The sequence below is a fragment of the Kryptolebias marmoratus genome, linkage group LG16 (assembly GCF_001649575.2).
Source record: "Kryptolebias marmoratus isolate JLee-2015 linkage group LG16, ASM164957v2, whole genome shotgun sequence".
NCBI lineage: Eukaryota > Metazoa > Chordata > Actinopteri > Cyprinodontiformes > Rivulidae > Kryptolebias > Kryptolebias marmoratus.
The window spans coordinates 20,223,310-20,295,398 of NC_051445.1; the positions used below are offsets into that span (position 1 = coordinate 20,223,310).

General features: G+C 37.9%; 2 protein-coding genes across 3 annotated transcripts; both read right to left on the bottom strand.

The window, feature by feature from the left end:
* Positions 1-8,465: 8,465 nt before the first annotated feature.
* LOC108232322 (nuclear receptor coactivator 7-like) lies at positions 8,466-12,302 on the bottom strand. Of its 2 annotated transcripts, XM_017410050.3 has the most exons (7): positions 12,178-12,302; positions 11,231-11,429; positions 10,514-10,663; positions 10,240-10,392; positions 10,057-10,152; positions 9,738-9,811; positions 8,466-9,572 (listed from the first exon to the last, which is right to left on the bottom strand). In XM_017410050.3, the coding sequence occupies exons 1-7, from the start codon at positions 12,201-12,203 to the stop codon at positions 9,434-9,436; spliced, it is 837 nt and encodes a 278-aa protein (XP_017265539.1). In that variant the 5' UTR covers positions 12,204-12,302; the 3' UTR covers positions 8,466-9,433. The 2 variants fall into 2 exon arrangements, with proteins under 2 accessions (XP_017265539.1, XP_017265540.1); XM_017410051.3 differs by lacking the exons at positions 11,231-11,429; positions 12,178-12,302 and adding an exon at positions 10,781-11,212.
* A 12,516-nt stretch (positions 12,303-24,818) lies between these two features.
* cmtm8b (CKLF-like MARVEL transmembrane domain containing 8b) lies at positions 24,819-30,054 on the bottom strand. The gene is made up of 4 exons (XM_017409913.3): positions 29,526-30,054; positions 28,416-28,589; positions 28,146-28,265; positions 24,819-26,880 (listed from the first exon to the last, which is right to left on the bottom strand). The coding sequence occupies exons 1-4, from the start codon at positions 29,655-29,657 to the stop codon at positions 26,794-26,796; spliced, it is 513 nt and encodes a 170-aa protein (XP_017265402.1). The 5' UTR covers positions 29,658-30,054; the 3' UTR covers positions 24,819-26,793.
* Positions 30,055-72,089: the final 42,035 nt, after the last annotated feature.

Genomic DNA, 72,089 nt, shown 5'->3' on the forward strand with positions numbered 1-72,089 from the left:
CATCTTGTCTTTACCAGCTGTTTTTTAAATTATTGAAACCTAACATGCTGCATTAGTTTGTGTAAAAGCAAATTATTGGTGTTACACAATTTGCTTTTGAGCAAAACAACCTCATCAGTTTGTTTGTTCCAAAGAAAATCCATCCAGAAACTTCTTAATCTGAGACAGCAATTTATTTATTTATTTAGAAACTGACATTGAGTGAAAGGTTCTTAGCTTCACACACTTTATAGTGAAACATTTTCCTTATGAAAGTATAAAGTATAAATTTATGTATAAATTTATGTATAAATTTATGAGTTATGCCATATTTATTTCTGATAATAAAACAACATTCATTCATAAAATCATCTCAGTTCATTATTAAAATATAAACTAATTCTTCAAAGAATAATCAGATTCTTTAGAATGGCTCATCATAACACCAGAAAGCTGGACCGAAAAGCAAACACAGAAAACAATGAAGTTTGAGTTCATTTTTTGTCAGAAGTTTCATGTTGGCCGGTTACTGAACCGAGTTCAGCTGAGTTTTCATGCAAAAACTCACAAAAGATACTTTCAACAAGATGTTTTATTTTTTTACTCACACTGTTAGATCTGACTCTGCTCAGAGTGTTACCTGACTGAATCCAGCAACAACTCTGTGATGAGTGCTGAGCAGTCCAGAGAAGATACACTGCAGGTAGTGTGTTGATTAAAACAGCTGCTCGGCAGTCTGGGGCCACATCCATCAGTGTGGAAGGCCTCAGAAACACAAAAGCACAGATGTGCAACACACAAAGAGAAGAAAAGGAGGGGTCAAGAAAAGGGTACTGCAGTACACTGAACAATTTGTAGTGAGAACAGGAACTGTGAGGTCTCATTAAAACCAGCAACTCACTACACCCATTAAATAAATAAAAATTTAATAAGGGAGAGGTTGGTTTAGCAGTGCTCCTCCTCATCGAAAAGAGTCAACTGAGGTGGTTTGGACATCTGATAAGGATGTCTCCTGAGCATCTCCCTCTGCAGGTTTTCTGGGCATGTCCCACTGGAATGAGATCACGAGGCAGACCCAGAACTTGCTAGATGGCTCATGTCACTGGGGAGAGGGATGTCTGGGTTTCCCTCCTGGACCGGTTGCCTCAGTGACCTGACCGTGGATAGTTGGCAGAAGATAGATGAACGCACATTTAAATGTTGTCAGCATAAATGTGTAAAAAAGGCATTGCAAAATTTATAAATAATCTGGTTCTGCAGGATTATATTTATAAAAAAAAAACAAGACTGACGCAAAATAAATCTCTGAGGTAGACCACACAACAAACTAATATCTGCTGTGTATCTATTATGATATATTATATGTCTATGTATCTGTTATGTATTGCTAATGGTAGTCACTGGTGGTCACTGAGCATAACACTTAGTAATTCTTACAGGTTTTCTGAGTTAGTGACACTCAGATAATCACAAAACATGGCTTAAAAGACTAGTTTGGCATCACTGGTTAATTTAAAAACAACAAGTGAAACAAGAAAGCCCAGAAGGTGAGACAGATCCTTTCTCCACAGCCTGACAGCAGAACATGTTTGCTAGAAAGATAATGAGTGCAGAAAGACACAATCCCTTATCAACACAGCAGTCAAACAAAGCCTACGTCAGGGCCAGACTTGTATCAGTGAAAAAACGCAGTTTGATCAGGCTTCAGAATGTGATCAGACACGTAGTTTACATGATAATTCTGCAGCATATACAAGACGTGACATCAGAATCTTGTTTTGCATACAGACCTGGACTCTGTTGTGTCATTCAGAGATAATCAGTGACGTCTTGAGAGGACAAAGTTTCCACTGACCCACATATAGACCAGCACACAGGTTTAAAAGCTCTACAAGTGAGCTCTTTATTAAACAAAAAACTGTGGACATCAGCGCAAAGCAAAATGAACTGATTTCTACCCGTGTCAGCTCTCGTTTCTTCATTTAAATTACTGTGAGTGTAATACCATTAGAGCTTTAGCTTTGGTCTCTCAGATGTACTAATTTGCTTCACAGCTCTCTGTAATGTAAATAATCTACTATATTGTTTCATGGCAAGATGTGATTTAATTTTAGGAGACTAACATAAGTACATACTATCTGAGAAAATAGATCAGCAATTTTTAAATCAAATTCATGATACATATGCCGAGTGTGTCTAAAAGGTCGTTTGTGTACTCACAACAGTTTCCATGTTGTGTTTTATGGATTTTAAAGAAAATCATTACTGTTTTAAGACCAGTCATGTTCGCTACTCGTATCAGTATTTGTTTCAAGGTTGGTTGTTATTTAAATGGTACAATAACAGAGTTTGGGGAGCCCAAATCAACCCGACTTACAGCTGCCAGAAAAAATAATGGACTTTAATTTGAAAAATCCAGAGCAACCTGCTCTCTGTTTGTCAGCAAAATATGGTTTTCTTTTTTATATTCTGTTTTTTTTTTAAATTGGCTGCTATAAAACCAGATGTGTTTTCTTAAATCAATAAACCTGTGGATCATTGTTGTGCAGCAGAAGCCCAGGGACTTACAGCCATCAATAGTTACTCACAGACAGAAAGTAGATTTTTTTTTTATTTTTGATGAGTGTGTATTGGGTTCAATTCTTTAGTCATCTGTGTGTCAAAAAGAAGAGGAAGTAATTAATATTACTAAAACATTTCCCCTCAACAGTGCGATTTGACAAAACAACTGTCATCAAATAAACACCCACTTATAGTGTGAGGATCTGGGGTTGGCTCCGCCTTCTGGGCAGTGCCACTAATCATTCCTCCACAAGTGTTCCAGTTTTCCACTGACGAGACCAGCTGGTACTTAAGCAGCAGGCTGGGATCAGATCTTCGCTGGAGCATCAAACCTACTGGGTTAGATTCTCCGCCACAGCGTCTAACCTAACTTGTGCTCTCGAGCTAATCGCGTTCTCTGTTCTGTGCCTACGACTCAGGTTTTGCCACGTTACGACTACGGGTCGGAGGAACTACTTACCTGGATACTCACGGAGACGTACCTCGCTGCTACCTGGCTCTTCTTGGAAACCACTGGAACCCCTTCACTCCTCCTCGACGCCGCAACCTCCCGCTAGGACCAGTAAGCAAACAAAGAGACATTGTAACCTTCGCAACCATCTTGGAAATCAACCTGTACCCGAGACTCACCCAGTTCTCCTTCTCTTGCAGACTCCTTCAGGAAAAGATCTTTGTACATAGCCACACCTGTAAAATAAACGCACTTACCTTATTCTCGTCTCCGTGTTTGGTCTTGGTCTCGCTCTATGGACAGAAGCCTTCGGGTTTACGACATATAGATTTTAGATGTTATTACTTGTTATGAGAAAAACTGCATTAATATCATTGTGCAATCTCTACCATGACCCACTTAAATGAGTTATAGAAAACTTGGCATAAACCGCTAACACTTTTCTATGCTTCTTTTTGTGTGGGAACCACATCCTGTTCAGTTTCAGTGCTCACCTGTCAGGCTGAAATTGTTAGGTTTAGAGGAAAGAGCGACAAATTTAATGTGCAGACTCATCTTGGTTCCAGAAAATAGAATAATTTATTTTAAACTAAAAGAACAAAAACAAAAGGCTGACGAGGCAGCAAAACCAAACAATAACAAAGTCCAAGATGTAGCAAAAACGATAAGCTGAGGCAAGACGTGAGGAACCAGACAGCACATGAAAACAAACAACAGACCAGCGAGTAAGTGGAAGAGATGACCGGGTTTTAAAGACAGACAGTAATTAGGTGAAGTGAGCACAGGTGAGTGAAAACAACTTAGATCAGGTGAACAAGAGATAAACAGAAGAGAAGTGAATGATGACAGGAATGCAAAGACAACGAACAAAAACTGAATGAAGACAAGACTGAGCGTAAAGACAACTAAATGATTGAAATACAAGAAACAATAAACCCAAACTTAAACATGAAAAATAATGATAACCCCTAAATCCTGACAGAAATCTTCTACTGCATGTTCAAAAACACAGCCTTTTAAAAAAAAGGGGAAACGACAAACAAACAAACATAAAAAAAATAAAAAAACTGTGGTTAGAGTTCATATTTTGTCTGTGTAAACGGTCAAACAACTGAACAAATATTAAAGTGCCAGCACTGCCACAAATAATCTGAGTTACACAAAAAAATCAAACAGAAATAATTTGATTTTATTGTTTTTTCAGTCTTTAGAAAAATAAAAAAAATCCAATATTTACAAAAATAAAATATGCATACAATGCAAAATAATACTTATAATTCTCAATGGATTTCAAACAGTCACACAGGTCATTTTACATACAAAGGAAGCAGATGGTTAACGGCTGTGGTCACTTCCTCTTTGAACACCATTCATCACTCATATTATAGTAAACTGTCTGTTTTACAACTCTGCTCGTTTGGACTTCACCTCCAGCTGCACTTCTTAAATGAAGTTAGCATCCAAACCAAAGCTCTTATAGAAGCTTTTTATCATAATACAGTGTCGTTACCATAAAAGTATTCATTTAAGTTGAGAACAAAAGCAGACTTCTCAGTCATTCACCAATATATGCAAAACAAATTGCAATTATAACCAAAAATGACTGTCTGTTCAACATTAAATACAGTTAAACCACATGTTTACATCTGGACTGTGCTTACAGTTTCTTTACACTTCATTCAACACCTTTGACAAAAAAACTTTGTGTCACATGTTTCTTTAAGTTTAGTGTCTCCAGAAAGGACAGCTTCCATGTCCTCATTCAGTTCTGGACAGTCCAGACTTCAACGTCTTGGACAATAAAGTCTTCACGTGTGGAAAGAGGTGCATTGTGAAAAGTAGGGCAAGAAAAACCACAGGGCAAAGCCACCTCTGTAAACATGAAAAAAAAAAGTAGAAATGTAAAAGGTCATTCATATTTTGATTAGTTAAATAAATCTGTACAACATATATATCTACTAGGTATCAAATATAGTGACTATTTCCTGATCATGCTTTTAGTTAGGTTTTTTTATTATTGTTTTTTTTTTAATTAGATTTTTTTAATTGATTGATTTCAATTTCTTACCCTCCTCCACCATTCTGCGGAGATTCCAAGTTGCCGCTGACAAAGTAGGAGTTCTCACCACTTCACGTGTATGACTACAGAAAGTTTAAATACAAGAAGTTAGTAACTAGTATTAAAGCCTTGTGCACATTATTAAATTATTTTGAAATGCTATGTTTTTAAACCACGTCATCATACGTCCTTACAGTTGTTTAGTTGTAATTAGGGTGTTTTTGTCCTTTCAGTTGTGAAACATTGACTTGGAATAAATTTGTACTTTTTTGTCAATGTTACTGTATTTATGGGCATTTAGAGCCACAGTGTATTGACTATTATTTCACTCTTACCTGGGAGTCAGTCTTGACTGGAAGGTCACTGAAATGTGTCACGTTCATGTTCTGACATTTCTCAGTTGTCCCTCCTTTAGATTCTCATAAACTCAGCAGATAAAATATTCTCACCTCAATAAAAGGTTCCTCACAGCCTCTGGCAAGTTATTTCCCTTCATTGGGTGGAAACTTGAGCACATGTCTGCTCATTGGTTAGCTCTAAAGCTTCTTTTTTTTCTATGTGAAAAGTTCAGCTCAGTTCCCGGACACAGAGAAGGAGCAGAAAGGAAGCCCATAAAAGGACGGTGGGATTTCCTAGAATTGCAGCTATCACTGGCTCTCTGCCTGCAGTGTAAGTGATGAGAAATGAAGTTTTAACGTTTACCGAAGAGAACTAATTTTCTGAAAATAGTCAACCATGCAGTCTTTGTTTAATTTCTAGCCATAACTGCTAATGGTACAAGATTAAAGTGGCTTCTTGCCCTCCTAAAACCCCTCATATTTTAAAAATCTATAGTGCCTAGCAGAACACTGTTTTACGAACATTTACACCACCATATATTTTATAATACCTGATTATTTGCATAGAAGTCTGTTTTTATTTGCAAACACAAATCATAGCAGCAGCAGATAGCTGTAGCATTTTTGGTTATCTTTGTTATTTCCTGTAGGAATATCATAATATTCCTTGTAATGCAAAATATACAGTGATAAAAAGATTTAAAACTTTAAAAAAAGTTATTCTTTAAAGTTTCATATTTCCTGCTATTTTGATTAGGACGAAAACTAGTCACACAACTGAAAGAAAATCTCTGTAACAGACAGGATAATGCCTGCATATGAAAAGACTGATGTTATTCAGTGACATGACTGAACATCAGGACTTCCACATTGGGTTTATTTCCAGAGTTTTCTATAAGAAGGCACTTTTTCTTATTTAAGAACTTTTTTCAAGCTTCTCTTGCTCTTGTTATCTCCATATTTTTACAATATTTGCTCATATGTCATACTACCAAACCCGAATATAAAGACTTCTTTGTTAATTTGCAGCACGCTGACCTTAAGGAAACTGCTGTCAGAATCTCAGTAATGAGTATATGATCCCAAAATTGCACATAAGAGTTAAATGCAAATTTAAAAGTTTGAATCCAAAAACTATGATTCAATAGCAAAAAAATAAATAAATATATATATATATATATATATATATATATATATATATATANGTCATAGGCTTCATTAAAATAAGAGTATAAAATCAATAAAAGTATGGCTCATACTTCTTCATTTTTTGTACCGTCAACTACTGCAGGTGAAACAAGATGTAACAAGTTTATTTGTGAGCTTCAGAAATTCTGTTTTCCACTGTATCCAAACTTTAGTTTTGACTGAACTCGTCGGTTTTGGCTGAAGTTTCGTTTTTGATGCTGTCTGACATCTATTTGTTTCTAAATATGTCTTCCCCCGCTACATTCTATCTCTGATTTTCACGTGTGTCGGTTCAAGCCTATCCTAAATTGTGCAATAATGGTTATAGAAAGGAAGGCTGATTATATGATGTATGCACAAAGGAATGTGTTTGGTGTGGAATACAAACTTTGTTAGGGAGAGGCTGTCAGCGGTGTTTGGATAATCCAAGGTTATGTAACTTTTGTCTTTTTAGATGTTTATCCATTGAATAGGCCTATGTAGTTTGTTTATCCAATTGTGGGTACACATTTACACATCTGTAATCTGCAGTCTCTGTCAAATCTTATCGAATTTATTTAACTACAGATCAAAGCCCAGATATCAAGATTTAATCACCAGCTGTTGATTACACTGTTGGTCAGCTATAAACGATCAATGGATCATTCAGTCCAGAAGTAAGTTTTCTAGTATTAGATAATATAAAGTTTACACAAAATGGAAAGATAACCTCTTCATTGATCTAAATTATCTAGAGCCACTGTAATCCTATTGTTGTGGTCTGTTTTGAGGGTGGTATTTACTTTAGAGCCTTCTCTGTTTGTGCAAAAAACAATTTTGAGTATTTTTTAAAATAAATCTAATTCCTCAAGATAATCTAATTTAATCTAATCTAATCAACCAAAAACTCTAAAGATTTAGAGCCACAGTGTCAGCATTGTTGGGACCAACAACACTGAGTTTCTTCAAAGCTGGCTTGTGTGGAGTATATATGACCAGTCAGTATCTTACCTGCAGTAGACAGATAACCATAAGTGTTTGAATGAAAAGCAACTAGACATTTCTTTAAATATTTCCTTAAGTTAATCAGTAATAAATAATCTAAATCTAAATAATCTAAGGTATTACAGCCACAGTGTATGAAGACATATGATAATAGTCGCAGTGAAGTAAATGTTTGTTTATTTGCCCATATCAAACCTGAGGACTGCAATAAGGTTTTTTCAGGGATCAAGAATCTCTTTTTACACAAGACAATAGCTTAGCACCACCTTTACTGTCTAATCTATTGATATGGAGTAAGAAAGGTTTTAATCTGAGAGGCTCATGTTGTGGCTTTTGATAGTATGTCGTAATGTCTTGAGCTCTGATGCAGGTGTTGCCTAAAATTTAAATTTATACTTTACTCTTTGATGTTTGTTTCTATTCACAGCTTAGTTCAATTATGTATTTTCCTCGTGTCTAAGAAATGTTGATAAAAAAGGATAAACACTATGTATAAAAAGCAATTAATATTATTTTATATATGCATTTGTGTTGTAATCAAACTAGGTATACTAACAATATTATTATTATTGAGGTTCTCACCAGTGATTCTGAGCAGTGGGTGGTGTTCTGTAAGATTATGGTGCTGTGAAAACACTTGCTTTAATAATTATTTGCCTGATAAAATCTTTTCTGTTTTACGAGAGACTGCAAAACTTTTTATGCTTTACTTTCTTTCTTTTAAATCAAGGTTAACATAAAATATTTCAAGATGTATGTTTTGTGTATTTTAAATCTTTTACTTGTACTAGGATAACTCTAGGGAGTTTATCACTCACAAAAATTAATATTAAAATATTTCACTTGTTTTTTAGGGTGTGTTTTTAACGTGTGGTGAGGATTTATGAATAATAAAATGAAGATGTAGCAGGAATGACAAGGTTTTTATTGTGGTTCCACAAAATGAACAATGGCAGTGCCTGCACTGTCCCAAACACTCAGATTTGCACACAAACATAGAAGAAAATCAAGCACACTCGTGAAAATTAGCTTTGCTCTCTTGTCTTTCTTTTGTAAAAAATATATATATAAATATACATATATTTAAATATTTAGAAAACACAAAATATTTATAAAATTAAAAATATTAATTAATCTTTTTCCCTCAAAAAATTTCAAACAGTCACACACGTCATTTTACATACAAAGGAAGCAGATGGTTAACGGCTGTGGTCACTTCCTCTTTGAACACCATTCATCACTCATATTATAGTAAACTGTCTGTTTTACAACTCTGCTCGTTTGGACTTCACCTCCAGCTGCACTTCTTAAATGAAGTTAGCATCCAAACCAAAGCTCTTATAGAAGCTTTTTATCATAATACAGTGTCGTTACCATAAAAGTATTCATTTAAGTTGAGAACAAAAGCAGACTTCTCAGTCATTCACCAATATATGCAAAACAAATTGCAATTATAACCAAAAATGACTGTCTGTTCAACATTAAATACAGTTAAACCACATGTTTACATCTGGACTGTGCTTACAGTTTCTTTACACTTCATTCAACACCTTTGACAAAAAAACTTTGTGTCATAATTCTCTCCATAACAAAAGGACAACACAGGCAGCCTAAATATACCGAGTATCCAGTAGTTCAGAGCAGCAGGAAGCTGAAACACAGCGTTTCTTGTGGCCACGTGTCTTTAACAGCCACAGCTCAGACAAGCAGAACTCTCAGTCTGAGAACCGGTCCAATAGTCTTGGTACGGTACGTGGACTAATCTGCAGGAGCAGAGATGACAGCGAACTCTCCATCAGGATAAAGCAGTGGCTACACTGCATGTTTCTTTAAGTTTAGTGTCTCCAGAAAGGACAGCTTCCATGTCCTCATTCAGTTCTGGACAGTCCAGACTTCAACGTCTTGGACAATAAAGTCTTCATGTGTGGAAAGAGGTGCATTGTGAAAAGTAGGGCAGGAAAAACTTGCTCCGTGGTACAAATCAGCATCCAGCCACAGGGCAAAGCCACCCCTATAAAACAAGAAAAAAAAAAAATTTACCTTCATGCCTATGAACGATCTTTAAATTTTACTTCTGCATATTAACAGATTTAAAAACAGAAATTTGGAGTAGGCATCTGTTATAATAACTTTTTGAACAAGCTGCTTTTTTATAACATAACTTCATATAACTTACCCTCCTCCACCAATCTGCAGAGATTCCCAGTTGCCGCTCACAAAGTAGGAGTTCTCACCACTCCATCTGTACTGCTACAGAAAGTTAAAATACAAGACATTAATAACTAGTATTGAAGCTCTCTGTGCATTTATGAAATGTTTTACCATGCTTTTTTCCAGAATTACTTTATCCTAAATGTGCAATTTATATGTATATATATTTATATTATGTATTTTATTATATGCTGATCATTTGAAGTACTTATTTCTATTTTCTTTAACTGCTGTATTGATGGGCTCCTTTAGTCTCAGTGCACTGATCATAATTTCACTCTTACCTGGAAGTCAGGGTTGAAGCTGAACAGGAAGGTCTCTCCGGTGCCGTAGCAATATTTACTGACTCTGAACGGATCAGAAGAAAAAGCCCCGAACACCTGAAAGACACAAGGAAGTCAGTCTAGATATTGATTTGAGAGTTATTTAACAGTAATGAAATCTTGACTTAAGACTGAAATGCAAACCTGTTTGTGCATGTCCTTGATGACCAGCAGCACGGGGCTGTCCAGACCAGCCATATTTCTGTAAAGTGTTTTCAGGCTGCTCCCATGGATGGAGGTGCTGTAAACCAGATTCCACGGATAGCCCTGAGTCCGAGCAGGCATGTGAGCAGCAAGCTGTGGATGAAGACGATGTTGATGAAATGATGAATACAGAGATCTAACACCTGAGTTGTTGATTGTAATCAGTCAAAACTTGTCCATTGACTCATGTGAGATGTTGCTGAGTAAAACCTACCTTCTGGAGTTGATATTCATTGAGCAGCTGGCTCTGATCGCTCAGGACCGGGAAATCTTCATCCCTCTCCTCATACTCGTTTTCTTCTGCCTCTGATTCCACTGAGCTGCAGAAACTCAGGCGGCGCTTGGACTCCTTCACTGTGATTATCTGCATTAGAGCACAAAATGTAAAAAAACTGGTGAGAAAATGAGTCACGTTCATGTTCTGACATTCCTCGCAGTTTTCCCTCCTTTAGATTCTAATAAACTCAGCAGATCATCTCACCTCAACATAAGGTTCCTTACAGTCTTTGGCAAAATAAAACACTCTTATATGTTCCTTCATGTTCTTCAGAGCTCCTGATTTCTCTGTCAAGTTCTGCGCTCTGCTGTGCCACATGTCTGCTCTCGAGAGGCACCATCCTCTACTTATGTACCACAGAGTTATTTTCACTTTCACTGGGTGGAAATTTGACCACATGGCTGCTCATTGGTTAGCTCTGCAGCTTATTTCCTATGCGAAAGGTTCAGTTCATTTCCCGGATGCAGAGAAGGTGGAGAAAGGAAGCCTATATAAGGAGGGTGGAATTTCCTTGAATCTCAGCTATAACTGGCTCTGCCTTCGTGTGCAGGGTGAGAGGGGCAAAGTTTTCTCCAGAAATCATTAAAGAAGGAAGAGAGTGCATGCTGCACTATGTTGACTGTGTGAATAATCTTCCATGTGTTCAAAACATACCTCCCAGTTTTTTAAAGTCTTGCTGTCGCTGACAGGTTTGCTAAGGCACTTGTTTCCTGCAGTCATGTCCTTGTCTGTTACATGGTGACTGTTGGGATCTTTCTTCCTTTTCAGATAACAAGACTTGCAGCGCTTCTTGTTTCCTTTGTTGTAAATATCTGGTGACCATTCCACAAAGAAGGTGTAGAGGTGGTCCACCCTGCAGACACACAAAGAGCATTTAATTATTAACAAATTATCATCATCCTGCAGTGTTGAGGTTTACTCATGCAGCTTACCACAAATTTAATGTTGTAACATGTATGTAAGTATGTAACAACATTAAACGCAATAAAGCACACCTTTGCAAAGGTGGATTAGCAGGATGATTAGTTATGTTTAATCTAATAAAGTTTCATTATTTCTGTGTTTCCTCTGAAACATAAAACGAGTGAGACACCTGGGGAAAAACATTCTGCAACATGTAAAGAAATGCATGTGCATGAATCCCTGAAAGTTATAACATTTTAAATCTTTTAAACATTAGTCATGCAGGATTGATGTCATTCAGTGACATGAGTAAAAATCCAGAATTTTATTTCAGTGTTTTATTGTAGCAGTACTTTTTCTTTCTATGGTTTTTCATTAAAAAAACTAAATTAATTATTTCTTTTAAACAATCAGAACCTTTCAGAAACTCCAAAGATAAACTGCAGTAAGAACTTTTCCACAAGATAAAACAACTCTTTTTTTTTTAAATCTTTTGCATGTGGCATATTGACAGTGCCCAACATTGTCTTTCTTGTAACTTTGCAAGATGTTTCATAAGGTTTTAAATTTAATTTGAATACAAAATAATACTGGAACATGATCTTGCAATTGCACAATTAACATTAAAATTCAAATCACCACATCCAGGACCCAAAATCACATAGTTTAAACCCATTTTGGTTATCTGTTGTACTTACTCTCCGACACTGTATGCAACTCCCATGACTGGCTAAAGACGAAGGCGTTAAGTGTATTGAGTAGAATAAAAGTGCTAGTTTTCAGGCTCAGAGCTGAAGGAGCATTTCCACTCTGAGTTTGTCATCCCTGCATTTTATAAGAGCGGCTCAGTTGCTGAGATAACCCCCTTTGACCATTACCCCTCCCCTTTTCAGCTGAATGCTCCACATGGCCTGCACGTATTCTGTGAACCGTGTTGAGCTGCCAAAACGGTGTTTGAAAGCTAAAAGTTGTAAAATATTAACTTGACCTGCTCTGGGTCCTTGTCCTTAAGTCTGGCTGCAGTTATTGTGTCAAATTAAAGCTAAACGTCAGAAAAAGATGAGTTGACGGAAAGATATATGTCTGGATGTATGTCGCTTTGCTTGATTGTTTTTTTATTGGGCTATTCATTCTCAGTGGATGACTCCTTGGTATCTTATCATCTCATCAGAGGTAAAGACTATGGAAAATTACATTTAATTGAATTACGTGGTACTGAACTGGAGCTTTGTACTTGTAAATTTACTGCAATTTATTGTTAAAAAGTTTACTATTCACTCAACACCTTCCCTCTCACAACTACAACGACAGTACAGACACAGTCCAATCTAAGCTAAAGAATTGTGCACAAAGAATGAAAACCTTTACTATAGAGTCCATTAAAGTATGTATGCACGAGGCATATTAAACTGGTTCCACATCTGCTGGGCCTAGCAAAGATGTTTGAGAGCTTTTGAAGCGGACATCTGTGGAAAAGTTACGATCAACTGAATATGTGACATTATACCGTAGTGTAGCTATGAAAAGGCTACCTAACAAGCAACCAACAATTCCTTCTGTGTGTAGAGGTTCATTCCCAATTAATATCTTACTTGTTGTAGATAACTCTTTTGACAACATCAGTTTGTCAAAATTGTGTTTGATTTCGATGGCAAGGCTATTTTATAAAACTTTACATCACTGTCAGTTTCTCATTATGTGGTTGTTCTGGTAGAAATATAATAATCCTGCTAGATGTGCCTCAGACTGCACTAGGAATGCTGCAGCTGATAATGATCTGATTCTATGTAAATAACCACGTAATGTGATACTGTTGACAATGTAAAGGCTTACAAAATGGCAATCACATAAACTGCTCTAAAATCATTTGAGACTGCTGTTGTCTTCAGACAGCAGCAGTTCACTTTAGTCTTTGTTACGCTTGGATTAGCCTTTAGCTCATCAGTCCAGTCAGAATTAAACTATTTCTTCAAACAGAGGTTGTACAAAGAGCTCGGCACAACAGATAAGATATCAATTGTACCTTTTCTACAAAACCCCACTTCAAAAGATTTGAACTAGCACTATAAATATGTAACAATGAAAGACCCAGAATGCATAAATTGTATTTTTGATTATTATTTTCCAGATATTTTTAACCATATCCATACTTCCTTTTCTTATTTGTTGTCTTTTTCTTTTTTATTTGTCTTTTTCTCTTTTTTAAAAAGTGTAAAACAGAACGTAATGTTTGTACAGTTAAAATAAATAAGTATGTAACATTGCAATTACAACAATGCATTCTCAAAAGAAGAAAAAAAATAAGGTAAAGCAAGCACTCAAGGTGTTTGGATTTCTTTGGTCTAAGCTTCAAGCCTTACTATCAAAATTAAATCAAAGCACCCAACCTTGATTACAGTGTTGACCAGTTTTAAAGAACCAGTGTTCAGTTCTACTCTTTCAGACCTGATCAGTTTTCACTCTTGGCCTGTATTTCTCCACTAACGCTCAAACAGAAAAACAATGTTGTTTGTTGTTTTATCTGCAATCGTAAGATTACACAGCAAGGACAAAAAGCAAACTTCTCAATACATTCAAATGATTTTTACACAGCGAGCTGTTCAGTCTGTAATCCTATTTGTGAGAGCTGCTTTGAGGCTGCTATTTCCAGATTTCTTAACTTTTATAACCAGATCTTTCTAGAGTCTTCTCTTTTTATGCAGGAAATAATTTTGAGCCCCTTTGAACGAATCAATAGTGGCACTGATAAGAGTTATTGTTACAAGATTGTATTCAGACGTAAGATAATGGTAGCGGTGCTTAAACACATTTATTTATCTTCCTGTATCAGACCTGGGGAAGACAAAGGACATTCAGGGGTCAACAATCAGTCTTGATACTCTTACAACATGAAATTGATGAGAAATCAATTTGAGACGGTGTTTATCCCATCATACAGACACGATCAATAACATACATGCACACGAACAAATGCAGAATTAATAAGGGCAAAATGTTTCTAAATCATTTTAGGATGTACATGTAACTTCCTTTGCTCCTATTTGTCATCATAGGTTCAGAGTCTGCAAAGAAACAGCATATTTCTATCAAAATATGTGAATTTTTTTCCAAGTACAACCTAATGAATTAATATCTACTGGTCCTTTTCTAAATATTTAGTTTGAATAATCATTAAAAATTAAACATAGAATACAAAGAATTTTGCCTCATTAAAGAGTGCCTTTATTTCTTTTCTGTCTTGGACTTACTTTAAAGCAGTGATGTCCAATCCTGGTCCTGGAGGGTCACCATTCTGCATGTTTTAGATGCTTCTCTGTTTTGACACATCTGATTTGAATGACTGAGTGATTAACAGGCATCTGCAAAACTTAAAGACCTACTAAAGAGCAGGGAATCATCTAAAACATGAAGGATAATGGCCCTCCAGGACAACACTGCTTTGAACCATATACAAACTGTGCATATGTGTGTGTGTGTGTGTGTGTGTGTGTGTCTGTGCACGTGCTTAAATTGTATCAGAAAATTAAAGTATAAGATTTGTCATTGTGTCTTATTCTGTAAAGGTGAATTTTTCATGTAATTGGGCCATGGCCATTTTTGTTTAGTTCATTTTATTAAAGGTAAAACAACCCTTTATGCCCACAGCAAGCCTTCATTATTTTCTTTGTAGCAGGGCGTAGAGCTACTTTTGTTTGACCTCTCCTCCAATTCCAGGAAATCTGCTCGGCTTTACACTTGGAGCCAAACATGGGAATGGTCACTGAGGCAGCCAGTCTTCCTCTCATATACATGGGCTGAGACATTACAATCCTGAGCACCATGCTCCACCACCAGGTCTCATGCATATAGAAGAAAATTGAAAACTACAGGGGGACAAACTACCGTTTTACATGCAGTGTTGCCACCAGTAATAATAAACCAGTATTAGGACTAGCCTGGCAAGTGAGAGAAAAAAGTGACAATAAATCTAATTTCTAGATGTAGATAAATTTGTTCGTACCCTTTCTGTGTAAGAAAGAAAAAAACCCAAACATCACTGAAATATCTTGAAACAGACAAAAGTTACAAAAAAAAAGAATAAACTAAATAAATAATTGCTTTAGAATTTTCATTCAACAGAATTACTACAAAAACGAACTAAGAAAACTGGCCTTGACAAAAAGGGTGTTGCCCTTACAAAAGATTGAAACTAATCTGACGATAACGACATGTTAAACCAAGGTGTGTCCTGTAATCAGCATCACAGATTCTTCAGTCTTTTAATCAGTCAGTCGGCCTGTTTAAAGGGTGAAAAGTAGTCACAGCGCTGTTTGGTATCATTGTGTGTGCTACACTGAACATGAACACAAAATCCTAAGGACAGAGTTGTTTTAGGAACTTGGAAAGAAAACTACTGACAGCATGTTAAAGGTAAAGACGTTAAGACCATCTCCAAGCAGCTGGATGTTCCTCTGACTACAGCTGGTCAGATTATTCAGAAGTTCAAGGTCCACAGGACTGGAGACAACCTCCCTGGACGTGGCTGCAAGAGGAAAACTGATGATAAACTGAAGAAACGGATCATAGGAAGGGTAACCAAAGAGCCCAGAACAACTTTCAAAGAGATGAGAGGTGAACTCCAAGATGAAGGTTCATGAGTGTCAGATTTGACAGGAGTCAAAGTGGACTTCATGGAAGAGGACAGAAGAGGACATCAAACCATAAAAAAGCAAGACTGGAATTTGCCAAGACACATATTGAGAAGCCACAAAGCTTCTGGGAGAATGTCCCTTAGACAGATGAGACAAAACTGGAGCTTTGTGGCAACAAGTCCCATCAGCTCTGTGTTTACTGACCCAAAGATGAAACATCCAAAGAAAAGAACCCTGTACCCACAGAGAAACATGGAGGAGGCTCGGTTCTGTTCTGGGGCTGCTTTGCTGCATCTGATTCAGGGAGTCCTGAATCTGTTCAGGGTCCAATGAAATCTGAAGACTATCAAGACATTCTGGAGCCAAACGTGCTGCCCAGCGTCAGACAGCTTGGTCTCATGGGTCCTCCAACAAGATAATGACCCAAAACACACAGCTAAAGGCACCAAGAATGGCTCAGAACAAAACTCTGGACTGTTCTGAAGTGACCTCTGAGCCCTGATCCAAATCCTGTTGAACGTCTGAGGAAGGAGCTGAAACCTGCAGCCTGGAGAAGGAACCCTTCAAACCTGAGACAGATGGAGCAGTTTGTTCCTGAGGAGTGGCCAAACATACCTGTGGACAGGTGGAGAAGTCTCAGAGAGAGTTACAGAAATCACTGGGTTGCATTGATTGACTCAAACGTTTGTGCAACAAAATATCAAGTTAAGAGTACCATCCTTTATGACAAGGCCAGTTTCATTAGTTTCCTTTTTAATAAAACTCTGTTGAACCATATTTCAAAAGCAATGACTGATTTAATTAGTGTTTTATACTTTTGTCAGTTTCAAGTTATTTCAGTGACCTTTGTGGGTTTTTCTTTGTTTAATGAAAGGCTACAAACAAATTTAAGTGGTAGTTGATTAGTAAAGTGTTTGATATTAAAGGTCATCAGGAATCTCTTCCAGTTCTTTGGTTTCAAAGAGTGTGTTTTTACACAAACAGACAGTGATTGCACAAATTTGACCTGCATGTAATTGAGCCAGGGTAAAAAAACACTATTGCTCTTCAAAAAGAGTACTGAAGCAAAACTACCATTAGCAAATAGCCACATTTACAACATCCAGAAAGTTCAAAGCAAATAAAAACAGGTAAATTAATCCAAGTGAAGCAGTTTTTGGACAAAACATATTACGCTAACATATTGTTCATTTAGAGTAAAAGTCCACAGAAAATCTCTTAAGCTGCCAAAGAAGTTTGTGTTTTAAAGACAAAATCAATGAAATCTACTTGATTTCACACTGTTTCACAATCAGAGCATCTAACACACTCATTTCTTCAATTTTAACCATTTTACTAAATAAATCAGATTCTGGAGAGTCTCACCAAATATTTGCACTTTATCAGTTTGGATAGTTGGGTCATGTGTCACTATAAATTTTTTTCTGTTTCAGAAAGGGTCATCATTAGAAAAACGCTATAAAAAGGAATGGCCTCTTGCGAAGCTGAAGTGTGCTGGGACATTGATTTTCAGCAGTCCAAAAGTCCATCAGGGCTTACTGCCAAGACTGACAAAATGTTTGCATGTGCAAACTTTAAGTGAGGGGTGTTGAATTTCCACACATGCATTCTCAAGACTTTGTGTGTGGGCAGCATGGAAGAGTTTGTTGAGATTTATTTTTGAATTTATTTTTTATTTAGCGTGAACACGTTAATTACAGCACTGACTTATGTAAGCACACACCTACGCAAATGAACGGTATACGTATCGCCACGATAACACAACAGGACTAAACATTTTTTCAATCGATTCAGCAGTTTCATCCACAGTTCACGCAAACGTTTAATCTAAACTCTGAATGCACAAATACACATTCATTTGTTGCACCTTTAATAGTTTGTCATCAGTGAAACTATGTTGTTGAAATGGTTGTTAGGAGTAATTATTTCTAATTAGCAAAAAACTTGTGATTATTCAGAGCTGTTGAGTGGCAAATAGGAGCCCTTTTTTAAAGCAAAAGGAATGTCAAACTTTCTTCCAGATCCAAAAAATATATACTTATTTAGATAAATATATGCACATATAAAGTTTTCCGTTGTTTGTCCCTCCTTGGTTGTTTTATAATCCAGTGACTTGCAGGAAACTTGTGTGCAGTTTAATGCAGCAGCTCAAAAACTGGTTTGTACTGGATTGGGGACTGTTAGTCTGGGTGTTTTTTTGTCACAGGCTGAAGCTAAAGCCAAGGAAAATACAATACCAAATTAAAGGGTTAGCATCCACTACATCCTTTACTTGGTGGGGATGTAGGGCTAAATGAGTTTTTGTGTCATTAATGTTCTCTGTCACTCTTTTCATCACCATCTGCCTTTTTTCTGTCTGTCCAGTTGCTCCTCGTTCAAAATCCTTCTTTGAGAAGACTGCTTACTCAGCATTTCAACTAACTGAATCATTAAACTTTAAACATCTCAGTGACACTCTCACATGAGTTGAGCAACTCATGGTAAAAGACTAATTTAAGCATAATGACAATGTAACAGCTCTGACTTTCTCGTGCCAGTTTTGGTTAATCAGTGACTTTTTTGAGACAGTATGGTTTTTACTGACCTACATACATTCACTAAGGGGAAAAAAAGGTCTACCCTCCTTTAATCCTTGATTTTTACATATCATAAACAACAATCTGATCTTTACCAGATTTTAAAATGATTTAAATCTAATCTCAAGTGTACAAAATCATACAACAGACCCCTCAGTGTCATTATTTATTAAACAAAACAAAACCAGAAGTGAATAGTTGTGTGTAAAAAAAATCCAGTTCACCTCATAATGCAGTAGTTTAAAGAACTACCTAGAAGTAGTCGTTTTTTATCCGATGTTATCAGTCTCTCACGTGGTTGTGGGGAAATTTTTGCCCACTCTTCTTCACAGCTTTGCTTCAGTTCATCGAGCTTTGTAGACATTTGTTGCAGCATGGCTTTGTTGCAGCATTTGGATCGGGTTGAGGTCTGGATTCTGACTGGACCATTGCAACATCTTGATTATTTTCTTTTTCAGCTGTTCTGTTGTAGATTTGCTTCTCTGTTTGGGATCATCATTCTGTTGCATCACGACTGAAGATCGGTCCAAGTTTCAGCTGTCAGAGAGACTGTCTTATATTTGACTCTAGAATCCTCTGCTCGGCAGACGAGTTCAGGGTCGACTCAATGACTGCAAGGAGCCCGGGTCCAATGGCTGCAAAACATGCCCAAATCATCAACCTTTCACCACTGTGCTCAATAGTCAGCATGAGGTGTTTGTGCTGAAATACTGTGTTTGCTTTTTACTAAACATGGCCCAGTGCATTATGGGTAAGAAGAATAACCTCCACTTTGGTCTGATGAGTCAAAAGGATGTTTCTCCACTTGACTTGTTGTTTATTTAGAGGCAACCTTATTAACCTAAATCATGCTGTCATGTTTATGTTTTTATTTTTTCGGGAGAAGAGACTTTCTCCTGAAACTTTTCCCAATAAGTCATACTTGTTCAGTTCTTTGTCTAATTATACTGTCATGGCCTCTAGAGTCTGAGATGGCACTCTTGGGTTTTCTTGGGTTATTTCTATGAGCATTGCAAAAACTGACCTTGGGATGAATTTGCTGGGATGTTCACTTTTGGGGCACTTGTGAGTAATTTTTTTTTTTCTGTGAAATGATGGACTCCCAATAGTTTGAAATGACCTTTAACCCTTCCCAGATTGATGGTCAGCAACAACTGCTTTTCCGAGGTCATTGCTGGTATCTTTCCTTCGTGTGTTAAAACACACATGTGTGCTTCAGAGCAGCAAACGGCTAAAACTTCTGCTTTTACTGAGGCACTCACAATGATGATGATCAGTTAAAAATGCATTTGATCAGCAGCACCTGGATCTACTTCAGCTTATAAATCCTACTGAAGCATCAAGGGTTTTTCCACATACAGCATTTTCATTTTGGCTTTGATTTTGTTCAATCAACAATAACAGGATGAAATTTGTTGTGTTTTGTAGAACTGAGGTAAGCTTTAAATAATTGTAGAATCTGGTAAAGATCAGATAGTTTTTTATTACTCCCTGATATGTAAAACCCTACAGTTTTAAAAGAGTATACTTTCTTTTTCTCATGACTGCATTAGACAGACTAAAACAATCTACAAGTGAGCTCTTTGGTACCCTCCCACCGTAAACCAAAAGGTGGTTTCCTTTGCAAGTGCAGCCTCGCTAAACTGGAAATTTCTTCGGGTGCAAGATGAAAAAAGGTTAACGGCTAAAATGTGCGTCATTTCTTAGTCACAGAATTTCTTTTCTGAGGTGAACTAAAACCTGTGGTGAGGTTTTCACTTTTGTGAAACAATCAAAATAAAAACAGGAGGACAAAATGAACCACATTATATGAGTTCTCAGTTATTATAGCCATAACAGTAGCAGTCTTTTGTGATGCCAATTGTTAGTCTGTAATCTAACTTTGATCCTCATTGACATATTTTAACAATTTATATGAAAATCTTTAAAAACCACAAGCGCAGCACAAATTAAAAAAAATAATTAGAAGACAAATAAGCGTGGACCCAGTTGCAAAAATAAATGTTTCTGTCAGTTACAAGCTGAAGTGGACCAGTACATGTGTCCATACAGGAAGGTCACAAGTAAAAGTAAAGTAAAAAGAAATATAGTATTTATTTGTTTTTCTTGTTGTACCAACTCCATACCAAAGTCTGATTACTGTTGCACCTCTAATCTAAGCTGTCCCTTGTAATAAGCTCTAATCACCAAATGTTTGCATTCTAATGAAACTAAAATAGTCATCATCAGTGACACTACTTTTTAGATTTCATTTTTCAGTCTGAATTACCGTAATGTGATACCATTAGTATCAGACTTTACCTCAAAGCAACGCAGCAGCTTCACAGGAGTGATAATGTGACTCTAGAGGTTACTCAGCACTTTTCATGTTCAGTGTTTTATGTATTTTATAAAGAAACATCTTTTTTTTTAACCCTCCCGTGGCCTTCAAGGTCAAATCGACCTGAAATTACAAGGGCGTCTTTACCTCTCTTTGTCCCTCTCTCTCTCTCTTTTTTGAGAGCTTCAGGAGGGTTAAGGCTGATCATAGTCACTGGTGCTCTCTGCAGCTTGCATCACAGTCTACTTTGATTTGTTAAAAATATTTAACCTCCGTGAAAGTGTCAAATTAAACGTGTGGTGGCCTGCCAAAATCAACTCTCAGCGGCCTGAACAATATCTGCACTTTAGACCAGACTGAAAAAAAACCCCAAGGCCAGCATTTTGCTCTAGATCTATTTGCAGTCATTGTGCAGTTTTTTCTTTTACAGGCTGCCATTAAACTGGACGTGTCTCTCTGTGGGTGAATGACCCAGTGTGACACTGTTGCATCACTTTAGACTGTGAGTAAAGTGTAAAACTTGTCTTCGTGCCCAAGTCATTTTAGGCACAAAAGCTCAGAAACGTGCCACAGTTAAAGGCCTAGCATTCCTTGTAGGAATGCATATTACCCACCACCTTTCGTGCCAGAGTTTAAAACTGAAATCATCATATGTTGAGAAAGTGTGGAGTTATAGCTGTGGTGGTTACATTTTAAAAGTAATATGAAAGAACTATCACAGAGGTGCAAGGTCTTGTGCAATCTGTACATCAAAGTTTAGCTCAATTAAAAACTGGTTGAGTTATAACCATTTTTGTGTTTGCTAAGGTCAGTTGGCTGTGGTGGCCATCTTGAATGAGGTTGACTTCAATCAGTTGCATATGTGCATCCAATGGCAACTTTCTGAAAGTCTCATTAAAATGTCTTCAGGTTTCATGAGATATTTTACTAACGGACCAACAGGTTTGGCTTTAACAGGTAATGCCAAAGGTGTCACGCGATGTGAGGCACTCAGAGTGTGTGTTGGGGACGACACTTAGCTACTACCACACTAAATTTAAGTTCAATATCTGTGAAACTGGAATGCTTCTAAGGTTAGTGGTCTGGGCCAGCCATCATGAACAGTTAATAACTTCTAAATGATCTTAGTGATTACTTTCTGAAAGTTTCATTAAAATCCATTCAGTTGTTCTCAAAATGTTTTGCTATTAGACGGACAAAAGATCACACACACACAGACAGACACAAGCAAAAACATTATTGCTTGCCTATCGTCTTTTGGTGGTTGGTGATAATAAACGTCGTTACAGAGAGAGTGGGGTGTTTTGCTTTGTGTTTTGTGGGAGTGTTGTGGGTTTATTTTCTATTCAGCCATTTGGAAAAAGAGTGGGAGATTATGAAACCTGCCTAAAATAAACTCATTCTAAAGGGCAATAAGTCATAACTGTCTAAATCAGATCAGAGAAACATTCTTGATGCATTTTACAACTATTTAGATCCTGTTCTATATGACGCACTGTTGTATATGACACATTTTAAAGGTGTATGTCTGATAAAACGTTTGAACGAAGCCGATGATTCTCCCTGCGCTGCGTGTTACTTTGTGGGCAGAAACATCTTGTTGAGGTGCAGGGCTCACTTATCTTGCCGCACATGCAAACCCTGGCAGGTTTCCTCTGACATACTTTTGTTTTCTTCTGTTGAGGTCAAAAGCTGGTGTTTACAAAGTACTGCGTGCTCTGCTTTTATCTCGTGGGCTTCACGAACACACTGACACTTTTTCAGGCCAAACCAGACGCCACGGGCAGTCAAGTCTAATTTAGTGGACATTTTTTAAATATAAAAATTTTGTGGAATAAAACTGGCCCATAAATTGTCCAACAATTCTTCAACACAGTTGCAGTTTTGTTGATTTGACACTTGGGGATTGTAGTTTTGTTTGTTTTTTCTTTTACTTATGGTTTGTATTTGTAATTGTATGGTTATTTATGGGCTAGCAACACAATGTTGAGCATTTGCTATAATGAGGCTCCCTACTTTTATTTCTTATCAGTAAATTCATCAGCCTATTCAAAACATTCAAAAACAGTATAGGAAGCATCTGAAACAGTAAAGGAACATTAGAGGCTTTGTCAATCCAAAATGACCTGTTCAGGTCAGTTTATTTTATTTATTTACTCATTAGTGGTGTGTCTAAACATAAATCATAGTTCAGCATGTACCTCAGGTTTTAGGTCATTGTTTGATGTTAGTTTGTTGCAACAGGAGAAAAGGAAAAATGCCAAATGTTGGTTGTTGTTTTTTTCCACTCATTTTAAACAGATAATAACCCTCCCAGTAGCAGAGTCAGGAAAACCAACTTAGTTGCTGCAGCAGTAGGAAAACTTTACACTTGAAGGTCATACAAGGTAGGATTTGTCAACTGGTCCCTTCACTAAAACAATTAATAATCAAAACCCCATATTGTACTATACTTTTAATCCAGTTTCAGCAATAAACAGTGATCTACAGAAAATGAGTCAAACATAAAGGCTGGTAAAACTAAAAGGCTCATGTCTTTTGCCTAATAGTTGTTTAAAGGCTTATTCATATTTAATATTTTTCATTTATTTTTGAATACAAGTTCAAAAATAAGTGTTAGTTCCAAATATTTGGCCTAAGCTTGATGCATCATTTACTCTAATAAAGGACTGGATCGACTCTCCAAATGTGAAAATCTAAAAAATAGATAAAATATTAAACATGCTTGTGTGCTGATCACAGGGAAATAGGAAATATTAAACATGTGGTAGTGTATGTAACAGACATAAGAGAGCATTTTAAAGTGCAGAAATTGGAAACTTTTGACTTTCTGTGCACCTACCTCTCTCTCTCTCTCTCTCTCTGAAGCTTGTGGTCCACCCAGAAACCACAACCTTTCCACACAGATAATTTGAAAACAGTTTCTGCGTGGCATCTGAACCAAACAGTCCTGCTTTGCTTTGGTGCAAAGCAGGACTTCTTTTACTTCTTTTCTCAGTTAGCAAAAAAAAAACACATGATCCCTCTTCGAAATGAGAGTGGTGATCACCTGTGATGAACTCATTTTTCATCTGAACTCTGATGTCAGTGCACTGACAGAAACTAATTCATGTTCCGTTATACCCATGATATACATCGAGTGACACTTTCCAACAACAATTATGTATGAATGCAAACAGAACATCTGTGCTACAAATACATGGATACAGGCTCACAAAGGCGTAGATATTAAATTGACATTTCTTGTAATATTTGTAAGTCTTCTTGTTTATATTATAAGATTATGTGTTATAGTCAATAGGTGTCAAGGTGTAATTCATATTTCCTTGTGTGAACAGTTCTAAAATTGTGACAGAAAAAAACATTTCCTCTTGTTTTTGGTTACGCAACTGATTCTTACTCTGTAAAACAGGTCACACTTATCCCACATCCTACTGAGTTTACAGCCAGGAGGAGAGAGGCTGTTTTATAACTGAGCATTTTGGGGGTGTCAACAAGTTTGACACTTTGCTTACTTTAACAATCGTCAGAAACTGAACAGTAAAAAGCATTATCTCAGAGTTATCAGAAATGTTTCCCTAAATTTTGCAAAGGGTTTAGCAACAACCAAAATCCTTATTCAAAGTGTTTTTACAAAGTCTTCAAGGGTAATTACTCTTATATAAATGAGAGTTGATTTCCATGTAGCTGGTTAAGTTTCAGGGTTTTAATAATAATAAAATCAGTTCACTGTCAAGAGTCACTGAGACAGCTGAAATGAGGAAAGCAAACAATTATTTTGTTCAATAACACCCATGTTTCTTTATTGTTAATACTGGATTAATAACAGAAATTACTTTAACATTTAATAATGTTCCATGGTTTCAAAGCAAAGTGTTATACCAGCCTGTGAGTCTGTAATTAGTACATGGTTTACATACAACGAGACGATAAGTCTCATTAGAAGCACTGAAGAATTTTAACCAGTCTCCAGTGCTCCTGAAACTTGCTGAGGTCATGTAAAAACTAAAGGAAAGGTTGCTTAAAATGGAAAAGGAAAAACCTGAGTTCACCACAACAAGTGAGATTAGAATCAAAGAACACACAAAAAGGCCCAACATTTTTTTTATCTTCTAAAGCTCAAATCTTATCTTCCACTTCATCTAAAAGAGACCAGCATTTTTATTTCCACCATTTTAGAAAAACAAAAAAGATCAATAACACAACTACAAATATGACTAGCGTCAGTTTCAGGCTACACTAATTTGTTACAATGAGCCGATGTGGAGGCTAAAGGTTAAAACAAGTTCAGTACAGGAGTGTTTGATAATGGACAGAAGCGGGGGGGTTTATGGACTTGGGAGTCTGATGAAGCAAGATGTGTTTTGGGTTTTAACTCATATTCTTGTGGTATAGTTGGTGAATTTTAAATGAGAACCAGACACTCAAAACTGGACTTAGAAGTCAAAGTCAGAGAAGTTAATGTACAGTAGTGAAAAAACCCCAGCAGAAATACTAGATCACTTTCTGTGGCAAACGACCTAGATTCTGACCACAAACTTTGTTCTGAATCAGCAGAGAATTTCCAAACTGGTGTCACAGAACCAAATCCACAGCAGTGAAAACATCTGAAGCAACTGAATAACATCAGAAAAGAAAGTCAACTAATAGCTAAATAATATAGAAATGGGACTTCCAGTAACATTTAGAAGCTCAGTGCTGACATCTACTGGCGAGATGGGGCAGTAAAATCAAATGCCTGTCAACAAGAAGGCATATGAGCTGAATTTTCAGCTATTCTGTTTTATAAATGAATTGAAACTGCACTAACTGTGTCAACATGCTGAGGTTTCAAAAATACAGTTATAGTTAAACATAAATGATTTACCATGTGTCAGAAGAAAATAATTTTAACTGGTGATTTTATCATACAACCACACCTCACAAATGTCAGCTTTTAATTTATTCAGCTTTAAAAAAACTCTATTTACAAAAATATAGACTCACTCCATCAATAAGACGAATACAAAACCTGCCTAAATGTGTAAATTATCCTGTGGGTGAAGGAGAGTGCTGTCGGACTGACAGAAACATGGACCAACAAAGACAAAGACTCTGAGCTCACTGCATGCTGTTCATGGTCCACTGAAACTTTTATTTATGCAACACTGACACACAGCCATTTAAAAAGTGTGATTAAACCATTCATATGTGATATTGTGCAAGATAAATAGACCAATTTACAACCTCTTTTATCCTTAGCAAAGTTTTTAAAAAATGAATGTGTACTGTATGAAATGAAAGCAGCTCAGAACACAAAATTCACTAAACTGTGTGATCAGACTTTTTCATGATATTAAGCTGGAGAAATAAATCATTTTGCATATTTGTATCACTGAAAAAAAAACTAAATTAAATGCATGGTGAGGAATGCTAACTGTAAGGATTCTCATATTATGTGTAGCTTTAGGTCTTATTTTGGGTTAATTCCTGTTGGAACATCACAACAAAAGTGTCAAACTAAACAAAATAAAAACCATGCTGATCACATGTGTTAAAAGAAAAACCTTCACAATTCTGCAATGTTAATGAAATGAATCGTAAAGTGGAAAGTGTACACAAGTGGTGACTCTTCTTCTGATTGTGAAAGAGCAAATTCACCAACAAACAGGCTGAAAAAAGCCTTTTGTTTTGTTTTGTTTTTTGAACATAACTTTCATTACAGCACCATCAGTGGCTGCTGATAAAGAAAACATCCCCACTCAACCTCTTTTTCTGTCTTTGACACACGAAGGAGAGGCGGTGACTCTAGTGCTCTTCTTCTGTGGTTCTCCAGGCTCGGTAGCTCAGGTAGCTGCTTCCTGAGTAGCACAGTGTGGTCAGAGATGCAAAAAACTGATGAGGCCAAGAAAAGAAAAAAAAAAAAAAAAAGATTTAGTAATGTTATTTTGTAGATTCTTAGAAGTATCATCTATTGTTTAAAGAAAAACACAAAGCCTCACAAATTTTTTTTAAACATTGTGCATTTAGAGTATAATAAACTGAATAAACTGTTTTCTTACTGATTACTGTGTTTAACATTTAGTGAGACTTGTAGTAATTCAGTTAGCTTCTCATTCTGTCTGTGGACACGTTTTCTGAGGTGACTGGGATTCTTATAGGTGATGTATAGTGTAATAGGGATAGTTTTAAAATGGGGTTATGTGTAAAGGTTATGAGCAATTAATATATTACCTGTAGTACACATGTTTTTAACTTTCCCAGTGTGGAGAAATAAAGTTAAATTCGGACCAAACCAACAAGTTCTTGTGGGACTTTACAAACCTTTTACATCACCGTCTGTTTTGCATTGCAGGATTATTATCCTGGCATAGGGGCAAAGGGGCAATAATGCTTTTGTTTGTGTGCATTTGTGTGTCTCTGTTACCAAAATATCGGATAAAGAACTTGGCAGATTTTAATGAAATTTGCAGAAAATACCTATTCAATATACATCTACAACTGATTCATTTTAGAGCAAACCTCATTCAAGATGGCCCCCACCACAGCCAATTAATCTTAGAAAACACAAAAATAGCTACAATTCAGTTGATTTTGCAGATACCTAGCTAAAATCTAATGTGGTAGTAGCTGAGAGCCATTTACAGCACATCCTCTGAGCATGACATCTCACAGTGTTGCATGAGACTGAGCATAATGTTGTTTTAAAGCCACAGCTTAAAGGTAACTACAACTTTATCCACTCCCAACATAAGATGAGCTGAGTCTATAAATCTGGCATCAAAGACAGCCACCAAGGAATGTTAGGCCTTTAATTTACATATAATCAAATGCACGAGCTGCAATGACAGCAGTGTTTCAATACATTTTATGTTGGTCTTAACTCTGCTCAAATTAACTATTAGGTCATCGATCCGCTGAGAATCCAACTCTATTCCTCCAAATCAAGGCTGATCCTAAAGCCAGGTACAACAGGTAAGACTTGAACTGTTCGCATCCTTTCCAGAGGATTCCTTTGCAGAAATCTGAACTCCCCTTTTAGCACATTTCTAGAGGTCTACACTGGCATGCACAGCAGGGAAACACAAAAGCAGCCATTTCTGATTTTTTTTAATGATTGTTTTAAACACACACACACAAAAAGTGGTTTAGATGCTTACTGCTGATGCCGCCCAGCAGTTGTAGTTGTGTCGCCCCTTGACGGCCCAGTTCACAGTGAGCGCGTTGACCACTGCTGTCACCAGATACAAACCAGCAGCGCTGCAGTTAAAACACAGAGACTGGAAGAGGCAGAAACACATACAGTCACTTACATCTGAAAAGTCAAAGTAGCTAAATGCTTTCAACATTCAAAGTTACCAAAAAAAAAAAAAAAAGGTTGTAGCTAAAGCAATTGATTATAAAGAATGCGTGTTGTGTGTGTGTGTTACCACTGTATTCCAGGGGATGTGTGTTATCCTGTTGTGGGCTCCGGTGAGATAAATTATAAACAGGCACACGGTCAAAATCCAGAGCAGGATGGAAACAAACATCACCCAGCAGAGAGCAGACAGATGAAAATAATCCGTACCCCCAACCAGAATCCACGCCATCATACCACACACCTGGAGAGGGGAGACATTCAGGAAGTTGTTGTCTTCATTCAGTCACGTTTAAACGCTTTGCACCCGGCTCAGTCCAGTCTCCTTCCCAATGCTCCAAACCCCACCCTTCCTCCTCACAACAAAACATTCCTGCTGGATTCTTTTTTTCTGTGATTGTAACCCTGGCTGGTTTCTTTGAAACTGAACAAAAAGGTGTCAGATTTATTATATTCCTTTTTTAGACTGAGTAGAATTTGTTTTTTTTTAGCGTACAAGTCAAATTCATTTGATAGATACTAGACTTTACAGTTTAGTGTTTTTTGTCGTTTGTTCTTTTTTAGTTATCATGATTTATTTTGCTGTAAGCATCTATGATCGTGCTGTGAACATGGCATGTAGAAACTCAAGCTTTTGTAAAATTCTGGATCAGATGAAATCAACCTTGGCCTGCCCGGCCGGTGCAGGGCAGCCAGCCAGACTGGATTTCAAGAAAGGTCGTGCACAAGTGTTTCCTTCAGCTGATTTGAAAAGGAAAGGAGACAATGAGGGAAACAAAAGAGGAAGAGTTGATTTACTTGATTTTTTTGGTTAACTTCCTTTTTTTCATAGAAATACAACTTTTCTTTTCTCTAACTCTGACAAGGTTGGGATTTAAATTTATCATTTTCAGTGATTTTCTTTTAAATTTCAAGTTCATCCTTAAGAACCAACTTCTTTCTTTTCAACTAATTTATTTTATGTTTTTCCTATTTACCTCATCATGCAGTCTGTAGCTGTATGCATGCAAACATTTTTTTTTTACTAGAAGGTGATTTACTTTTACAAGTCTTATAAATATAAGAATGTCTGGCTGTTCGTAATGTGTACTGATTGTTTAGTCTTTGTGTTCAGTTTAATTTCCTGATAGTCAAACATTAAAATACAGCTCTTGGCCTTAAATCCAAAAGTCCCACTTACGATCTCAGCCAGGAGAAGTTTTCCTCTGGTGGTTGTGGTGAAATGCTGGTCGAAGGCCAAGGTGGAGGTGGAGGTGTTGCACTGTGGCAGCTGGGGTTCCCTGCGGGTCGACACCACAGTCGTCCTGTCCATGATTCACTGACACACAGAGCCTGTGTGATTTCACCGAGGCTGTCGCTGCAGCGCAGGAAGTTGGGTTCCTGTCCCGGAATCCGTCAGGGACACCCATCTCCGAGACAACAACACAGAAATCCACATCTGAGCTCCTGCAACCTTGTCTGGCTTCACTGGCTTAAATGAGTTCATCTGGGGCTTTTTAAAGTTTAATACTTGGTAAGATGGACAGATTTCTTTCTCTCTTAGCTTGTAATGGGTGTAGATGTTAAATTAAACACAAATGTGACAATAAAAACCAAGAAACTGGGACGGGGGGGTATATTTCTTTCTTAGATATTTATAGTTTGAGGTCAGAAAAAGAAAACTGTAAATAATTTGCTACAGGACACACTAACAGCTCTGCTGATGGTGGTAAACGGTTTTTAAAAGTCAATTTCCAACAAAGCTCAGTTTGGTTCGAGCTCATCTAGCAAAAGACTTTAAGAAAAACTTATTTAATACTGGCTGATAGTTTGTACTTTGATATATTGATTGAACAGATTATGTGAATAAAAGCTTTAAACAAGATGTTACAGTTTGTTACATTTAGGATTTCTTTTTAAAGGGACACCACCCTAAGAACATTGATGAAAATCAAAGGAAATGAATCAAAAAAGTTGGTTAGACCTTTCAAAGTGGTGTTCAGTGGAAAGGTTATGAGCAATTATTATCTTACCTGCTGTAGATAGCTCTTTGGATGACCTCAGTTTTCAGAAACAGAGTTTAATCTTGATCAGACAGATAAGCTAAAGCCAGTATCTGTCAGGATTCCTGTTTTTCTGCTGTTTTTTCCCCTAATTATTGTATTTCAGGGTGAGCATGAGAGGACGGTTCCTGGGCAGTGCTGGTTCTGTCAGCACCCGGTGCAGCTGCTTTCCGTGACAGCTGATTACTGCACTACATATAAGACTGAGTCAAACCACCATTTTTGGTTGGATCATTAAATGTCATAGGGGTTTATTAATGTACAACATTCAGAGAAACTCCTCCTGCTTTTCTGTGGACATACTAATACTAAAAACTTAACTGTGTCTCCCTGCAGAATCCTCCATGTGTTCTTGGAGCCCCTTGAGCTCTGAAACAAAACCATCCGAGTAAGAACAAGTCTCATATCAACCTTTGAACTGTTAAAATTCTAAAGACTTACCTGAAAGAGTCTAACCCATTTCCTGTTTCTCCTGCAGATACTTACCAGACTTCCTCCCTCCTTAAAAATAAAAGTGTTAATTTTTACTCTGATTTATGAATCTTTTCAGTATACTAATATACTACTACTAATATAAACAAAACATGGCTGCCCGGCAGACTGGGTGCTTGATTGCAAAGATTTCAGTGAAACTGCAACTGAAAATTTGCCCATTTCCTCATAATTTTGAGTCTTCAGCAAGTCTCTACCACTCGCTAGGCTGCATCAAAAGTGATATTGCTAGCTGCTAGCAAATAACCACAGAGTTCTAAATGACCATATAATGCAAAATGGACAGGCATGTACAGCTGTGTAAACTAGCATTCACATGACCAGTTATGAATTTTTTGAGCCTGAAGTTGTTTTAGGGTAGAGGCAACCCACTTTGTTCTTGGCTCCGCTCAGACTAGCTGTAGGCTTTTCAGTCCAGTCATAATTAAACTCTATTTCACCAAACTGAGATATCTACAACAGGTAACATATTAAATGTTCATAACCTTCCACAGAACCACACTTCAACTATTTATCTGTATCTCAACACTCCCGATAACTTAATTTCATGTGTGCATGACACAATTTAATATTTGCATACAAGACTTGTATAAAATGTGTATTAGATTAGAACTGGCTCCAAACCAGATGTGATGCCTGCTCTACAGTTTGCTCAGATATACAGTATGCATGCATGCAGATCAAAAAACATTTTCTCACTTTCAGCTGACTAATGTGAAAACAACTATTTGGTGTCACATCGTCTATATATATTGTTGTGAACAGTGACCATCTCATATAAGTGGACCAGAAATAAATCCCTTTTCTTTTTTTTTTTTTTTTTTGAGAGGACTGAAGCCTTACTGCAGTGCAGCAATGACAACAATGTTTGCCTTTGGCCACAAGGGGGCAGTAGTTAGGCGTGGATACGTGTAAACCTATTTTTTAGAAAAAAAAAAAAAAGCAGAGCTGCAGGGACAAAAGACAGGAGGTTGAAGCCAAACAACACTCACTGAGCTGGTTAATTGCCTGCATGGTGAGTGTGTAAATTGCTGTTTTCACTCATTTATTCTTTTGTTGCTTTTGTGGTGTTATATGGGCAAAACAAAACTGATTTCTTTCCTGGGTGCTTACTTCCCCTCAGAGGTGTTTTTGCCTCAGGCCTGCCTGCATTTAGGAGGAAACTTTGATAAGTAAACGCTATATGCAGCTGTGACCATTTTAATTAATTGCATATAACTGAGTACATTGTTCCTGATCGAGGTTTCTTACTGACATGTTTTGTTTTTGTTTTTTCTGTATGTTTGGGCAGAACTGATTAGTCAGATGATTCTGAGTCCAATCAAACCAGAAAGATTTCTCACCTCTGCTTCCCTAAATGTAAAACAAATGGAGCCAAACCTCTCTCATTAAGATGCTTTGTGGTGTTCTACTGCAGTCAATAATCTTGAACCATGCATTATCTGACTGGATACGCTGTATCTTATGCTACTCGATGGACTAATTCTGCCCTGCTGGGTACATTCTGCTCCGTACAGCAATATATCCTCTGCAGCAATCTCTGCTCCACGTTACATTTTTTTCTTTTCTCCTTCATCTTACTGAATCATTAGGCCAGCTTTCTTTGTATTTTCTGAACCATGCTAGTGACTTCACATTGTCAATACAATAACTAAATGCAACCAAAACATTTCTCATTAAAATTTATGGCTTACATCATTTGTTCTTCTTTGAAACAGAAAGCTCCTTTATAATGATTAGAAATGATGGCCTAAAAGCACACTGATTTGCTCTGATTAGAAATATTTATTACCTTTTTGGGGGGATACATGTACAGACAAGACAAAAAGTAAACCACAGTATTAGTTCAGAACCTGTAGTTCGTTCAATCTAGAGCAGACTCCCACTTCAGACACACAGAACCAAAACCTGGTCTATGATTGGTCACTTCCAAGGTTTTTATTTTAGGGGTTTTTACTCACTGAACTGTTCTTCCTTACGCCAGCCTTCATCATTTTTTAAAAGTTGCATTTCACTGACTATGAGAGCAGCTAATCTGGATGATTCTTCTTTTGTCTGAGGTAAAATGTTTAAAGTTTAAGGTGGTTAGATTTAACAAAAATAACTAACAAAAAGTGTTATTATTTGATTAGATCCTCAGGCAACAGAGAAAAATACCCTAGTGGGCTTGGGAGTAAAACAAGAGGTTATAACACCACACATTTCAGCACATGGGGGTATTATAGATGGATTAAGTCCATAAATATTTTATAGGAAGCATGATTTTGTTTGCCTGTTATAATAATTAGCAGCAGGTCAGGATGTTGTGCTCACCTTGCAGCTCTTGCAGTCCAACTAAAGTCAAGCTGTTGGGGGTTTTTAATGCAAAGGCATTGAGGCCTACAGGCTAATTCCTGTTTTTTTTGTAGTGTTTGTTTTCATGATTGCATATTTCACTCCAGCCATTTTTGCCTCATGTGCATAATTTATGGTTGAGAAATTTGTATCATTGTCAAACACAGACTCTGTGTCTATTTTAGCTGATTAAAATGTATAAGGAAGTAAATCAACAGCCAATATAATTATAAACTTTGAGAAAAACTGGTGGGGTATTTACATTTTGATTTTTTTTATAAAATAAGGAGAACTTGGTCCGTTAGGGACTCAATCATTCAGGACAGCAAGTCAAAATCCTGACCTCTGAGTAACTTAGCTGGTAATATGAAAATGAGAAATAAATATTTTTTCAAGGAATTTATGTAACAAACCAAAATGATCAGAATTCTCTTGCTGAGATTAAACTTTATCTCATTTTTTGAACAGTTTGGAGACAAATCAAAAGAGCGATACATTCCATCTCTGCTGGAAACGACAGGGTTTTAGTTCGTTTCCTCTCCCCTGCCTTCCCTCCTTCACACTGCCTTTCTGTTCTCACCATTGTCTTCATTGTTTGTCCATATTTACCCATCATTCCTCCCTCTAATTGTCCCCAGCCCTGACGTCGTGCTCATGGGGTGTGTTCAGGCTCTGCTGCTCTGACAAGAAACCTTGTCGCTGTTAAACACATGCTGTACCGTTTACCGAAACTCCACATGCTAAGATGTGAATAACCTGAACTCCGCCTGAACCTCCTCACACACACATGCACGCGCGCACACACCCTAATAAATGTGTGCTAGCTGAGATGCTGCACTGTAATTGGCCACTGTGGCTTCCCGCTGTGGCAAAGATATTTTTAACACAAGCTTAAAGACACACACACACACACACACACACTAATCCTTGCCTCTGCAACATCTGCCACATCCCTCAATATATGTGCTGGGTATATTCAACCACACACACACACACACAGTAAGCATAAAGGCCACCCCTCCCTGTTTAACCACCAGTCCTAACATCAGATCTAAATAGAACCATGCGGGGATAAATGTAAGGTACAACTTCTTCCTGTAAAACTAAAGCTGCTGTTTTTTCTTCTTCAGCTGAGTTTCCATTGGATTGTTTTCATGGTGCTGTGGTGAAGCCTGTGGAGCAGTGTCTGGATCCTGTGGCCACTTGCATTTTTAATTAAACTAGCAGAGGAAACGTGTCCGTGTCATTTAAAGGAAGGGTTAATCATGATCTGAAAGGTATTTTCTGTAAACAGCCTGACTTACATCGGAGCTCTCGTTTTCTTTATGTTTCATTTTTCTGAAATTCTCTAACGATTTGAGTTTATTTATTAATTTTTTTATTTTTATTATTTAACGGTTTAGCAAGAGCTTTCCAGCAGCCCATGTTTGTTTGGTTAACACGCACTGACAGTAAACCTTCAATAAATAATTGTGACGGGGTGTTAAAAGTTGCCAGTAGCTATTTGAAGTAGGAGCACAGCAAAAATAATAAATGTACGGCTCTAATTAGGAAATCCCTGAGAGGAAGAAGCGATTCTTTTCACCTTTTTGACTCAACGATAATTGCTCCTGAAAATGTAACAGGGTGGTTTATGGTTTAAAACTGCAGAGATTTAAATGTTGCTTTTGGTTATTATTGATCAAAACACATGTTTGTGTGTTGTTGATTTTAAAACCTCATGCTGCTGCTATAAAATCTGAACCCAAATAAAATGTGGGTATTTTTAGCTAGCAATTATTAATTGAACATTCTTCACCCGAATATTTTTCTTATATAAAATAGTAAATTACAAAAACAAAAAAAATCAATTATGAAACTTAATCCTGGTAATTTAATAAATAATTTGCTAAATTGGGGCTTCATTGTCATCAATATGGTAAAAATGTATACATTCAACATGTACTCTGTGAAAATACTTTTGTGTAATCAGCTCAACAAAACATAATAGTGTCATTTGAAGCATGGTGGACATTTACGTCCATAAAAAGCAGCCCTGATCACATGATCAGATGTATAATAACTACACTGGTTCACATTAACCCTCTCAGGCTCAAATTAAGTTCTATTAACAGGAAAATCAGATATGTTGATGCAACGCCTGCCTTGAGAGGGTTAAAACCTAGACGTTTGACCCAAAGTCTATAAATAACGAAGCTTTGTAACTCATGAAGGCCTGCATTTAAACAAGATCTTATGCTGAGAAATGACCTGATTGATCAAACCTTAAAAAAATAATGTAATATGCAATCTTATCGGATAATGTGAGATACTGAGTGCTCTGTTAGCATTAAGAGTATATGATGGGGATGACTCTCAGCTACTACCACATTCAATTTTAGGTCAATATCTGCAAAACTGATTGTGTTATAACTATTTTTGTGTCTGCAAAGGTTGATTAGCTGAAGTGATCATCTTTAACCACATCAAGTGGTTACTTTCTGGACACTGACATTAAAATTGTCAATTGAGTGTTTCATGAGATATTTTGCTAACAGACAGACAGAGATGATGAAACAATATATTAAATATTAAATATCCCAGGGTGTGAGGTTGTTTAAAGAGTTATCTACAACAGGTAAGATATTAACTGTTCATAACTTTTTACAGAACTGCACTTCAAAAAATGTGAACCATTGTTTTAGGCTTACTTCTCTTGACAACACTTTTTGATTTTTTTTTTTTAACCGGCTCCAATTCAACCTGATTTTAAAAGTACAACACAATCATCAGTGTCAAAAACCCCAACACTTGGTAGACTGATGTTAGGCACATGTGAGCTATAGGTTGTTACTATGGCAACAACTTTCATTAAGAGAGTTTGGTCATTATTACCGCCTGCAGTCTAAAGGTGGTGGATATTGTTTTTGAGTGTGTGTGTCTTACTATTGTTAGCAAAATCTCTCAGAAGCCACTAGATGGATTGTAATAAAACCTTCAAGAAATAATCACTGGATGTAACTCTACAACTATTTTTTAGAGCCAAACCAAAATCAAGATGGCCGCCACAGCCAAGACCTTAGAAACACAAAGATCTTTATAAATCAGTCGATTTTGAAGATAGTGCGCTAAAATTTAATGTGTTTATAGATGAGAATTATTTGCAAACATATACATCCAGTGTTGTTCACTGCGCACGATCTTTGCCTAAAATGTTGGTAAGAACTGTTGGAGTCAACCTTGTTTGTCTGTTAGCAAAACATCCCATAAACCACTGAATGGATTTAAATGAAACTTCCAGAAAGTTATTATTGGACAAAGAATCACAGCTGATTAGCTTTTGGAATCAATCCAGTTAAAAATCACAGATATTTACAGATATTTAGCTCAAATTTGATGCAGTAGTAACTGAGAGTGATTCACAACACTGAACGTGAGTTTGCCAGGTTTGACCAAAACAGCTACAGCACAGTCATTTCTCAGCATGAGTTGATCCTAGTCTAAAACTCTGGCGTGAAAGGCAGTGGGTAGTATGCATTCCTTCAAGAAGAGCTTTAAATTTAGTTGTACGAAAGTATAGAGCAACGTTATGAAATGGGAGTTTAATTGATATGATTATCATCAGTGATTTGTGTGGGGATCATGTGAAACTTGTAAAAACCTTTCTCCTAATGACAGAAGTTGCTCTGTGGCTGCAGACGGGTTTCTGTTTGAAGGGCGGGGATGTGCTGTCCAGGTTGGCACAGAGAGAGACCTTCCGTCTCTTGGAAGAGCGTTTACCATCTACCAGCCTCACTAGTTAAGAGAGAGACTGAGGGAGGGGGGAGGGTGTGGGGGGAGGAGAGAGAGAGAAAGAGAGAGAGAGAGAGAGAGAGAGAGAGCGATGGATGTATCAAACAGCAGCCCCTTGCTGAGCAGGGAATGGAAAAGCTGCTGGCACCAACATGAATATTTCAGCAGATAGCTACAGCTCTCTGTACTACCCCCCCCACACACACACACACACACGCCCGTCTCTCTGTCTGTCAGTCTCACGCTCTCTGTCTCTCATCTTCTCCTTCTTTCCACTTCCCTCCCTCTTAACCCTCCCCAAACCCCACCCCCCCACCCCCTTTCCTTTACTGTCTCATGGAGTGGACCGTGATAATGAAGTGTGTGTGTGTGTGTGTGTGTGTGTGTGTGTGGAGGGGAGGGGTCAGAGACAGAGAGAGAGACCTCTTCGGACAGATTCTGGGGGGGGGAGCTGGGGAAAGAAATGGCTCCTGAATGTAAATCTGCGACGGTGGCAGCAGAGTGTTGCTTCAACTTCACCACCAACACAGGAAGACAGATGTGTTGGTTTGGCCTGGGGTAGTTAGACAATAAAGAAAGAACAAATGGAGAAAAACAAATATCAGTAAGCAGGGAGTTTCTCTGGAGACCCCAATAGATTTGAAACAGTTTGCTACTTTTCTCAATAATTGAATACCATTCTCCCCTTATGTGTTGTTTATTTTTAGACCCCTTCTTATCACTTATCAGTCTGTGTGGATTTTTCTGTGGCTCTTTAAAGCTGGTCTGTGCATTGGGCTGATAAAAAACACTAATGACGCATTGCTATATATATAAAATTAAATATATAGCAATGCGTCATTAGTTGTCTGAGAACAGCTACAGTATGAAATTTGGATGCACAACTCAGAATAAAGGTGGGCTGTTGCCTGGAGGTGCAGGCTGTGTGATCTAAACTTGTTTTCTATGCAAAAAAATAAAAATAAAGTACTGTTTCAAATTTGTCTCGAAAGCTTTAAGCGCGAGTAAAACAAGTCACCAGAGACTGGGAAATTTATTTGAATAATATTCAGACTTGATATTGTGTTGCAGCTTCTTGTTCGTATTTTTGTCATCATACCTTAAATCAACAAAGCCCCTGGGTTATGTACGGAGTTGCCAGCACAAACTTTCAGGGAGATTTAGTGTGTCATATTTTTACAAGCTTTGTTTTATCGATTCTTTTAGTTTTTTAGATTTTTTTTTTTCTGAGAAAATAAATCCACCTTAAAAAAAACACAAAGCAATTGAATTGGATTTTAGGGAAAATTCTCAAACTGCTGCTTTTGGACATATGATTAAAGACAAAATTAGAATTTATTTCACTTTCAGGTACTGTAAAAAATATTGTTTTAAATTATTTAAATATGTATTTACCCCCTTTACTTTGAAGCTCAAACAATTCTCTTCAGAAGCCACATAAATAAACAGGATCCACCTGTGGATAATCTAAGTGTTAAATGTTCTACATTTATGAAATGATCTACGCAGGCTGTAATAGCCTCTAGAATAAACACTAGTAGAAAGCAGCAGGAAAGCAGCAGCATGAAGACCAAGGACCTCTCCCCACAGATCAGAGGCAAAGTTGTGGAGTAGTAAAGATTAGCATTTGGGTATAGAAAGAAACACCTCCTAAACCCTGAACACCCCACAGAGTACCATTAAATGCATTATTAGACAATGGAAAAATTATGTCAGTACAAGTACCCTGCCTGGAGAGGGTTGTCCACTAAACAGCTAATCAAAGAAACACCATCACCACAGTGAAGCATGGTGGTGGAAGCATCATGCTGTGGGAATGTCTTCTATCAGCAGGGGCTGGTAAATTCGTCAGAGTTGAATAACAAATGGATGTAGTAAAATGTAACTGTTTGAAGGGAACCTATTAGAATCTTTCAGGGATTTAAGACAAATTACAATTAAATTAAGAACAAAACACAAAAGAACTGAACAAATAAAAAATACAACTTTTTGTGACAGTGGCCACTAGAGGAAACTACATGTTTTACTGGGTCTCCTTTGAAGAAGATAGTAAAGAATGTATAATAACAATGAGTTGATTCAAAGATTACTATGCCAACTAAGAAACTAAGTTTGAAAGATAACATGATCTTAAGAGGAAATGTTGCCCTTGCAATTAAACCCAATGACAAACTCACTCTAAATGGTGGACACGAAGGTTAATTACTGGATGTGGTCAAAAGCTCCAATCACAAAACAAACCTTCCTGTAAAGCAGAGTCCTCAGCAATTTCACCTGATCTGCTTTGTTGTAGGAGTTTCATATCCAAGATAACAATAACAATGGTTTTGTTTAATGTAGTTTATGTTGTTTGATTTCCTCTGTTTTCATTGATGTGTGAACAATGTGGTGTTCCTGAAAATCCTCATATTTCTGTAGTTTATTATAGATTATAAACTTGTTTACATACAAAGCACCTATTACCCTATCTGACTACCTTTCTTTGTTGATCAGATTATTTACATATGAAGGCAAAAGTGCTTCTAATATAAGCAGACCAGCAATCTATTCTATTTCATGTGTTTGGCCTTCTTTTTGTTGAAGTCACATGCCAGTTTTAATCATCATCGTTCAGACTTTTCTTGCCCGTGCACCCAGTGTTTGCTCCTCTGATTCATAGTTAATAACGTGTTGAGTTTGCATCGTGCAAAATGAAAAGGCTCACATTGCAGCTCCCATTAATACTCAAACAAAAACACTCAAAGGAATCTGCAGATGTGCTGCATAACTCAAACAGTTTCAGTAATTATTGCAAAGGCAGTAATTAAGTTTTGATCAAGGCCGCTCCTAAAGCTTGAAGAAATGACAATAAATGGTGAAGCTGAGTAAAATGGTGAATTTTAAAAAAAACAAAAAACTGATAAACTTAGGTCCCAGTCTATCACAGTGACAGCTGTCCTTAGACTCCAGCTGAACAATGAGTGCAGCTGACCCCAGACCTGCATGATCAAAGGTGTGAGCTAAAAAAAAAAAAAAAACAGCGATCCTTCATTCCAACCCAGTATTAGTGGTGTGTTTGGAGTGTGTGCTGTTTTACACTGAGTGGTGAACCACTGGCTGGTTAGTTTTCCATCAGCAGATATGCCTGTCATCATACAGGTCCAAGTGCTTGCCCCCGGCCAAGATATGAACTAATAGCAAACTCTGATAGCGCCGAACGAGCATGTGTGGAAGTGTGTGCGTGTGGCACGCCAGATAAAAGTGAAAAGTGTGTGTGTGTGAATGGAAAAGATGGCGGTACATGTGTATATTTAACACTCTGCTTAGTGTTTCATGGTGGCAAATCATTCGTTCTGCCTCATCTCACACACCGCTGGACAGCAGAGTCTGCACCAGCCTGATAACACACACATGCACTCACATGACACACACACACACGCGTGAGCGGTAGTTTTCTCGCACACTCTGCCAAACACTGTTGCACCCAGTCATATTCATGCACACACACCACGGCTGCACTAAACCTCTGCTTCCCTCCGTGACTTTACAGAGCAGTAAGTGCAGCAGCCTGTTGAGTCTCAGCCAGTTTATGTTCTCACAGCTGAGCATGTGCAGCTCCTGCTGCCAAGGTCGGCTTTATTTGTGAAAGCTCATAGATTTGTGAAGCTCTGTGAAGGCTAAAACACAGTGCACCGGCTTTAATTCAATCCAGTGTGTTATTTCATTCACCAAGCATTTTTCTCTACAGTAAACCTCTACAAAATAAACGTTAATGTGTATTAAAATTAGTTAGTTATGGAGGAATACCTCCAAACAAATGTGAGCGAATCAAAACAGGCTTGAAAGCCAAACAGAATAGATGAGTTTATATAACCCCCCAAAAAATCCAGCATAAAAGACACGTCCCCTTTGATTTAGAGGCATGTATACAGCATATGCAGATGATGTCATTGCAGACTTCTTGTGGTTACTCCCACTGAGTTGCACAAAGACCCTGGCAATGATCACAAACTGTATGAGCAGCTTGAAATCACAGAAAGGAGAGCTATCTCTTCACAAACCGAAAAGTAAATAAATAAAAGGAAAGAAACAGATTGGACTGTGGTAATTCGTAAAGACAGCTGGAATTCAGAACCAGTAAAAATGAACATACGATGTTTGGCATGTTAGTTACAAACTTTTGTTTGTAGTTTGCATTAGTGCAACATACTTGCTAACATTTAAAACACGTCTCCATGCTCTGTTTAGTCTGCATTGTGAATGAGTGGAATATGCTGGGTTTTCTGTCGACTAAATCTGTTCTGAAATAACAAATTATTGTCTCAAATTATTGTTATATGTCTCATGAAGGCCACTTCCCTCAACCTATAAACAGATGTAACCTATGTAATCTATAGACTAAACCTAGAACCAAAACAGAAAACAGACCGGCTGGTAACTCCCAAACCCAACTAATAACTGGAACTTGTGATTAACAAAATGACATGGTACAAGGCTGGCATCTGTGTGGGCAGCCAGTGGGTGGGGCTTCTTTTTTCAGCCCTTTAAAGTATTGCAGCCAATTAGCTGTGGAGAAACAGGACAGGTTAACTGAGCAGACAGGTCATTCAGAAAAGTGACATAAGGGCATGCAACACCGCATCACTGTCTAGTCCTTGGTTGTAAACTGATTTCATCATATTCCACTTAGAAATGCTCTTCACACAGCATGCTGTGCCCTGTATTGCAAATCCAAAATACCAAAGTAAACATACTGGGAGGGGTGAAGGGGGGGGCATGATGTAACATGCAAATCATTTATAGAAGAAATTCTCTGTAACGACTAGTTCTGTATGAATGGGTGAACATGGCGTGCAGTGTTTCATAAGAAGAGCATTCATGTGTGAGTAGAGACTTAAACTTGTGGGTTTCAGAACACTGTCAAAGGCAAGACTTCAAGAGTAGGCTGTCATTTAAGCAGGCAATTATAACGCCCCTAGTTTTTATGGTGAGTGTAAGCAACCACTGGTTTGTAGCCCCTAACAACAGCTGCCATTGGTATAATTCTTCTGAAACTGTCATGGTGCGTCACATAAAGTTATGTGGCTTTTTGGGGAGAGTACAAAGTAACACAGACAAAGGTTCTTCCATTGTCTGACTTCATTTGTGAGGAAGTAATGTCACTCCGCAAAACAAGAAACACACATGTAGTGATAGTAGAAAGAAAGAAAGAAAGAAAGAAAGAAAGAAAGAAAGAAAGAAAGAAAGAAAGAAAGAAAGAAAGAAAGAAAGAAAGAAAGAGAAACTGAGGAGATGAGGTAGAGAAATAGATAGGAGTAGTAGAGTTGAGAGAACTGATAAGAGATGGAGGTGAGGGGTGGTGGTGGGGTGTCCATCAGCGAGGAGCAGAAAATGGAGGCAAGGGAAGATGAGAGAGAGATAGATAGGTGAGCCGAGAAAGAGTGAGCAATCACATCTTCCCAGCACAGAGGTTATGAAGCTATTGAACTCACATGGAGCTGTAATAGAAGGTGTGAACTGTGTGTGTGTGTGGGTGTGTGTCTGTGTCTGTGTATGTAAAATGGAGAGTTAATACTGCTGGCTCTTAATGGTAATTTTGGCCCGTCAGTCTTGTAAAGGCCATCTCTGTGGGCCATCATCCAGCCATACACACACATCAGCACGCTGAAAATGTCACCACTATCACAGTGAGCCGAGCACGTGTGTGTGTGTGTGTGTGTGTGTCTCAGTGACTCTGTCTTTTTGTCTTTTTCTTTGTCCTTAACATTCCCTCACTCATAATCTCTCTGTACTGACAGGACAGGCTGTAAATATTTACATGTAGTGAAACTACACTGATCGATCGCTGTCTGTGTCTGGCCCACGCTGACGGGGATCTGTTACACTCCCAGACTTTTGTTCTGCAGTTGCTTCAGTTTTCATCGTTTATTTCTGCCTTAGACACAGCTTAAACATATATTTAGATAACTAGAAGACAAGATTTTCTCTTGTGTTTAAACAATTTCTTATTAATAAGTGCGTTACCTAAACTGATTAGACATGATGACTGTTTTTCTCTCAAAAAACCCCCCCAAAAAAACAAAGTTGTTTGTACTGTTTTTCTTTGTAAAAAAATTGTTTCTAAAGACAAAACGTCAACCATTTTGCAAAGCTTTCTAGTCATCTGGTAGTAAATATTTAAAAAGTCTAAGGTCTAAATCTAGTCCCCATGTTCACTGGCCACATTAAGACAGTCCTGTAAGTGTGTTTTCTTGAGCAGGGGGTCTTTGTGGGCCCTAAAAAGTTTCAGTCCATTGTGGTGTATTGTGTTACTGTTGGCGTTGGTGACTGTGTTACTGACTACTTTCAGATCATTATCAAGCTCCTCCTGTGCTGTTGTGGGTTCTTATGCTCGTCCTCACACCATAAGATCTTGCATGGACCTCCAGACCAAAGTCAACTCATGGTCATTTTATATTTCTTCCATTTTTTTTAACAATTGTCACCTTCTCACCAAGCTTCTTGCTGACCGTCCTGCAGCCTGTTCCAGCCTTGTGCAGATCTACTGTCTTGTCTCTGATGTCCTCTGACAGCTCTTTGGTCCTGATCATGGTGGCGGGGAGGTTGGAAAAGAAGAAACTGATTCTGTGGACAGGTGGGCTTTATACACATAATAAGTTGAGATCAAAGACTGTATATGTATAAACTTCTGATGTGGACCCGGATACACCTAGGATAATATATATTCAAATGTTGACTCTTGATGATTTGCATACTTCTTTTCTTGCTGCTGTACAGTCAAATATTATAATATTATCCAGTGTTATAATATGCCTATAGCTGGAGATCTGCAGTGTCTGTAATTGACTGATTATGTGCCCATATAGTGCAATAGGTCTGTACCAGACTTCTGGTAGAGTTGTTGGATCAAATACTTATTTTCCTAAATGGTTTACAAAACAATTTTTAACTTTTATATCATGTGTATTTGCTGGATTTTTAGTTGTTCTGTATTTATCTGGTAAAATAAAACTACTCCAAAACCTTTTTAAGACTGTTAATATTTTTTGTAAATGGGCAAACTAACAAAACAAGCAGGAAAATCAAATAATTATTTCCCTCTTCCTAATTGTCCTTAGTCCTCATTTGGGTCCTATTTTCTCCACCTTCCAGTAGATGACTCTTGCTATTTCAGTAAAGAGAAGAGACAGCACATGAACAAATGTGATTAACTTAACTTTGTTTCCATGTAAAAGTGTTGGACATGATTCAGAAACACTGAGAAAATGTAAATAAGCGCGTAAGGTAGCTCTGCGTTGGTTATTAATTAGGGTTCAGGGTGAAGTTTAGAGCATGTAATGTGTGTCATGTTCAGTAATGAGTTTTTTAGACTTAAGCTGAATCGTAAATGGACTCTTTTTGGACTCTCTTCACTATCACTGGTGTGTGTGTGTGTGTGTGTGTAGGCCTGTTGCTAACATTGAACAGAGTTCAGTGTATTGTATTGTCCTCTGGGAGATCAATGACATTCCCCTCCTTTGAGCCTACAGATTATATGTGCCTGCTTGTTTGAAAATCTCTCTGTCTCTCTCTGCCGGAGCTTTCTGTCCTCGGCTCTCTGTTCTCCTGTCCTTCATTCTGCTCTTAGCATTCCCCCTCTTGTGAGCATCTAAAACATTTTAAGATGTTTTGCTGTTTTTATCAGTAGGTAGGGAATAAAGAAATACCTAAGAAGCCGAACAAAATAAATTAGGAAAAAAGAAACGTGTGTCTCTTGTGAACCGCATGTATTATTAAAAGTGCAAACACTGGCCTTCTGGTTGATTTTAAATGTTTCTGAATCAAAGGAAGATTTGTTGAAATAAGCAAAAGAGTGTTAGAGCTAAATTGCTTCTTTCTGAATTTTTGATACTGACTAAAAACTTAGCATTTGTGAAGGGATGCATATCCCCCTCCACTTTTTATGGTAGTGTTAAACTAAAATTGTTTTATGATGAGAAATTATAGCATTATCGCCATTTTGCTCAAACCTTAAAACATTATGTTATGTACAAGTCCAGATATTGAGCGATCTGCTATTGCTCAGAATATGTGTTGAGGATGACTCTCATCTACCACCTCATTAAAGCCTGTCTTAATATTGTTAAATTTGTCTGAGTTAGAGCAATGTTTGCAGTTGTGTACGCTGATTAGTTACATGTTTAGATGTAAAAAGTGTTTAATATGCAAAATCTTATTTCAGCAGCAATAATCAGAGTTTCTGTCTCATCTGAGTAAAGTTGCGAGAAGATGCCACCTAAACACGGTTTAATGTTAGCTAGGCAGCTACTTAAGGATGTTAATTTATGGAGCTCATTTTCTTTAAATGAGCTCAGATCTACAGATCTGACTTCCTAAGCTACTGATTTATCTGTTCAAGAGGTAACATATATATAATATATATCTAATATTCATAGTACAGAACCCTGAGGTACCCCACAAGACATCCTGGTAGTGGCAGACATAATCCTGTCTCGGTCAGACAGGTATGCTGAGAACCATTTGAGGACAGAGCCACACGCTGTGCACTTTGTCAGTACCTGGTTCACTAAAATATTACATTTTGAATCACTATTCTCAGTTGCAAATATAAAGAAAAGAGGCAAACCTTAAAAGAATAGTTCAGCATTTTAGAGTAGAATGTGGTGGACAGGTTATGAACAATGACAACGATATGATCAAGTTTAAAGAAAAAGAGTTGACTTTTGACGGGATCACGAGCTAACAGCTCTGTAGGTGGCCAAAACCAAGGTGAGTTGCCGCCATCTTAAAAAAAATTAAATCTTTTAAAAGAAATTAATGCAAATGATATTTATAAACCTTTAAACATCCATCAGTTTCACATTAAACAGTTTATTTTAGAAGAAATAATGTGACATTCGTGCTGAAAGTGCCCCAGGCTGCAGCTAGCTGCTTCTGCTGTTTGCACTTACAAATAAGAATATTATTCTATGTAAACAGCAGCATAATGCAATGTTAAGGTTTATAAAATTGCTTCTGCGTAACAGCAGCAATCCACTCTGGTCCTGACCTCGCTCATCACTCCAGTCTGAATGAAGTTTTGTTTCTTCAAACTCAGGTTGTTCAAAGAGCTATTTACAACAGATACCATGTTAATTGTTCATAACTTTTACTTTTCTTGAAGCATTAAATAAATAATAAATACTTTTTTGAATATTTGTATCTTCAGTAGGAATAAACAGGTTTCAGAGAAGTCAGAAAAGGGCTGGCAGAGACAGAAAATATTGAGAGACAAACACATTTCTGGTTTGTTTTATTCTAAGGATTTTGGGGGCAGTATAAATGCAGATCATTGCCAGCATTTCCCTTCAAGGTGCCACTTGTGTATGAGATACAGGCTTCAGCTTAGGTTGAAATGTGCAAATCATTTGGTTGCTGTTATGAAATATGAATGTGTGAAAGGGCTCAAAGCAAGCCAAGAGGAAGTCTGAAGGAGTGAAGGCTAAAAGGGTGAAATGAAGAGACAAAGAAATGAAGAAAACAAATCCAGAGAAGATAAGAGTGAGGAAAAGGAGTTCTCTCCTTCATCAAATCCACAGCTGATGCTGCTCTCAGCCAGAAGGTTTCAAACACAACGTGTATGCCTTCACTGTGCAGAAATGGGGAGAAACACACACACACGAATAGACAGACACTGCTATTAGCCTGCTCTGCACACAAACACACGCAGGTGGGATTTAGAAGTGTAGTGTGCCAATTTGTTGTGCTCCTGGTCCCCTCTCAGGAGGCCAACAGACAGGCATCCAGCCATGCCAAGACTGGCACTCATCCCACATACACACACACACACACACCTACACACACACACACCATGGCTTCAGGCGCTGCACTATCAGGGTTGTGTTTGTGTTTTTGTGTACATGTGTGAGCTTCCATTTTTCTCCATTTTCACAGATCACAAGAGACAAATGCTAAGGGGAACATGTAAAAAAACACAACAACACTATAGCCTTTTTCTACAAATGGAGGATGGATCATCACTTACTTCACATAAGGTTGTGGTTTACTTGTCCATTCCAACAAAAGTATGATGGAAAGACTTTTTCTGTTCAGAGACAAAAATCTGACAGCGGAAGCAAGCTGAAAATTATTAATAATGGAAAAATCGTGTGTCTATTCTGACACATTGCATCTTCATAGACACACTTCCTGATTATTTCACAGCAAAATTATTTTCTGTTTCAAGTAAATCATCTGAATGAAGAAAAGACTCATGTTTATTTCAGAAAAGCACCACGTGAGGTTGTACTCAGCTGACACAGACTTGATATTTCAAACACGAGGGGGGAGATACAATAAATGTCAAAGCTTTCACTTCTCCATCCTGACCAGAAGCTCTGCTCTCCTCGTTCACTCATGGTTTAATTGAAGCAGACTCCTGAGTGGATTTATTATAGAAAGTCTCAAATATCTTTGGTCCGCTGTGCCAGTACAATAAGTACAATAACCAAAAGTATAATAAGTATAATAACCAAATATCAGATTGTAATTTCCTTTATGCTTCAACCAGTCAGATGTTTTGTCAGCTGTTTATTTGCTCACTCATATTTATTATCACCCACCGTTTATGGCGGCAGGCAATTATGTAATCCACTCTATTTTTGTGTGTTTGTTTGTCTGCCTGTTGGCAAAATATCTCATGAACCAGACGACGAATTCAAACGAAATTCTCAGAAAGTCATCACTGGATAGACATCTTCAAATCATTACCTTTTCCAATCAACCTGAATTAGGATGGCTGCCACAGATTATTAACCTAAACAAACACAAAAATGTCTATAACTCAAAGCTATTGAGTTCACGTTTGATCAAGTAAAAGTTTAACATTGAGCAAAAATAAAAAAATAATAAGTTTTACTTTCAGTATTGCACTTTTTTTTCTGCTATGTTTTGGTATGGTGCGCTGTTAATGAGTGTCATTCATCACATTTTATTTTTGCTAAAACTTTTGTTTCAGCTTCGTACTTTCTTCTTCAGGGACACGTCAGCCTCAGAATGTAATTGCTGACCCAACAAGATTTTTTTTTCCCTGCTCTTATTTAATTTCTTAACTAAAAATCATGATTCCACTCTTCTGTTCTTTGTCCCTATCCTCTGTGCTGCTAAAGTCATTGTCAATGTCCTTTTGGACAATTATGGAGCAGCTATTGTCTAATTGGACTGTGTATTGTTTCAGCAGTCAGTCTCAGTGTTTGGCATGTGGGATAATGCGTATGTGTACAGTTTAGTATCTAGAGTGATAAGTATCTGTCCAGTGGAGGCTGGAGAGGATATCAGATTGGAAGATAAAACAGTGAGAAAGAAAGACCTGACTCCTGTCTTTCTGTCTTTTCAAGGGCCCAGTCTGGCTCTAATCAGGGAGACGCAGGGACGACTGCACTCAATTATTCACTCATTAGTCAGCAAACAGGAGAGGCCAATGAAAGCTGTGCCTCGCTCTTTGTCTCTTCATCCGGCTGTTATTGTGTAGACATTCATTGTATTTGTTCTTACATATTCTGGCATTTTGAGCACCAGAGCATCTCAGGAACCACTTTGATTTTAAATGTCAAAACCATAATGAACATTAGATGACACAGCTGGCTTAAAACGCAGTGTGACGGCTCTAATAAATTGTTCTGTTTTGCACACCGGAGTGGAAGAAATCCAAAACTTGTTTGTCTGTTTCTCTGTGGTTTTCATTTGACACCATCACAGCAATCCAAGGGAATATATCTAGACAGTATTGCCCTCAGCAACAATTGGATTGGCAACTCAGACAAAATCAATGTCTATGGCACGGTGGGTTGGAAGGGTATCGTATAAAAACTACTGTCGAGAATAATCGTTGGCTAAATTACCCATCCACTTTTGATTCCTTGTGCTGCCACAGCCATGACTTATCACCTGTGGACATAGCTGCTATTAAGCTGGCACCTAATTCTTTTCACTGATACAGTTAACTGAGCCTTGCACATTTTACTGCATAAAGTTTATCAGTCACCAGAAGCACAGTCTTTAAACCAGTGACCATGAACTAGCAGCTCATGGGGCCATATCCTTCCTCATTCTGGTCCACAAAGTACTACGGTATTAATCAATTAAAGGCCTAGCATTCCTTGAAGGAAAGCCTATCACCTGCTGCCTTTCATGCAAAAGTTTTAAACTAATCTTATGTTGAAAAACATATAGAGTGATGTAATAGACTTGGTGACCTGTTCGGGGTGTACCCCACTTTTGATGGCAGGGTACACCCTGAACAGGATGAACCCCGATAGGCATGAGCTCCAAAACTCCAAAAGTTAATCACCTTCCCCTCTAATGATCAACTTTTTAAAGTTTCATGAAAATCCATCCAGTGGTTCATTAGATATTTTGCTAACAGACAGACAGGCTTTAATAGTTGATTTTAATAGTTAATGGCAACGTTTTAAACAAAGATTTTGGGCAATCTATTAGCACTCAAAGTGTGTATTGGGGATCAGTTTCAGCTATTAACACACCAAATTTTAGGTCAGTATTTCTAAAACTGACTGAATTACAGAGATTTTTGTGTATTCTAAGTTTAATTAGCCGAGGCATTCACCTTGAATCAAGTTGAGCAGATTCTTCAAAAGTTAATCAGTTGCAGCTGTACCTCTAATGACTGATTTCTGAGAGTTTGATTAAATAATTTGTCCATGAAACATTATTATGAAATATTTTGCCAAAAGACAGACGCATGAACGCAAGCACACATGCACACACAGACATGGGCAAAAAACATTGTGTCATTATCAAGCAATAATGACGCACAACCTGTACAGGAGTCATTTGTAGCCCAGATCAGAAAGTGTTAATAATGGAGGTGCCTCAGCCAATCAGAGTGCTTGATCAGACAGCACTCAGACACAGAAACACAGCGGTGAGAAGACGTGCAGCTGAGCACTTTTAAGGATCAGTGTCCTGCATTCTGAGCTCTTGTGAGCGTTGAACACTCGAAGTGTTGAGTTACTGTAAGGAGAAATATAGAAATGCTGCATTAGTAGTTTCAGATAATAGTTCCAAATAGGTGAGGCTAATCAAATACCCCCCAAATCCGCAAATTTTGTGGATGACCTCTACTCAAAATGTTAAGGCCTCAATTAGTTTTGGTATCTGCTGTTTATGTACGGAGGTGCTCAGTGAGGCAGACAAACATAAAAGGAATAGTTTGGATTTTTGAAGTGGTGTTCTGCGGAGTCATTTTCAGTAATCATTGTTTTACCTGCAGAAGAAAGACAAGCTGATGGCTAATACAAGTGGGGCAAGTTTTAAAGCAGATTTCTGTCATCTTAAAACATCTCCGATCTGAATTTCATTGAGGTCCATGCAAACACCATTTTATAAATCTTTACACTGTTGTCACTATTGCAGTGGACAGTTATTTAGAAGTTTCTGATTCAGCATTCACAAGAGTGTTTTTCTGTTTGGTGGTGAAAGGTGCAGATGCATGCACCACCTTTCTTGTTTTATATTTTGTAGAACTGGTTAAAACTAGTTTTACCCCCATTTACTTTATTATACTAGATACTTTTCTAGTCCCTTACTTAAAATCAAATTAAAAGCTATTTAAGTTCCAGGTTGTAAGTCAATAAAATTCAAATGATACAAAGCGGAGTGAATACTTTTGCAACTCCCTGTAAATATTGTAAATTTCTCCAGCAGTCAAGCATTTTTCCAACCCTTTTATTGTAACATGTGCATGCTGTGTAAAAAGATATTCCTTATAACATGCAGGACCGCAGAGTTTATCTTACCTACTGCACTTTGCTTAAAGGTATACTGGTGAAAATTTTATTTTCTAAACAGCAGGCTGGAGCTTGAAACTTGTATGGCCTGCAACTGACACGTTGGGTCAAATGTTACTGTAGCAGTTTGTGTGAATTTGACAACAAATTTTCACCAGCGTTGCACTTTTCTCCCTCCACCCGACACATGCCAAATGACTCAGACTGTTCCTCTGAGCTGCTGTGCCGTGTCCCAGTCAGTCTGACAGTATGGGCATGAATAAAAACTCAAAATTACTTTCCTGATAATGGGCACTTTCTATCAGTACATCAAAATACTTACTGTATCCGCCAGAAGCGAGAGTAGAAGACATGCAAATGCAAATGTTTTAGAGGGATAATTAATATCTAATCTGTAAATATTTACTCATTCACACACCCCATCCCATTTCTGTAGGTTTTGCTTACAAGACACTGAAATTTTCAGTGTAACTGATTATTTACTAAACTCAGGAAGAGTTTTGTGCGATTACAAACAAAAATAAAATTGCCTAAATGTACAAATTCTGTCATAAATATTTCTTGTCTGCATGCTAACACAGACATGCTTTGTGCCCACAGCTATGTGTTGTCGGACACCTGTATGTTTGTGTGTCTGTGTGTTTGGAGGCGATGTGGAGGTCATGTCGAGCCCCACGGCAGTTTATTAAAATGCATGTCTTTTGGAGAATGTGTGCGTAGGTGCATGTGTGTGTGTGTTATTTTGTGTTCAGATAACAATTTACATAATTGATGAATATGATAATGACACAAGCTGGCACAGTACTTGTGGGCATTTGTGTGAAAAGCTCAGATGTAGGTCTGCGTGGGATTGTGTGTGTGTGTGTGTGTGTGTGTGTGTGTGTGTGTGTGTGTGTGTGTGTGTGTGTGTGTGTGTGTGTGTGTAAGTAAGATGAAATCCCAATTGCATCTTGCACCCATCATCTTGGCGCTGACAGTTTGACCATTGACAGCACTTTGTTCAGTTGGCAGAGAGAGGCAGAGAGACGGACAGACAGAAAGGCAGGCGGGTAGACAGACATCCTGACAGCATATGGTGTAAGACAGGAGACCTGCGGACCCATGTGGTAGTTAGAAAAATCCTTACACCCCCCTCACTCCATGTCTCCCCCCTTTGGCATATGTTGTGTGTGGTTGGCTGTGCGCCACATGCCGAGCCGATGCCCTCGGCGCCGCTGGGGCTCCATGCCACCTGTGCCACTCGCTCCCACAGCAGCCCCCCCCCCCATATGCACTGCACCACAAACACAGCAAAGACTAGCTCTCAGTTTGCACCTGTGTCTGTGGGAGAGAGTTTTGAAAAGAAAAAATATAGGTATCATATTGTCCCCTAAATGAGTTTAGTGGCCTGTCTAATGGACTGTTTTTGAACACCGAGTTACCTTAAAACTCCCAGATTAGCCTATCTGCTTAGAGTTAGCCTGTTCTCCATGTGTCTGTGTGAGTTTTGTTTTCAGGTACTCTGGTTTCTGGTGACTCTTAATTTCCCTTAGTTGTGATCGTGAACGGTTGTTTGTCTCCATGTGGCCCTGTGATGGACTGGCAAACCGTCCAGGATGCACTCCCTTTGACTGCTGGAGATAGGCACCAGCTCCTCGTGACCCTTTTCCACAGATCAAAAGCCCTTTATATCTGGTTCTGGTACAGGGCTTGATATCCTATCATTAGAGGCAGTTAAATATAAAATAGCTGTATCTTTTTGGGTTGAAGATGAACTTATTATTATTGTTATTGACTGATTAGACAAATTGACCTAATTATTATGTTAACTAATAATGTTCTAGAATGCAGCTGCTATATGTTTTATTATTTCAAAGTGTGGTTATTTTTATTATTAATTCTCCACGAATTTAAGCAAGAATAACATCAGTGGATGTATATGTACAAGATTTATATCCCCATTCTCACCTTCCCCTTCACAAGTTTGGGTTTATCTAATATGTAAATACCAATAAATGTCAACAATTTACTAGAGATCTTTAATTTCATAATGTAAATAGATGAAATTATTTCTTAACGTAGTAGTTATATAACACCTAATTAGTTGTGTCGTCTTGATTTCAAGCTTTAAGCATGTTTTTCAGGTCAAGACAAATTTTATATCATGGGAGAAAAAGCAGAAAGGGTTCTTTTGATTGTGAAAGTTGCAGCAAATCTTCCAATTACAACTCATTTTCCCGGCTCATATTGAATGAAAAGAATAGCTGACACCTTTCTGTAAAAATAGATTTTAAGTCAGTTACTACAGCTGAGGCACATATTTACAGGTAAACTCTTCCTCCATTTTGGAGAAGAATATATGTATTCTTCATCTCAATGGCCTACGCCTTAGGCTCATAATCATCATTCTAGTAAAGCTTTGATATGTTTGAATCATCAATAATATAAAAATGTTTTAGCATTTACATTAATCCAGAGTTATTTTTGTCTGCATTTACTGCACCCATGATGTTCTCTCCTTAGATGGGGAAAACATCTCAATTTAGCAACACAGTCCAACATCACAATTTACAACTCTAAATCAATACATCCTCGCAAAGAATTTATCACAAAGCATAGTCCTTAATGTGTGACAGCATTGTGAGTTGGGGACAAACAGACCTGGCCTTGGTGTTTTAGCGCCCAGCGTTTCTTGACTTTCTGTGTGGGTCCTGATGTGCTGCGAACAGTAGAGCAAGACAGAAATCAGATTATCGGGGATTTAACACATAAACTCGTAAACTGTTATAAACAAACAGTATAAATATTGACATACTGACACATGAACACATTGTGGTGGGCTAAATTATGCTATTAGTTCTCAACAAGTCAGCCTCACTCATTTATATGATGTAGAGTATTGCTGAAAAGCTATTTGTATTCCTTCGAGTCCCGTTTTTTTGTAAAATAAATATGAAGCTTCGAAATACAGTTTGTTTTGGAACAGAGTCAGCACAAAAGAGATTGAACACGATTTGAGTGCGGATGTGTGCGTCAGAGGGGGAGAGAGAAAAAAAATCAAATAATAAAAGGAGAAGATAAAGCAACACGGCTGCAGGTTGCGTGCAAACTGGGCAGGTAAACAGAAAGAGGAACAAAAAGACTCTTATCTACAGGCACCGCACGGAGTTACTGCAGGCTACACTTTTGTTCAATCACTGTGTCGCTGAACAAACCCTTGTTTGCCCACTCACAGCGCCGTGTAGCCGTCATACGGTCGATCTTCAGTGGAAACATGATTCACACGGTCGGCCTCAAGCATCCACACATGTCAACACAGACGGTTATTAATGTAAACATGATGGAGAGGCCGTCCTGCTGCAGTTTGTCATCATTTATAGCTGTCACGTTGTAAGCAGGGAATGTTCCACATAAATCCAAGATAATCCTCAAATTCCTGGGTCATCTAACACAGCTGACCCCCCCACAGACACACACACACACCCATTCTTGGTCAGGTTAGCTAGATAGGCAGAAGGTAACACACCTGACCCCACTTTGCTGTTTCCCAGACTGTGCAATGCTCATGTTGAAGGTTACCAATTTGTACACACTTGAACACACGCGCACACACACACACACACACACACACACACACACACACACACACACACACACACATCAACACTCAGGTGTCCCTGCAATAGCCACAGTTGGCAGAATGAATCTGTGGAGAGTTTTTTGGATCAGCTGTTAAGTGAGGAAACAAAATAAAAGATGGCCGTGGGCCAGACTGAATGAGTGCTGAGAGTAAAAAAAAAACAGATGAAGTTTTCAAAATGACCTTGATTTGGCCATGTCTCAACACAGTGATGCTAACTTAAACCATTTATTGTGAGACTGAATCGGAAGCAGCTGCCCGAAATTCCACCAATAACAATCTTGACTTGCAATTTAAAATGTACTGGGTGAAAAAGATCTCTAGTGTTGTGTTTTGCTCTGTCCTTAAAGTGCAGCATCAAGAAACAAACAAATAAATAAATAAATCCCTGCAAGCCCTTATATTTAAACACGCAAACAGTGTTGGACGTGCAATGAGAGGCATCACACGGTAAAAGAGCTGGAAGTGAGCCTCATCGATTCTTTCACCCAGTCTTTGCAGATAGGATTCCTCACCCTGTTAAGTCAAGCGAACAGGAAAAGCTTTGTGTTCACCAGCCCAGATTTGAACAACTATAAGCACGATGTCAGCCTCAGCCTTTTTCCAAAGCACTAAACACACTAATCTACTTGAGACACAGAAATATAACATAATGCCTTTTTTCGTTGCCATTTTTAAGTACTGGCTTTTCAAATGACCACACCTACGTACCAGTTGGTGAAACATCTACCAGGTGGATTCAGCTCAGGAGGAGGGTCATCCAACGCTGCCTTACAGGTGAGATTTGATGGGCAGATTCAGCCAGGTGAAGAGATGATACCTAGGTTAAAGTTAGATGTATGTACGTGTGTATTTGTATGTATACATATATGCAGTCAGTCTCTCTGCGTCTCTGCTACACATACCCTCTCCCCCCACTCCCTGACAAACACACACCTTTGCGCACCGACTCACAAACAGTCCTGATGGTTGGAGGTCATACAAACAGGCTGCTATTACAACAATGTGGCCTGCCTACTCTAATGCTAGATTCAGATTCAGTCTTGATTCATTAAAATAATCCATGCAATTGGGATTCTCTTCTTGAGATATCCTTATTGCAGAGGAAATCTGTTCTGGCACATGTAGGCAGCCATCTTCTCTATATGGTATGCCTGAGATGCCACAACAGGACAAAAAAAAAGAGTTGATTTTCCCCTACAGTTATTGTAATTGTTTCAAATAAAGTAATTCCCTACAGTATTTGTCTGCTCAAATGTTTGCTGAGATTAGGATGTTCTGACTTCCATGTTGACTGATTTTAGTACATGAAAAGAAATAAATCTTTTCTCTGATCCCTGGCTCTGTTTTTTAAGCTGTGTCAAAGCAATTGTAAAAAAAAAAAAAATACAAAAAAATTAATTTGTGCTTACTAGGTGTTTTGTTCCACATGTCTGTTTCTGGCTAAAACATAAACGCCACAAGAGGACAAATCATTTTTTAATACTGACCGTGAGGGATTTAGGCACTTCCCTTTATTTGATTGAAATACATTTTAAAAGACACACTGACAAGCCCATCGTTTATACTGAAGATGATATTACTGTTCAGGCGGATGGCTTCTACAGTGCAGTCAGGGAAGGAGAGGCCCTGCAGAGAAGAAGAACCAAAAGCATAAAAGGTGAGGCAAGTGTTTGTGATAGAACGTGTTTCTAAAGTGCCATTTCTCCGGTAAGTAAAAGTGAGTGATAGGAAGACAGACTTACAAACAAATCATTGACTCTTTCAACTCAGAAACGCACTGAATTGTCAAAATGCTGAGATCAGGTTTTCTTGTCAATCTCCTGCTTACTTCCAGAGACTCAAACAACTTAAAGGTGTGTGTCTAGAATAACTGAGTTACATCAGAGCTCGGCTCCCCTCTTTTCCTTTTTGCTCCTCAGTTTTAATTTTGGTTTTGGTGTATTGGAGGAGAAAGTCTGTGCAGTTTGATTCATCTTACTTTACAAACACAAGCTACAAGTTTCTGTTTATGGGTAACAAAATTTTAATAGACTGGGATTATTCTACTTGATTTAAATACTTTGTAAAAGGAACCAAACTAAAAGATATGAGCTGTGATTTTATGAGTGCATCAAGTTTAAAAAAAAGTAATTGTGGCTAAAAATGTTGATTTGTTTTGTTCACCTCAGAAATCAGTATGTCAAATGTGCAGTACTGTTTCCTATAAGGATGAGAGGTTTACCAGAGGGGTTGGACCCAAAAATGCAGACCAAACACTAAGAAGTCGAGCAAAAGTTAATAACAAGCAAAACAAAGAGCTGGCGTGGCAGCAAATACAAATATATTAGAAAAGAAGTTCGAGGACACAGAGCAAGAAGACAGAGACGGCAGTGAACAGAGTTGAAATAGACTTGCCTGATGAGGTAAGTGGTGACAGGTGAGACCGATGATTACAGGTAGCAGGTGTGAGTAGAAGGGGCAGGACTGAGGAGAGGAAGCTGGCTGTGGGAAAATACTGAGAATAACAGGAAACACAGGGAGCCGAAGGAAACTAACTGAACACAAAGACAAATACAGAAAATAGGCACTGAAAAAGACAAATCATGACAGAGAGACTATATAAAATACATATTCTGCATGAAATTATAATAAAAACATAATGTTGTGATTCACAAATTTTATTAATTTATTTTATTTGATTAATTGTCATTAGTAATATTTCTGGGTATGAAATTACACACAAAGCTGCTAATATTAACATACTTCCATCCAGATGATGCGTTGCTCAGAAAATGCTTTGCTTATTTAAAAAAAAAAAACTATTAAAGCACATTGTGCTCATGAAACAACAATAGGGCAGTGATAAACTGAACTACATGCAGCCTAGATCTGATATCCACTGAAAACTGGTGCATCTGGATCACTGTCACATCAAAAATACAACCTGGAAAGTCCAAACTCTTCAACAACTAAAATATTTTAAAATGATGTCACTTCCTCTGGGCAAGTGATCCTTAGTCGTTACAACAGTGTCGTTAAAGGAAGAGGTGATGCAACACAGCAGTAAAGATGCTCCTGTCCCACTTTTGCTGGTGGTATAAATTCAATAAGCATCCTTTAACAAAAATGCAAATTTTAACCATGGAAGGATCCAACTTGAGTTTTAGGTAATTTGCAAATGCCTGTTTTATCAGCTTACAGACACATTATGGCAGTGATCTCATGCTGAGATTTTATGTTTTTATGTTGTGCATATGACTTTTTGAAATGCTGCATTGTCTACATTCTCTTATAGCACTACGGTTCTGGAGGACATTGTCTTATTTCACCAGTTACTGTGTCTCCCGTATATGTGGTTGAAAGAAAAATGTGTTTGGAAGAATAAAAAAAGCCTCCTTGGCTTCACTTGATTTGCTATTAATTCTGTTCTGCTGAGGACTGAACTACTGTGGCAAAACTCTGCTTTTCGTTGTTGTTGCACTTCAGTTTGCAGCAGTGTTAGTCAGGGTGCAAATTACACACTGACATTTTGGAGGTGGGTGGGTGGGTTTATCTTTTGTTTTTCTCATGAAAGCAATCTTTTCCAATCCAAACATGAGCTTCTAGATCAGGGGTGGGCAACCCTGGTCCTCGAGGGCCACCATCCTGCATGTTTTACTTGTTTCTCTGCTCCAACACACCTGATTTGAATCAGTTGGTGATTAACAGGCTTCTGCAGAACATGAAGAGGTGATTTAACCACTGAATCAGGTGTGTTGGAGCAGGGAAACAAGGAAAAACTTTTTCAAAATGAAACCCTTTTGTAAAAAATGCATACCAATTTATTACCTGTTTTTTTGTTGCCACATTAAAGACACATTACTAATGTTCATTAATTATTATAACTGTGATATAATGATTATATAAATATTTGTGAAGACAAACACGATCAAAACAAAACTAAACTAAAACTAAATCCAACACATTTATAGTAACCTGGAGAGGCGTGTGACTGGATAAAAAAAAGAATTAGGAATAGTCTTTTTGCCAAGCTGGATCTGGCTGTAAGATTTCATCAGCAGCACAATATATAGATATCTATATCTATATTTATAGATATAGATATCTATATCTATATTTATTTATATAAAGATATCTATTTATATATTTGCAAGCAGCATGTGAAGAACCTCCTTGTGTGTTGAGTCCATCACCTGATTGTTGTTTTCAATTAAAAAAAAAAATTAAAAATTAAATAAATTTTTTTTTTGTTTGTTTTTTTATCAACATGTCAGTACAGACAGGAGGAGACACAATAAGATCTCTGTTTCTATAGCTAATAAATGTGTTTAGTATATTTCAGAAGTGTGAGGCTGACATCGAGCTCATAGTTGTGCAAATCTGGGCCGGTGTTTTGTTCCTCTCCAGAGGTGGGAAGTAAAGTTACATTTACTGGCCATACTGTAATTAAGTGTGAATCTTGTGTACTTTATAATTTTGTAATTATTATTATTTACACTTTCACTTGAGCGTGTTTTATTTCAAGTATTACACTTAGTTTCATTTGAAATCCTCCCACCCGTTATTGAGTGAAAAATGTGAACATAAACGAGTGAATTAAAATCAAGGGGGACGGAAAAAAAATACGCACCTGCAATGACTGGGTCTGTTCCTTACCAGTCAGCCGGTGTATGATCCGGCTAGACGTGATGACGAGCCGGAAAGGAGGAGCTTCACTGTTAGTTAAACCCGTTTAAACTGAACAAACTCCGCCCACTCGGAGGGCCGCTTCGACCACCGGAGAGAAACTAGGCATACATGCACTTGTCCGCTCGTCACTTGTTACCTGGCGGACAGTTAATCCTGCACCAGGACTTTTGCTAAAGTCGAACTAAATATAATGAAATAAACTTCTGACACTTTGGCTCCAAGTTAAATGGAAGAAGCTGCTTCTTTCCGCTGTTAGCTGTTAGCTCAGAGAGGCCTGCAGTAGCATGTTATGGTGAGTTTAAAACATATTTGTTTGTTTTATAAGTTAAAACAAAGCTAGCACAGTTTAATAAGAGAATTTGTGAAAATTAGTCAAACAACAGTGTCTGACACTGCTACTGTTTAGCTCTGTAGCAGCTGATAGGCTAACAAGTTATTAGTTATGTTTACTCAATAACCTTGAACCAGCACAATTAGTAGTGGAGAGGACATTTGTTTCCTGAATCACTAACCTTGCACTTTTTTTTTGTGAAAAAAAAGATAGCATGCATGTTGCTTAATATTTATTTTGTTGCTATTTTGTGCACAAAGTTGTTGCTTTTTTTCTCCCTCCGGGGTCCAGCTTGTGTCTAATTAAATCAGAGAGATGAAGTATTTTTATTTTAACTGCGTAAAATAAAACAGGCAGGTACACTGCTTTCTGGATTGGATTTATAACTTGATTTAAAGTAATATTTCTTCAATAAAACTCCAAATTAACAAAGTTAAATGAAGGGGTGGGGGGGACACTACTATAAAACTGAAGAAGTGGTGTGTGTGCATATATACTTACTCCCTTTCTTTACAGCCCCAACCATTAAGTCCAGAAGGCACATAATTAGTTAAATAAGATCCACCTGTGGATGTCCGGTCTGTGTGCTCCAAGCTGCTCACTGATAATTTATCTTCTAATTTTAGTCTCACAAATGGACGTTAAACAGAACATCTCCTCTGTTGGACGCAGCAGGCTTTGCTGCAGCCGTTCCTGCATTAAGATCACGTGAGGTCAAGCGTTAGGAGTGGCTCTGTGAGCTAAAACCAGCAGAATGTGGCCATAAAGCAGAATTATTTCTGCTTCAATGGGACTCTTTTTGCTCTGCCTGCAGTTCTGATCTCTGCCGACAGATACGATGAACACGGCGGTGACCTGTACTGCCCTATGACTACCAGTGACTAAAACACTGAAAATGAATGACCAACAAACATTTTAAATTCTATTGAAATTGTCTAAATAGTAGAAAAACACAGAGAACAAAAACAATACACAACAAAGTACGTAATTAAGTATTTTCCATTATTTAATTGAAGGAACTACTTTGTGGGGCGAATTATTTCTCTTCTTCTTCTGGCTGCTCCTGCCTTCCACTGTTTTAAAAGGTGGGTTTCTGCTGTCTTATGTTTCTGTGTGTCTTTGTAGCCACAAGAATGAAGTGTAATCAAAACGTGGAGCAGGGCAGGTCATTCAGGTGCTTTTCTACCAGCTGCTGTGTGGCTCAACATGTTTTGTTGACGAACAAGTTTAGCACCGTGGGACGGTCTAGATCAGGAGTAGGCAACCCTGGTCCTCAAGGGCCACAATCCTGCATGTTTTCCTTGTTTCCCTGCTCCAACACACCTGATTCAGAGGTTAAATCACCTCTTCATGTTCTGCAGAAGTCTGTTAATCACCCATTGATTCAAATCAGGTGTGTTGGAGCAGAGAAACAAGTAAAACATGCAGGATAGTGGCACTCGAGGACCAGGAGACCCCTGGTCTAGACTCAAATGACAATTTATTCTCTCTAAGCATTTTACATATTGTGTGGATATGTTTTATTTTGTAATTGCATATGAAATTGCGAGGTTTTGAGAAAAAAAATAAAAATTGTGCTCCGCTGTCAAAAAAAAGTAAGCTTTACTCAAAGTAAATCTTTAACGACTAACTTTTTGTTCTAGTACATTTTTAGACAAGTAACTTTACTTGTACTTGAATACATTTTCAACATTGTAACTGCACTTTTATTCGAGTACTTTATTTTAGTCCTCTGATTAGGGGCCCCCAATTGAAACCATGAGAATCGCACGAAAAGACGAGCCCTCCGCTGTAGACCTCTGCGGGCGTGTTAGTCGTCACGCCTCTGAACTCGCTGATCCACTCTCTGACTGACCTCATTACTTTGACTTTGTTTACATCAGCGATAATCAGTAAAGGCAAGGAAAGCACACATGAATGGTCTTCTAAGCAACAAAACAGCATGGTGTCCATATGAAACGAGGGTAAAGGTACACACACACACACACACACACACACAGGCAGCATACCAACAGAGTCAAAAGATTAATCAGCACCTCAGCGCTGACACACTTCAGTCACACGTGATAAAACACATTTGCAACAGTTTTCCCCAGGTTGTTTGTGTCTCTTTTGTCCACCTGATCAACTTCTGCACTTTGAATACCTGCAGCACTGACGTGGAGCTGATACCGAGCCCCTTTCACCACCTGAACCTCGTCTCTGAGTCTCTTTGTCTGCTTATAGAGTCAGGAAGGAAAAATCTAAAAATACTTACCGTTTTGAGAGAAACTAATATAAATCTCTGCATTGTAGTCAAACACTCTTTGGAAACCTTTTTCATGTGCATTAGATGTATGACTTTAGTTAATTAGGGCAAAATTCTTTATCAGAAACAATAATTGTCAAAGAAAAAACAAGTCTAATCCCTGTGATGTTCATGCACAGAAGCGTTTGTTGTCTTTTAGCACCAACTCTTACACATTTTATGTAACAGGGTTGAAAGATTTGTTATAAAATCATTAAATGCTTTGATTGAACTAATTATTTATTAATGCTGTAGTTGAAGGTAAATTTTCCAGGTGTTTGTGTCTGTTCAGATTTATTCCTTTTTTCCCCCCCTTTGGTGTTTCTTTAACAAAAGGCCACAGAAGAGCGGACATTTCTGCTGCTCTTTTCTCTGTAGTCTGAAGAGAAATTAATAGGGTTGTTCTTTTTTTGTTTTTTTGATTTGATTTTTAGTAAAGACGCCGTTTAACAACCTGCAGGTTTGCAGTTTTTTATAACTTTAGTGTTTGAGATTTTTCTTAAATTAGGCTTGTTTCCACTTTCAAAATAACTACTTTCTAAGAAACCTACTTCAGACAGTAATAAATAAAGTATTTCATATGTATATGATGGCATTTAATTATACTAGAGCACACATAAGACTATTTAAATCCTCTCTGTACAGCAAATCATCTAAAATATATGCCTGAAGCTATGGTTTTACATCTCTCTTTTTTTTGCCTTTTTTTTGGTTTGTATTTAAATTTAAAAAACGAAATGTCTCACTTCATGAAAAGTCAGACAACATCCTAAACAGCCTCAGTGACCCTGACTACTTGTTGAGATAATTTACTTTTTTTTTCTTCTTCTTTTTCTTTTTTACGAAGAAAGATGTTCAGGCTTATTGTCAAATCAGAAATCAGACACTTTAGCAGCCGGCCTTTGCTTCACCGTTGAAAAGTGTGAAAAACTTTGTTTTTCTGTGTAAATCCCAGCCCATTTACTGCACTGCACGTTTCCTCTGAGCGGTCACTTTTCTTAAAGTGTCCTAACAGCTTCATGTTGTACTCTAACACATGGATCCCATTTTCATTGACGTGTTTCAGTGCAGCTCGTAAAGCGTTTAGCACCAGCGAGAGCCGTCTGTTTGTGCTTTCTAAAATCCTAATCCCCCAGAAATTAACCTTGTTTTTGGGGTTAATTGCAGCGGAATTAGCTTCATTGTAAAAATCCAGGGAAACATCTACCTTTAAACACTCACATGCTGGTATCAACATTAGCTTAATGAAGTGTGTTGCTGGAATAAAAGGATTCTGGGATGCGGCTGAGGTTGAAGCGGTTGGAAGTTCTGTCAGAATCTGGAGCAGCAGCTCTTCTCTTTATGTTTTATTTTCCCCCCGTCATTCCGAACGCAGCTTAAAACAGAGCAGAGACGACGGTTTGTGTTTAACCTTGGTCTCAATGTCACTCACCAGCCTCACGTTTCTCCACAACCAGCAGCCCTCCTCTCCGCCACACCACCCCCACCACCACCACCCTCAGATGCTGCTGTTTGAGCTTCTCAGCGGGGGGCCTGCAGTTCCTCACATATGTGGGAGGGATGTGTGTGTGTGTGTGTGTGTGTGTGTGTGTGTGTGTGTGTGTGTGTGTGTGTGTGCGCGTACGTGCATGTGTCTGTGTGTTTGTGTTGGTGCTCAGCAAGTGCTCTCGGCTTCTCTCTGCATGTGCTAATGTGATAATTGAGTATTCCAAGTTCTGCCTGCAACTGTGTCACCGCGCAGCCCGACATGAATGCACAGCAACACGCGTACGTTCCTGCTGACACAAATATCAAGCAGCCGGTTTGTCTTAGAATAGTTCTCCCGCTTCTCCACGACGTCCTCGCGTCTGAGCTGTGTCGAATAGTTAGCGTGAACGCATGGTGAGATTAATCAGCTTTTTATTTTGGGGGCGTCAGACATGTTTACATAGGTTACATCATCAGCAAAACGCCTGCTTTTGCCACACTTCCTGAAGAGTGAATCTAAACACCAAGCGGTGCAAGAAACTCAAGTTGTTTTAGTCTAATTTTGAATGCAAAGTTTTGGTGCATTCTGTCTGTTATTAAATGTAGTTCTTGCATTTGTAGAAACAGTCCTGGTCAGAGTTAGCAAAGCTCTTAAGATTAGCCGAGACACTCATAAACTTCCTATTCTGGGACTGTTTGACATTTGTGTGGCTTTGGTTATTTGTGAATTCTTCTTCAACATCTCAACTTCTTTTTCTGTTATCAACTGGACTTTTTATTTTATTTATCTGTTGTAATTAACAATCAGAAAAAGTCAACATTTCTCCTGGAGTTCCACAAGGGTCGATTCTTGGTCCTCTTGTCTTTGATTTTTTTGTGCTTCCACTTGGATCTGTGATTAGACAAAACAAGATATTTTATCGCTCATGTGTTGAGGATCCACTGTTGTTCTCCCAACCACCTTATAAATGATCCCAATCATTGTCTCCTTGATGTCAAAAACGGGTTGTCGAGGAACTTCTTAAAGCTTATATACAATCTGATTATATGAAAAACAAAAAACTTTTTTTTTCTTGCCCCCCCTGATTGTTTAGCCTTGTGAGCATGTCAAAATCCTATTTGTGATTGTGGATTTTGAACCCAATATTCAAAAACACACATGAAGTTTACCTAAAATGGCTTTTTATCACCTTTAGAAACTTAACTATATTTATAATTAACCAAAACTAGAAGGTGTGAGCATACATGCTTATCTTATCCACTGATTTAAAACAAAACAAAAAAAAAAGGTTTTAAAACTCTTCTTATTGTTTTTAAAGCTTTAAATAGTCTGTTTCTATCACGTGTGGTTGAGATGCTGACTGAATAAACTCCAAATACACCCTGAGGTCTTCTCTTTTCAGGAGTAAATGGGTGTCTTCTGTCATTATGGTCCTCTTTTCTAAAACACTCCACAAGATCTCCGGTCTGCTTACATCCGTGTTGTGCTTATAAAAGAAAACTGAAAACATCTTTTTTTCTCCCAAGCTTTCTGTTACACTTGTGTAACAGATATATTTTTGGTCTGTGTGTATGAGTCTGTCTGTTAGCACAATATCTCATGAACCACTGGACAGATTTTAATGAAACTCTCAGAAAATAGTCATTAGATGTACATCTACAACTGATTAAATTTTAGAGTCAGTGTCATTCAACATGGTTGCCACAGCTAAAATTTGGAGTGAGAGTCATTGCGAACACATAATCCGGTTTCTACACGTTGCATCAGATTTTTGCTTGAAACTTTGGCATCAACTTTTGGAATCGACCATGTTTGTCTGTTAGCAAAATATCTCATAAACCGTTCGACAGATTTTATTCACACTCTCTGGAAGGAATTACAAGATGTATTTTTGCAGTTGATTACATTTTGGAGCCAGTGTCATTCAAAATGGTTACCATAGCTAATCAAACTTAGCAAACACAAAAGCGGATATAACTCAGTTAATTTGACAGACTTTGAGCTGCATTTTAGTGTGGTAGTAGCTGAGAGTCATCCTTAACACACACTCTGTGTGCTAATAGATTGTGTTAGATTTTGCTACATTGTGTGAGATTGTTAAGGTTTGACCAAAATGACCATAACTCCTTCATTACTCAACATATTTTCTATCTTTTTATTTCCCTTCAAGGAATACTCAGTCTTTAATTATTGGTATAAATATGTGGTTTTGTCTGTTTTTATTTCTGAGCAGTGTGTTTACAGTCACTGTATGACCTAACTTGAGGTATATCACATTCCTCTGAGCAGATAATAAGATTCGTATTTTCCTTTTCTCAGTGCAGGAGGATAAAACAGAGAAATATCTCCAGATTTCTTTTTGCAGGAGCCACCGGTGCATTCAGGGACCGGCGCGCAGCATCCAGAGACGGGCCCCTGGTCCCCTTCCCGCACTCGGAGGAGCAGCGAGCTGAAGGGCAGAGACGCTCAGGAGGCAGCAGGTCACAGCTTCAGTGCGAAGCTCCAGGCAAGCACATCACAGACAAACCAGAAAGGCACTCTGGCTTTTTAATATTGATCACTTCTCACACACACACACACACTGCGTGTTGGGGAAATCAATGAACAGAAAAATTCACTCTGGCTGTGGACCAAGTCGATCTCACGGCGTTTGTGTGTGTGTGAGTGTGTGTTTTTTGTTGTTGTTGTTTTTTGTTGAGTTCAGCTCGAGTGAATATCTGTGACTGAGAAACAGGAGGAGAAAAGTTGAAGTCGAGGAGTTTCTGTGAAGATTTATGACAAACAATTTGAGGTGTGTGTGTGTGTGTGTGAGAGAGACTATATAAAGAGGAGGAGAGGAGGCGTTGACGAGGCGTTGTCGAAGAGAGAAGAGAGGAGGGGATTAGGGTTGGCGGTTCGATGTCGAACCAGCATCGATACAACTGCAGCATTTGCCTAATCCTTTGGTAATGGGAGCTTAGCGGCCTCCTCGGACACACAAACACTCCCACTGCCTCCTCCTCCACTCCGCTCCACTCCGCTCCTCTCTTCTCCTTCGCTGCCCTTCTTCCCTTCTCATTTACATGACATTAGAAACATTAGGGCGACTCCAACAAGGCCCCATTATGTGCGTGTTGGTTTTGGGTCCCATTGCGTCGGCCCCAAGGCTTTGGAGAGGAGAGGAGCAAAATGAGTCCGGACATCACAGAGGCTTGTCCACTGTTTTGTCTGCTGGAGATGGTGTGCGTGTTTCTAAAGGACTTTCTGAAAGAGGAGGGACAGATGGAGAAGGTGATAAATGGCTTTAGTTTGTCTCCAGAGAGAGAGAGAGAGATCTGATTGCAGATGTGTGACCATCCTGAGCGTGCGAGGGATGTTTCAGTTTGGAAGAGGACTGTTTGTTTTCCCTGATAGTTAATTAGACAGGGAAACATTAAAAGCACCGTGGTGACGACGTGTCAGGGAGAACTCCCGGCATCAGATCTGCTTTTCAGAGCTGCAGTTCAAACAACAAGGTGGCCAAAACTGACAATAACAGAATTAAGCTTTTCACCTCAGAGGCAACTGTTTACTCCGTCTGCAACACAAACACTTTCATTATCCTAACTGTTCAGATTTTAGGAAGCAGCTTATAAACAAGAACAGTCTTTAAGATAGATATGATAAGTATAATAAGATGTGCAAAAATGGCAAACTTTAAAATGAATGAAGTTGAGGAAAGTCAAGAAAAGCCACAGAAATGTGCAGAGATTTTTAAAAATAGCTTTAAATTTCTTTTTTCTTTTTTTTGAAGAAAAATTTATTCCATAACTAGCATCTTTAGAAGCTATTTGAGATGTGTTAAAAATCCTAATTTAAAAATTTAAACTCATAAAACCACACATGTGATTAAATACTGGATATAAATTTCTAACCCAACAACCTTATTATTCTAATAATAGCATCCTGTTTCCTATGTTTTTATTTTCAGTATGTTTGTTTATTTTTACACCAAATGACCAAAAGGCCTTACGCTGAAAGGAGTGGAAATAAGAGCCAAGAATCCACCATAAACAAGAAAAAAAGGACAATTTTTCCATAACTTGTCCCCCTGATGGAAAATCTGCCTGATTTTTATTTTAAAGAAATCACAGCAGTATTTTCCCTGAATCCTTTGGCCTTGAGGTCTTCACTATGCAGCTTTTTGTTCAGTTAAATGTTAGCCAAATGATTATAAAATTAAAAATACAAAAAAAAGGATAAAATTCGCACTTATTTTTTGAAAAAATACACTGTAAAATATGCAAATTAAATGTAATCCTAGATCTTTTTAATGGTCAAACATGATTTTATTAATACTCTTTCATTTGTTTTGGTGACAGATATTCTATTCATGAAATTATTCTAAAATCTAGTATTTCAGCACGCATCACTCAAGTGTGCTTCCAGTTTAAAGGGTTAGTATTTACTGATCAGTAACCTGAGGGACAGGGTTCCTCTAACTGTTCTGTTACACATCAAACTGCAGGAGAACTCAATCAGGACCCAGCAGAGAAAAACGACAACAATGCTCCACGTTTCTCTGCTTTTTCCCCAACTTTCCCCCTTTTTTTGTTTTTTTTTCTTTCTTCCCCCCCTCTCTTTCCTTCAGACCCGTAAAGCCGAGTTTTCAGCCGGCTTCAAAGCTCTGTGCCGAGCTCGGTTGGGGGCCTTCAAAGCCCCCTGTCTGTCGGCAGGTTTAGGCACAGAGAAGGCTTCTTGTTCTTTAAGGATTTGGCTCACAAATAACGCCCAGCCAGGGCCGAGGCAGCTATAGCGTGCACCCTGACAGGAAAGTGGGCAGACCTTCTGCGTTTTACTGATGTGTTTTTTTGTGGGAGCTTTTCCTACATCTTGTCTGAGTGAGTACCTGCTCTGTGTGGTTTTATTTATTTATATATATATATATATATATATATATATATATATTATTTTTGTTTTGTTTTTTTTCTTCTTCCTTTTGATGTTTTCTATACTGTCCTCTTCTTTGAAACGGTGCCTGCTTGCAAGAATTTGACTCATGTGAACGTTTGCAGCAATTGCAAGATGTTTGATTGAAGCCAAAGCATCAAATCTAGAAGCAGTTTCAAACTCTTGATTGTTGCGTTATTATTATTTCATATTTGTAGTTTTTATTTAAAAGAAAGCAAACCAAATTTCAAAAAGCTGGGAATTAGACGTAGATTCATTTAAAAAAACAAACCCATCCATGAGGTTTTCTTTTATATAAACTTCATAAATATCAATTAGAATCTTTTATAGAACTGATTTTGTGCTGAGAAAAAGTGGCTTCAAAGGTTCCTGAATACGTTGTAAGAATAAGCCATAAAGTAATTATTATCAGTGTGAGATCTTTTTCCTCAGGACATGAACTTGTGGTTTTATTATTGCTCTTTAATACATGTGAAGCACTGTGATCATGGCTGGTGTTAGATTCTAGATGAGATTTTGAAAAGATGCCTTAGTGTTTAATTATGCCCTACTTCGTAGAGCTTTTTTAGGGTCTCCCTGTGGTTAGATTCACCTCTCTTGCCTCAGGTTTCAGGTCTTGGATGAAAAAAAAAAGCCATGAGAACTTTCTATAAGAAAGGGAGGAGGCACCAACCTCACCAATCAGTGCAGGGTCCAAGTGGCAGTGTTTTCACTAAACGTTTTTTCTCATGGGAGCATTTTACTGCAGCGTTTCCTGAAGAAGTTCACATTTATTGCTGTCATATTGTTATAATATAGTCAGTTTCTGTTTTGCATCAGTTTTTGTCATTTCTCAAACAGACTAAACACTGTTATGTGTTGGTTTTGGTCCCGACAGGGTTAACTGATTATGATGCATGTTTACTTGCAGATCACTGATGCTTGTGGCTATTTTTTCTGCATGTGTGTGTGATGTGGTGAGGATTTCATGTTTAAGGTGCCTGTCGTCTCTGCTGCTGCTGATGTGAACTTGTTGAGACTTTTGAGAGGCAGTCCCTCGTGCTACAGGACTAAACCTGAAGCTAAAAAACTCTGATCATTCTTTTTTTCTAATATTAGGGGGTAAAGATTGGTGTTGTGTGAACCATGTGATTCCAGTTTGCAGAGTTTACTTTATTGTGGATCAGCAGAAAGAGTAATATAGTTTTTGTAAAGATGACCAAGTTAAACACATCTTACAGAAGCAGGAAGCAGTGGGATGTTGTCAGCTTTTACCTGAATAACTTTTCTGTCTGTAACGTTTAGGAAATGTTGAGAAGTTAAAACAACACTGCCTCTCTCTAGCTCCTATTGCATCTACTCCTGTGGCTTTTTATTCTAAGGTAAAACAAACTCACTTGACAAAATCTATAAGTATATGACAACAAAGTTTGTTTTTCACTTTCACATTAAAAAACAATCAGCTTCAGAAAAAGAACTTATCAGTCAGGATTTATTATAAGTTATTTCTCAATTAAATACATAATTAAAGCCAGCATTTAAAACTTTCATTTGTAAATTTTTTTCAGAAAATTGTAATTAGCTCCTTTACAATAGGGGTATGTTTATAAAGGATGTATTAATGCTTTATAAATCGGTTATCCACAGGTTTGTAAACACTTTATAGATCAATAATGCGCCTGTATAAAACAGTTTAACAGGCTCACTATTTAGCAAGAATCAACGCTTCCTTTCATTCATTTATGTGATTTGTTGCTAAGCTCACTTTAACTAAACTTTTTAAGCAAACTTTTGTATTTACAAACACTCATAATTGCTCCCATGCAGGTACTTACTGACAACTGTTTATTTAAAATATGAATTTTAAAGAGTGCAGATAAACACTTAGAATCTAGAGTAAAGGTAAATGTCAGCTCACTATTTGACAGGTAACTAGTTGATATAGGTTTTTTTTTAATTTACTGCACTGTATTAGTTTATTAAGTGTTTACAGTTTAATAATAAATGAATTTGGACCCAGCAGTTAGTAATTTAGAGGGATACCTTTTATTTTAAAGTGCTTTCATTTCTTTATTGCAGATGTTTGCCTGAGCCTCCGTTTTTCTCATGATATTGTTGTCACTCCTGTTTTTCTGCTGCACAGGATCAGAGGAATCACACACAGCACAGCCTTTTTATTTGTCCCCTCCCACTTTTACTCTTTTTGTCAGTCACTTTGGGTAGGGGCCGCCACTAAAAGCCTGAATGGTAGTAGCAAATGGTGGGCCTGCCCACATGTGAGCTGACCGGTCACAGAGCGCCTCGGGAAGCAGCACTGAGAGGCTGACGGGCCCAGATCCAAACAGGCAGCCATTATAATCACTCATTCAGCCTTTTGGACAAGACCGTCAGCGTTTGTGGTTCCTTCTAAATTTAAAGGGAACCTCTGTGACCTGCAGCTTTTCACCGGCCTCGAACCGCTCCGCTTGTTCCTCCCCTCCCTCCAACCTCCCTCCTCCTCTTCAGCCTTTTCCCGCATTCCTTCATTCTCCCGATGTTAGGAAATTTATATTCAGCTGACATTATACTAATTTCCTGCTGGACTGGATCGTTGTTGTTGTTTGTTTATCAGCTCATCTGGGTGCATTTTCTTTTAACATTTGCATCTTTTTGTAATTCTTTTTTCCAAAAAAAGCAAAACAAATGTCATTTAATAATAATAATTTCAATAATATTGTGAAAATTTTCTGTCAGTATTTTTCATATTTGTTAATATTGTAAGCCACAGTTACTGTGCAATAAATGACTGATATCCAATAGACAGCTTCACACACTTGATACATTTCTTTCATAATCAAAATACTTCTATAGACAATTTATTTTTGGGTCACAGATTCTGAAGTCTGATCAACATAAAGATTAAAGTTTTATTTTTTCATTTTAAAGTTAATTAGTAGTTGGTTGCCTTCTCCCTGTCTAATGATGTGTTTGCTTATTTAAATGTTTTACTGCTGTGTATCAGGTTTAAATATGAAAAACTATATATATTATATGAGGAAACAGTGGAAGTGTTCATGATTTGAATGATAACCAATCAGTGCTGTTGGAAGAGCTTTAAAAACAGCAACACAAACTTCTTATGAAAATAAAACTCTTTGTTCGTATATGTTATCCTGATGAGGCTGCTAATGGAGTCTTCTTGTTTTTTTAATATGACATTTAATAATGTTAGCATTTTTTACAGTTTGTGAACTTAACTAATTTAAACTATTTACTGTATTGATCGACTGATGAACTAATAACAGTGACTCCCCTTACAAAAATAACACATCAAATTATCATGTTTTCATCTATGATTGCATGAACATGTTGAAAATGTCCAAAAATCACAGAAGAAACACGTGTTTACCATGTAAATTTAACGTGTTGTCACATGTTATTTTTCGCATTGGAAGGGTGGAGGGAAGTCTGGAAAAGCCTTCCTCGGTGTGTTCAGGTAAAAAAAATAAAACTAAAGTAAAAGATCGTCCCACTCAGCGGTGATGTTGCCTCTCTGCTCCTCCTGACCTGTGGTGTGTTTCAGCCGTGGGAGGAGACCCTGCAGAGCAGAGTGGAGGGGGAGGGGGGGTCATATAGTGCAAACTGCACAGAAGCCTACTAAATTATAGGTGCTGCCTTGTTATTATTCTCAGTCACACCCTGCCTCCCTGCCTCACCTTTCCTCCACCCCCCTCCTCACCCCCTCAGTTTCTGTCTGTCAAAGCACAGTTGGGGAATATTTCCCGTGTGTGTCACTTCTTCAGCAAACTGTGGCTCTCCGCTCTCTGCTGCATTAATCATATTTCCTCTGGCAAGTTGTTAACTCCAGCAGGAGCAAAGTGGGTGGGGGGTGGGGGGGATGGAGATGTGTGGGAGAAACTAATAGAAGCACATGGGAAATGAAGGAGGAGAATGGCAAGGAGAAATATAATTAGTTAAGTCATGCGGAGGTTTCTAATCTGTGGAAATACCTGAATCTGCTCCGCTCGTTTGTCTCCATCTTTAAATAATGCAGAGAGAGGGGTGGGTCTTTGTGG

Bases quoted from the DNA above. Each gene is read 5' to 3' on its own strand.
- LOC108232322 (XM_017410050.3), bottom strand. From the start codon at position 12,203: ATGGGAGTTGCATACAGTGTCGGAGA. The intron at 10,393-10,513 runs GTAGGTTTTACT...CTTCATCCACAG, and splicing joins ATGAATATCAACTCCAGAAG to CTTGCTGCTCACATGCCTGC. The intron at 9,812-10,056 runs GTAAGAGTGAAA...AACTTTCTGTAG, and splicing joins GCTTCAACCCTGACTTCCAG to CAGTACAGATGGAGTGGTGA.
- cmtm8b (XM_017409913.3), bottom strand. From the start codon at position 29,657: ATGGACAGGACGACTGTGGTGTCGACCCGCAGGGAACCCCAGCTGCCA. The intron at 28,590-29,525 runs GTAAGTGGGACT...TCCCCTCTCCAG, and splicing joins AACTTCTCCTGGCTGAGATC to GTGTGTGGTATGATGGCGTG. The intron at 28,266-28,415 runs GTAACACACACA...TGCCTCTTCCAG, and splicing joins ACATCCCCTGGAATACAGTG to TCTCTGTGTTTTAACTGCAG.